The sequence below is a fragment of the Pipistrellus hanaki genome (assembly GCF_964339955.1).
Source record: "Pipistrellus hanaki genome assembly, chromosome: 1".
Lineage (NCBI taxonomy): Eukaryota > Metazoa > Chordata > Mammalia > Chiroptera > Vespertilionidae > Pipistrellus > Pipistrellus hanaki.
The window spans coordinates 150990941-151063029 of record NC_140503.1 but is presented as its reverse complement, the minus strand read 5'-3'; the positions used below and the strand labels follow the sequence as shown (position 1 = coordinate 151063029).

Below are 72089 nucleotides of genomic sequence, written 5' to 3'. Positions count from 1 at the left end.
TATTCATCTGCTTCTTAGTTTTTTCTTCTATCATTTCTTTGGAGTAATATTTTATATGGTTTTAACTTATATCTGTTGCCAGTTATATGTTTTGGAATATCTCATTCCAGGCTGAGGCTTCTCTGTTATCTCTGTCCACCATGTCTTGTGAAGAACAGGCATTTTCCACTTCACTGCAGCCAAATATGTAGAATGGTCTTTGTTGATCATTCAACATTTCAGTTAAATGGCCAATTTAAAATCTTGTCATATAGCTACATATGGAGAGACAACAGTGAAAAAAGAGCTACCAAGTGCATTATAAATGGAATCATGAAGAATCTATCTATCTATCATCTATCTATCTATCTATCTATCTATCTATCTATCTATCTATCTATCTATCTATCTATCTATCATCTATCTATCTATCATCTATCTATAAAAGCCTAAGCAACCAAAGGACCTATTGGCTGTCCCTAGGACTCGCATTGACCACCAGGAAGCAGATGCTCAATGCAAGAGCTGCCCCCTGGTGGTCAGTGTGCTCAGCTGACTGAAGGGCACCGAATGCTGGGCTCACAGCTAATAACCGCAGCTGCCATGACATGAGCCTCTCCCACTTCAGTGGCAGTGCTACCAAGCAGCTACTGAGCTGTGGTAGAAGAGGCAGCAGGTGCAGTAGGGCCGAATGAGCAAGGAGTCCAGGCTCAGGCACCTCCCCAGTCACCTGCTGCTTCACGCACTAGTACACCTCTCAAGGGATATTAAACTGCCAGTTTTGGCCGAATCCCCGCAGGGATCCCAGATTATGAGAGGGTGCAGGCCAGGCTGAGGGACCCCAACAATGCACAAATCATGCACTGGGTCTCTAGTTCCATATAAAGATGAAAAGAAAAAAAAAGCATAGAGAAAAAAATCTACTTTAATAGGAATCATGGGGTGATTTAAATGGCTTTAAGGAAACAAGCTAAGTGCAAGGTATTATTAAACAGAAGGATAAAAATGTAACTGGTAGTTCAGAGTGCACACATTAGTATATCTTTTTCATTTTATATAATGGACATTAGAGTCTGAGGTTGTTTAAATGTCAGGTATTTTCTTTGATGTTCTTTGACATTTTCTATAAACCTAGAATCCATTTTTTTTTTCTTTTTTAGCAGAACAAGCTCAGATTGTGAAATGTCACTTGCTATTACTTTCTTGAAATACATGACTGGTTATAGAGTGTATCACTGATGTACTACCACAATGGGTACTTGCAAAATATCTTGCATCAAGAGCTAATTAATTTTCCTGGTTCCTAGGTAAAAATGGTGGTCTTTGTTAAATTTATTTTATTTAATGCTCTGTCTTGAACCATATAATTTAGGTGCAACATTTTTTATTAAAACAATTTTAATTTTATTTATTTTCCATCACCATTAATCCCCCATATACTCTTTTTAATCTCCAGCAACCCTCCAATACCCCACCCCACCCCCTCGTTCATGGAATAAGCCAGTTGGAGAAAGACAAATACCATATGATTTCACTCATGTGGAATTCAATGAACAAACCTAACTAACAAGCAAAATAGAGACAGATTCATAGATAGAGAGCATGCCAGGAGCTCTGGTCAGGGGGTGCTGTGTGGGTAGGGAGATTGAGCAAAATTTATTTCTTAATCAGAGAAAAAAATCCAAGTACAGAGTCTGTACTGTCAGCAGGTAAAAACAAAGCTGACAAAGAGGATAGTTACTATAGTTATGTCAAATGAGGGTGGCTTTGCTCATCTACCCACACTCCAATATCAGAGCCTTTTAACTCCATTAATACAGCCAATAACATATTACAGAATTAATAATGCCTTTACATGATTTACTTCTTCTGATTTTTAAAGCTTTGTGCAATTGATTGCATATTAATCATTATTCCCATTTAAAATTGGGACTGAGACTCCAAAATTATGTGACTTGTTCAGTTAGGCCCCAGTTAGCTTTTCTCTGGGCACATCTACAATAGATGTAGTAATTAGGTTTTTGAAATTTTTGACCAGGTTTGTTTTTTGTTTTTGTTTTGTTTTGATTTGTTTTGTTTTGTTTTACCATTTACCTTAACCAGGTCCCTAATCCATGAATTTGGTTCCTGATGTCTTCAGTGGGCTCATCTGTATATTCAATACACCAGCTTGGTATAGACACTGACATTGATTGGTGGAGGAATTCTTAGTGATTTTTGTGTGCAAATTATTTGACACTATTCTTATCAAAATATGAAGTCTACTTCACTTCTAATTGCATATATGTCAGTATTGGTTAATCAATTCTGACTAACAGAACGTGGCAGAAGGAATGCTGCCTAATTTCCAGGCTAGATCATGATGCACTTGTTCTCAAAACTGGTTCACCATGCTGTGAAGAAGCTAAGCAGTCGCATGCAGTGCCTTTGTGTGGGAGTTCTGGTCCCAGCCCCAGCAGAGGTCCAAGCCAACAGCAACCATCAAATGCCAGGTAGGTGTTGTAAGGGAGTATTCCAATGATTTCGGTCTCTCACCCTTCACAGATGCTTGAACTCAGACAAGCTGTCCATCCCAAACTCAGTTCAGATGATAGATTTGTGGGCGAATAGTTGTCATTTATTAAGCTTCGGGCTAGTCTGACTACATTAAATGTAATAAGTAGGTTTGCTTGTGTTCATTTACTTAACAGCCCCTATGTACTGACCCAGTGATTGGTAGTAGGAGGAAGGGAGGAAGCTAAGAAGAAAGGGAGTCAACATTCTCAGGAAGCCTACTATAATCTAGGCACTGGGATTTACGGGGTTTAGGGGATAGTATTCCAAATAATTTTCAAAATAACACATAAAAGGAGGTATAATTATTCTCTTCATTAGGCAGAAGAGAATCAAAGTTAAGAGATTTGCTTTGGATTGGAGAACTGGTAAAAATAGTAGAATTAAAATACAAGCCTAGTATTTATACTGTCCCCTAGAATAGGAGTTCGACCAGCAGGCAGGCCAACCAACCGCCTATGTTTCCTCCCCCTGGCCAGGCTGGCCAGATCCCATCCATGCACGAATTCATGCACCAGGACTCTCTCTCTCTCTCTCTCTCTCTCTCTCTCTCTCTCTCTCTATATATATATATATATATATATATATATATATATATATATATATATATATATATATACTGAATGGCCAGATTATTATGTGTTTAGAGATCATAATAATCTAGCCACTCAGTGTATATAAAAGCCTAAGTGACTGTCTATCTGACAGTCCAACAGCTCTCATGAATGGGATTAGTGCCCTAATTAAAGAGACTTCAGAGATCTTTCTGCCTCCTTCTACCATGTGAGGACATGGCAAGGATTCTAAGAACCAGGAATCTAGATCTCACTAGACACAGATACTACTGGTGTCTTAATAATGAATTTCTCAACAACCATGAGAAATAAGAATCTTCTATTTAAGCCACCTGGTCTATTTTTGTTATAGCAGCCTGACTGAATATATATATGAATATATATATATATATATATATATATATATATATATATATATATATATATAATATATATATATATATGAATATACAGCTGACCCTTTAACAACTTGAACTAGAACTGCACAGGGCCACTTATATGCAGATTTTTTTTTCATTAACTATGTATAGTATTTAAATGTATTTTCTTTATGGTTTTCTTAACATTCTCTTTGCTCTAGCTTACTTTGTGGTAAGAATTTAGTATATAATACATAAAACATACAAAATATGTGTTGATCAACTGTTTAAGCTTTTGGTCTAAAGTAGGATATTATTATTTAAGTTTTGAGGGAATAAAGACTTATATGTGGAGTTTTGAATGTGTGAGGGGTGGGTGCCCCTAATCCCTGCATTGTTCAAGAATCAACTATATAGACACTATATATGCATGCTATATATGTTTTAAAATTAGAGATATTAGATGGAAATGATACATTAAAGTGAGAAAGTTGATGTGAGGGACAGGTTAGAGCTGCTAGAGGGGTGATCATCTTGAATAGCTGGTCATCTTGAATATCCCCCGCATAAGTGGAGGGGTAGGCTTTACCTAGGAGTGAAGGCAGTTCTGTCAGGTCCCCAGGAGGAAAAGAACAGGTGTACTTGAAAGAGGGAGACTGGCAGATGTGATGGCAGAAGTTCTCCTCAGATTGCTCCTTTTTCCTCAATAAAATTTAAATCATTGAAACAGCTAGAGTGAGAAGGGGAAATCTCATGTTAAAGATTCAAAGAGAGAGAAGGAAGAAAAAGTGAGCCAGAGCAGTGAGAGTGTGGATAAATAAGAGAATGTAGATTAATTGCTGGGCCTTACTCCTTAGCAGGGGGGCACATTTCTATTAGAACATGAAATTTAATAGAAACAGGATGATAGGGATTCTCTAATGATTGGCTATACATTTCAGATTAGTTTAGACTAATTTTTTAAATTTGAATAGAAGATGTACAGATCCTTATGGGATGATAGTCCTGATGATAAGGAATGATCTAGAAATGTGGGATTTATTATGATGTATTATAAACTGTATATGTGTGTTCCTCAAATTCATATGTAGAAGTACCAGCCTCCAATCTATAAAAATAAAAGCATAATATGCTAATTAGGTCAGACAGCTGAACAACCTTCTGGATGTCATTCTGGACAAAGTAGCAGTGATGGGGGCTGAGGCAGAGGTAGTTAAGGGTGATCAGGTAGGAAGGAGAGAAGTTAGGGGTGATCAAGGTGTGATCAGACAAGCAGGTGAGTGGTTAGGGGTGATAAGGCAGGCAGGCAGACTGGTTAGGGTGATCAGGTAGGCAAGCAGGCTAGCAGTTAAGAGCCAGCAGTCCCAGATTGTGAGAAGGATATCTGACTTCTGGTTTATCAGGCCTAAACCGGCAGTTGGACATCTCTCGAGGAGTCCTGAATTGCGAGAGGGTGCAGGATGAGCTGAGGGCCTTTCCTCCCCACTGTGCATGAATTTTGTGCACCTGGCCTCTAGTGTGAATATATTTGGAAATAGGGCCTTCTGAAGGAAACTAAGGTTAAATGAAGTCAGAAGGACTTCAGTGTCCTTATAAGAAGTGACACCAGTAATCTAGCTATCTGTTATCTATCTATCTATCTATCTCTATCTATCTATCTATCTATCTACCTATCATCATCTACCTACCTACATATAGGTATCTATCTATCTCTGCCAAGTGAGGGCACAGCATAAAGGCATCCATCTGCAAACTGGAAAGAGAGTCTTTATCAAGAACAGACTTGATTAGCACCTTTATTTTGAACTTCTCAGCCTCTAGAATGGTGAGAAATATATTTCTATTATTAAGCCACCCCATCCATGGTATTTTGTTATAGTGGCCCAAGCTGACGCATGTATGATGTCTGAAGTAAACAGGGATGAAGACTGGAATGAGTTTTAGATGAACCGTCTGCATGCAAACTGTTTTGTGTGGTTATGAGTATCTGGATCACAGAGAATCAGGTGTTTTTTGTTCTTTGTCTGTTTGTTTTGTTTGTTTTGTTTGTTTGTTTTAGAGAAACTGGAGTCCTTGTTTGTCAGCTTCACTCCGCTTACACTGATGTGAAGGCACAGGAGAAGGCAGGGGAGAAAAGCAAGTGTTGGTGCTTCACTCATTTCTCTTTTGCACTCACTATTCCTGTGCTCACCCTGCAGATTACTAGTACAACTATGTGTGACTCTTTCCTTGCAGGATTTCTCTGATCACCGCGAAGCTGTTGGCCCTGTGGGAATATGTCAGAAGTACTGTTATGATAATGGTCCTAAAGTGTTTTTTAACTACTAACTGACAGGAGTTGATAAATAAATCACCAAATATTTACCCATGAGCAAGGAACTCTGAAGGCTTTTTTACGTAGACTCCCCGGAACTCCCTGCGGGTTTGAGTTGCACAGAATGGTAACCTGCTGGTTAATGCATTCTGTTTTGGCTCCCTCGCCTTCCTGTCTTATTTATCTACTTCTCTACTGATGCTTCCTGGGATCGTCTCTCAGGTAAACTATGTGCACACAGGTTTTGCTTCTGGAGAAAGACAATCTAAGACACCATTTAATATTAATTTATTAAGTCATGGAAACTGCTTATCAAACATTAGGGAGATGTTGTGTCATTTACCTTTTGATTTAGCCTCATTAAGTTTCACATGTTTAGAATTATAGGTACACATAAAAAAAAAGGCAGCTATAAATCCAGAAAATTTAAAACAAAAATTAAAAAAAACCTATATTTAGAATACTTGTCTCAGAAGTAATGAATACTTATTTAATTATTATAATAGAAATTTAATATTGATCTAACCAAAAATTGAGATCTAAGTATAGGGGAAGGAAGGGGAAATTGTGGAGCTTCTGATATAAAACAGCTGAATTTCCATGAGCACAGTGAAAGTCAATTACTGATGGCTAAATTAATAAACCAAGAAATTTGTATTGTTAAGGTCATGGAGATGCACCAAGAAAAAAATAACTAAAAGAATTGACAGAGATTGCCTCTGGGAAGCAAGGGTGGGAGGTAGAGGACAAATGAGCAAGGAAGTGCTCATTTTCTACTAACCTATTAATATTGTGATTTCTGAAACTGTGTATGGACATTTATAAAAAGTTAAAATGCATACTAAAAATCCCACTTCCATAAATATTTGCATCTTTTTAAAATTTGTTAAGTTTATCAGGATGACATTGGTTAATAACATTATGTAAGTTTTAAGTTATTTATACCTTTTTTATACCACTTCCATATGTGTTTGTATCATGCTATTACAGAGAAATCAAAGTTCTTTCATGAAAAGTGAGGTTGGAAAAGGAAATGGGGGAGAAGGAGAAAGACAAAGGAGTAAAGAACAAAAGAAAGGGGAAGAGGTAAAACAAGGATGTATTGGTCTCCTTGGAGCCTTTTCATGTCTATCCATTTTCAATTCTTGTATTTTCATCAAATTTATTATTCAGTTCTGTAGTTGTTAAATGTCTTTATTTTTTAGGTACACAAATACAGTAGATGGTATGTTTTTTCAGTCAAAGGCAATGTTTTTCTTTGTTAGTAAAGAGATTATCTATAAATCCTTAGGTCATTGATCTCACTGACAATCACTCTATCTTGTCTTCTCTCTTTAGGACTAAGGAAATAAAATTCACCCATTTCACTGCATTGTGTTGGAACACATATCCCTTTACTTTTTAGATTATCTTAATAAAGTTATTGCAATCTGCACTTTCTCTCATGCAAGAAATTAAACCCAACATTTCTTTCTTTTTTTTCTTTTATTTTTGAGCCACTTAATATCTCCTTCCTGTAAGACTTTCTCACTTATTGTCAAATGATGGTATATCAATATATGGAAAAACCTCTCATAATAATGAAGATATTACTGAAGTGCTGATGTTCTCTTGAACTGATTATTGCACTTACCTCAAAAAATACATAACTAACTTATACCTAATAAATACTTCAAATATTGTCTATAAAGCAAAATTATTAGTAGTTTCAGCAAACCTACAAACATAATCATATTACCAATGCAAGGACAGGAAAGATGGGAGCAATTTTTCTCTCTCCTTCTTCCTCCCTCTGTCCTTTCCTTTTCTCTTTCCATGTTTCTGCATTCAGAAACAAGCATTTGTAGAAGAGGTTAGAAAATTGCTTTTTGAATATTTCTTTTTTCAGTTTTATTCTCACATATACTGAATATTTCCTTCTTTCCTTTTTTTCATTTTACTTTTTTCCCCATCTTAACCATTTTTAAGTAGACAACTCAGTGTAAATAAGTTCATTTACAATGCTATGCAACTATTACCACTATGAATTTCCAGAACTTTTCAGTATCGCAAACAGAAACTCTACATTCATTAACCAATAGGTTGATTTTTTTTTTTTACTTCAAGCTATCAAAAATCCTAATACAAATATGTGGAGTTTTGAAAGTTGATACATGAAAAAAAATCAGAAAAATAATTTAATCAAATATTTTTTCCCTTTATTTGGTAAGTTTATAATCAAAACAGATGGATTCTGGTAATATAGCAAAGCTTTACCTTGATCTTACTCTCCTTATATGAATTATTTATTACTGTTTTTTTTAATAAAGTAAAATTGGTTCTATTATTTAGTTATCAATTTGCATTCTGGGAAGCAATTTCCTTTGTGGCAGTGACACAGCAGTTCTAAGCAGGCTTACTCATTATGGTTCTTCTGCCTGTCAAATAAAACTAATTTTTTTTTCAATTGACATTTCAACAGTAGCCTTTACAGGACAGATTATAGTAAGTGGACATTCTCATTCAAGGGGGCATGGATGTAGAATTGTAAGTATGTTTAGATTATTTTCTAATTGAAAGATAAGACTTTCTCTAGTCAAGATGTGATTTAGAAAGATATTTCCTGCCCAGCAGTGCTGAATGACATATATAATGATGCTTGAATCATATCCACTATTGCACAAGGACTGCCTTTTAAAAATATACATGGAGAGCCTTTTTCCCAAGCAGAGTAACTTAACTGGGTATCTACCTGAGGCCCCGTACATGTGATAAGGAATTTCTGAACCAAAACTTGTTTTTTTGATGAAAAGAGCTTCTTTTTCATGAGTCCTTTTTGGACTCCATATCTATATTATAAAACTACTGTAGATACTCAGAACTGCCTTAGTTGAGAATGCTTTTATGTTAGTACACTAAGTGCTAGACTATTTCAAGGGCGCTAATGACAAGTGAGTCCACTTTACCCCTGAAAACTTTTAACTTTTATGAAGATGTTTAATGCCTTCTATTTTATTTATTTATTTATTTATTTATCACGCAAAGATATTTTTTTCCATTGATTTTTAGAGAGAATGGAAGGGAGCGGGGGAGAAAGAGAGAGAGAGAGAGAGAGAGAGAGAGAGAGAGAGAGAGAGAGATCAATGTGAGAAAGATATATTGATTGGTTGCCTCCCACATGTGCCCTGACTCAGGGTTGGGGAAAGAGTCAGCAACTCAGGTATATGTCCTTGACCGGGAACCGAACCCACAACCCTTTGGTGTGCAGGCCAATGCTCTAACCAGTGAGCACACCATCCAGAGCCATTTCATTATTGTTTTAGTACAAATAAAAATTCTCATTTCTTGCTATTAAAAAAAAAATCACAAATTATACTCAATGTAAATGATAAAAGATGATTAGAGGGAAAATATTTCATATAAGCCTGAAAGTTATATTTAAATACTCATTGATTAATATATCATACTAATAAGAATAATAAGCTTTTCCTCTAAAATCAGTAACATGACAAAATGCTCATTATTTTACATAATGACACTCTTTTTAAAAAATATATATATTTTATTGATTTTTTTACAGAGAGGAAGGGAGAGGAGAGAGATAGAGAGCTAGAAACATCGATGAGAGAAAGACATCTACCAGCTGCCTATTGCACACTCCACACCAGGGATGTGCCCAAAACCAATGTACATGTCCTTGACTGGAATCAAACCTGGGACCTTTCAGTCTGCAGACCGACGCTCTATCCACTGAGCCAAAATATAATAGTTTCAGCCATAATGCCACTCTCATTCAACAAGTCCTAGAAGTCCTAACCAGATCACTCAGACAAGAAAAAGAAATAAAAGGCAATCAAATTGGGAATGAAGAAGTAAAATTGTCACTCTGCAGATGACATAGTTCTGTATATAGAAAATCCTAAAGGTTCCACCAAAAAACTATTAGAAAAAATGAACAGATACAGTAAAGTTGCAGGATATAAAAATCAATGTACAAAAATCCACTGCTTTTCTATATACTAACACTAAAACTTCAGAAAAAGAAATAAAAAAAAACACACAAAAACCCAACAAAACAAAAACAACAAAGGATGTTGAAGACCTATATATAGAAAACTACAAAGCAGTATAGAAAGAGATTTAAAGAAAGACACATGAAATGGGAAGATATCCCTTGTTCATGGATTTTAAGAATCAACATAGTTAAAATGGCTATATTATTCAAAGCAATGTACAGATTTAATGCAATCTCCATCAAAATCTCAATGTCATTTTAAAAATAAACAGAACAAAAAATTATCAGATTTGTGTAGAACCACAAAAAACCCTGAATAGCCAAAGCAATCTTGAGAAAAGAGGAAAAGAAAAAAAAAGCCAGTGGTATCTTGCTAACTCACTTCAAATTATATTACAGAGATATGATAATTAAAAATGCATGGTGTTGACAAAAATCAGACACAGAGATCAATAGAACAGAGTTTAAAGATCAGAAGTAAAACCACATATATATTAGAAAATATTTTTTTACAAAAGAACCAACACACACACACACACACACACACACACACACACACGCACACACAGGAGAAGAGTAAGCCTCTTCAATAAATGATGCTAGGAAAATTGGAAAGCCACGTGCAAAAGAATGAAATTAGACTTCTTTTTGTCCTCATATATAAAAATTAACTCAAAATGGATCAAAGGCCTAACTATAAGATCTGAAGCAATGAATTACCTTGAGGAAAAAATAAGTAACTAGCCTTATGGATCTTTGTCATAGAGAACATTTTATGACTTTGACCCAAAAGAAATGGGAAATAAGAGCAAAAATAAATGAATGGGATTATATCAAACTAAACAGCTTCTGCACAGCAAAATAAACTGCCAAGGAAACAAAAAGGCAACCAACTAGATTGGAGATGATATTTGCAAACAACAGCTCTGACAAGGAGTTAACATCCAAATTTATATAAAGAACACATACAACTCAACACTGAACAATCTAACTAAAACATCGGAAGAGGACCTGAACAGACAGCTCTTCCAAAAAGACATATAAATGATCAACAAATATATGAAAATATGTTCTACTTTCCTAGCTATTAGGGAAATGCAAATCAAAACAAAAACATGCCAGCTTACATTTGTTAGAATGGCTATTGTCAACAACACAGCTAATAACAAGTGTCCGAAATGTTGTGGAGAAAAAGGAACCCTCATTCATTGCTATTGGGAATGTAAAATGGTACAGCCAATATAAAAAGTAGTGTGATGGTTCCTGAAAAAATTAAATATAGAGATACCATGTGAACCAGCAATCCTTCTCCTGAGTATCTACTCAAAAAACTCAGAAACATTTATTCACAAACACATATGCATCCCTGTGTTTACTGCAGCACTCTTCATGGTGGCCAAGACAACCAAAGTGTCCTTCCACCAAGGATTGAAGAAAGAAGATATGGAACACATATACAATGTAATACTACTCAACCATAAGAAAATGTGAAGTACTGTCATTTGAAACAACATGGATGGACGTTGAGAATTTTATGTTAATCAAAATAAGTCAGAAAAAGATAGAACCATATAATTTCACTCATATGTAGGATGTAAAACTGAAACTCAAACACATAGACAACAATATGTTGCTTACCAGAGGGAAGGGTGTGGAGGGGTAATAAAAGGTATAGGAGGCCAAATATATGATGATGGAAAACTATTTGACTGTGGGTAGTAGGCACAGATCAGGTATCAGCGTAATGTACACTTGAAAACCTACATAATCTTATTAATCAATGTCATCTCAATACATTTAATTAAAATATAATATATATGTATGTTACTTTATAATTATATATATATATAATTGTTGTTTATATACAATTAGTATTACATATTTATATAAACAAAGTATTACAGTATCTAGAATGGAAGTTTTTGTGATTTTGAGAATTTTTTATTGGTAGATCCAGGATAAATGATTTTTATAAATTGTATTTTCAAACTTCCAAATTCTATGAGCACTTGGAAATGAATCATCAGGTTACTTCAAACCTACAGGTTGTGTAGTGCTTTATAATTTATGCTAAATATATGTTATGGATATGTTATGGATGTTGTAAAATTTATAGTATGAAGTTACCTATTTTAACAGAAATATAAATTTTAAATATAAATACCATTAATTGAAAATAAAACACAATTGACTTTAATTATTTCTTCTTTTTTCATTTTGTAGACCATGTAACAGCTCTTGACTTTTTCAGTTCAAGTTGTTAACATCAACTGTGGTTGAATGTGTACATTTCAACTACAAAAATCAAATGAATTATGGAGCCTTTTCAATGGTGACTTACAATAAGCAATAACTCTGTTTCCCTCCTGTGAAATGTGGTTGGCATCTCCTACAGCCTGCTAAATCTTTCGTAAATATTTGCAAGTCGGGATAACTGGTATGGATTTTGATGCTGCTCAAGGAGATAAATAACTTCAAAGAGGAGGGGAGACACTTTACTAACAAGTAAAGGGGTGAATATGTTAAAATTACACAGGGTAAATAGATCATCTGTCTTTGTAGTGAATCTAGTGGTTAGTGTTTGAAAACATGTTTCTTGAATATAGATAGCTAAGTGTTGATGTTTTTTTAACTTTAACAAGACTTTTGGAATCAAATGAATGAGTAGAGAGAAAAGCACTACATTTAGCAATTTTCTAAATATAGCAGTCTCTAATATCATATATAGTAAGTTGATGATTCTCATCCTTTCAGTGAATTTAATGGCATATTTTGATTTAATTTTTGAGAAAATTGGTGTACCATTTGACAGAAGTTGAATTTAGTTTATTTAATCTCTGTCATTAGTACAGGGAATTTTTTCTACTTCCTTTTGGTCTGTTTTGTTTTCTGACACATCACCGATCCTGGTATATATTGGGTTTTACATAAACATTTGCTCACTCTCTGAACAACAGAATAAGTGAGTAAAAGATGTCAAATAATGGTCTTAAATGAATGACTTAAAAATAAGTGCTAGAAACCAAAAACTGTAAGAAAAGCATATATATATATCAAGGTAATATGCAAAGTCTAATCTTACATGATAATAATCTTAATGTTTATCTTTTGTAATATCTCTTTAGTTTGTAAAATTTACTTCTTCAAGCCAAAAATATTTTGTCATTTGTGGTTTTTCTTCTCAAGGACAACACGACCTCTCAGAGGAAAACTCAGGCCCCTGTTGTAATATTGTTTTTGCCACATCAGAAAATTGTGGGGAAATAAATAACTCCTGTTCCATCATTATGATAGCTAATGGCTTCAGGGATGACCTGGGAGCAGACAATATGGTCCGAACATCGTCTCCATCTGTGTCTCTCCTGTCAAGGGAAATTGGTTTACATCATTTCTTATTTCTTTCTTGGTCCAAATGACAAGTAGCCCATTCAGTGTTCAACCTCGAACCTCAATGACTGGTAGGAAATGACGACCTGTGAATTGATTAGAGAATCTGACTTATCTTTGAGCCATCAAAGTTGCAGAACTACTCTGTTTTCCATCAATTGTGCTCTGTGTGTTTGGGTGTCTGTGCCCACAAACACATATGTGATTTCCTCTGGAAATCTGTCAGAATAACTTGAAATGTTGTTTTCATCAGGAGTCAGAAAGGATTTGGAAAACAAAATGACAGTACATAGAAATGACAGATTAATAGGCTGTCATACAGGTATTCTATCATGAAAAACCTTAAGGATTTTTCATGGAGCAGACGATTGCTCTAAGAAAATTGTAGACAAAGTCTAACTTTACACATTTGTGTATCATCCTTTGCTGCAATGTAAAATTTCAGAGGATTTTCATGCTCTATTTCTGAAGTTAGCTATGTGGCCAGAACTGCCTTTAAATAAAATCATCACTATTACTAGCATCATCAGCAGCAAAAATAAAGCTACTTAAATCCTCAGTTGTGCAAAGTGCTGTGAACACTGCTGACTGCTATGTCTTGGCAATCTTCAAAAGCTAAAATAAGACAAGTAACCAAAATTGTATCTGCACAAAATAAACAGAATAATAGTGCAGCTCCTTATAGCTGGCTTGGAAGGCAGAGTTAAGATTAATTTTTAAAGCATGCGTAAATTTTGAAGACATGTTTACTTTGGTTAGGGGTATATTTTTAAAGCATGTTTACTTTATGTGGTGATATATTTGCATGGGATTGGTCATAAGTGAAATCATAATAAAGCTAAAATATCTAATAATGTCCAGTGTGCCTAATAACAGCCACTCATTCATATTGCACTGCTGATGCATGATGAAAATTTGATCTGACTCTACTAGATTCAAAATTCATGCATGGGGGAGGGGGTAAAGGGGAGGGAGAGTCCCTCAGCCCAGTATGCATCCTTTCACAATCTGAGAGCACTGGCTCCTAACAGCTCATCTGCCTGCCTGTTTGATTGTCCCTAACCACTCACCTGCCAGCCTGATTGCCCCTAACAACTCTGCATACCTTTCTGATTACCCCTAATGGCCTCTGTCTCAGCCTCCACTGCTGCAGCTTTGTTCATAAGGACATCCAGAATGATGTCTAGAAGGTTGTTTGGCTGTCCTGTCTAATTAGCATATTACCCTTTGTTATTATAGATGATATTAATAGAATCAAGAGTCTTCATTTCAATATAGGAAAAAATGAAGTGGCAAACACATTTATAAAAATGATTAGTATAGAGGTGCTATACCAGGAAATGACAATCACATACAGTGATCTTTGTTAAATACTTGGACATGGCTTTTATTCAAAAACATTGCTAGACTAGCAGCCAAGTGGAAAAAGAGTGCATGTTTTATATATTCTACTGAGATGCCTCAGTCATTCATATATATATATATATATATATATATATATATATATATATATATATAATGTTGTTGTTAATCCTCACAGGATACTTTTCCATTGCTTCTTAGAGATAGTAGAAGGAAGAGAAGGATGAGGGATGGAGAGAAAGAGAGTATGTGATGGAAGAAGCATCTGTGTGAGAGAGACACATTAACTGGTTGCCTCCCACTGACTGGGGACAGAGAGTGAACCCACAACCTAGGTAAGTGCCCTTGACCAGTAATGAAACCCTGGACCCTTCAGTGTGTGAACTGACTCTCTAACCTCTGAACCACACGTGACAGGACCTCAGTCCCCTATTATGTATCATATTAAAAATAAGGGGAGATGCTAATTTAATTTTACTCTTCTGAAGAAGCTGCTGAAACAATCTTCATCAGAGTCCCTTATCTTATGGGCCTTGGATGCCACAGTGGCCTCCAGGTGTCGCCATAAAGCTGAGAAGCCATATTACAACCAACATTGTCTGTGGACTAAACAGATGACTATTTTGATATAATGTCCATGACCTGCTTTAACAATTCCTCCTTTAATTTTGCCAAATGCAGACATGAAATGTTTAAATGAGGTATCCGTGATCATACCTCTAGTCAGTACTCTTGACAGAGTACTTTTCAAATATCCATTAAACCAAAAATCTTCAGAGGAAAATTGCTGCATCTCTTATTGAATGGCAAAAGGGCTTTTCAATATCTGGTGTGACCCATTCATTGCTTTGGTCAGCTCAGGGCTGCCATAACAAAATACCACACACCAAGTGGCTTAAATAAGAGAAATGTATTTTCTCACAGTTCTGCAGGTTGGAAATCTGAGATCTCTCCCTCTTTCTCTTCTCAGAAGGTCAGAGTCCTACTGGATTAGAATACACCCTTATGACATTAAAAAAAAAAATTATAATCACTCCTAAATACCTTATATTGAGACATGGAACATTATGGGCTATGAATTCATAGAACATTACATATGAATTTGGGGGGAGGGGTACAATTCAGTCCACAGCACCACTTCTAGAACTTTGATTATATTATTTCATACAAATTTAGTCAAAAATTTATCTTGCCAAGTCTAGATGGCTACTTAGGTTAAATTTACATTTTCTTTCATAGCTTAAACTCAGATTTCTTACAAACTGTATTATCATGAAGAGAGTAAAGAAAGATATCAGGTTTTCCCCCAGATGTGATCATGTTTTTTATTTAAACCAATTCTTTAAAAAAGTGGAAATTTATAATTCATGAATTTGCTCATAACTTTTGCATAAAGTGTTCCTCACTTGAGTCTTTGTTTCTAGAGATAGCAGGTTTTTACAGATATGCTGGTAGAGCATTCTGATTTTCTTTGTTAGCTATGAACACAAATAACAAATATTAATATTGAGAAAGGCAATGCAATTACTTTCCCATTTTGAATTAATTCTGCTAGCATATGTGAATCATATCTCTGGAACTGTATTTGTAGCGTTCTTTCTGCTGAATAAAAAATTTAGAGTATATTTGATACTCTTGCTCTACAGAAATGGTTAGAATTGTAATATATGGATTTCATTAGATGTGCATTCAGAATTCCTTTTATACTGCAAACAATGGCTAGAAAACATGCATTCTGCTATTTGTCAACATAACTGAAAATACTTGGAAGAAATTACAAGAATGATAGGAGCACAGAAGTTTGACCTATTTAACATGTTGCTATTAGGGCTAATAGATATAACATGATAATGCTTGGGAAAATTTTAATTGTTATAAAATAAATTAAAATTTAATAGGATAAGAACATTTCATTGCTATTATTAACAAAAACAATAATTATCATAATGTTAATAAGTGGATAGTATTAAATTCAGAATGACTCAAGTATTTAGTGGCTGCTTGAAGCTTTTCTTAATGTTTTCATTAAGAAATACAAATCAAAACTTAATAACAAGAGATAAAATACTTAGGTTAGATATGATATGCAAGAAACAATGGACATTGTATTACATTTAGCTGGTTTTGGCTTGTTATCAAAGACATCCTTGAAAGAAGTAAGTTAAAGTGCAAGAAATTGCCAAACATATTTCAAAGACTATATTTGTCTATCAAGGTACAGAATGGTTCTGTCATAGATCTGTCAAAATAGCTACAGAGATACCATCACTCTCTCTGTATTCCCAGTGCATTTTGACTGCCCATCAGTGGGAATACTTTTCCTAGTTACGGATACTTAATGTTCCTTTCATGCTTTCTTTACAGGTGCTGCCTGACATAGAATATGTTTATAAAAATAGGCTTGTCGTTGCTTACTACTCTCTAGAAATGGAAATGTTTCTGAAAGTTTGTTTCTGTCATTCTAAGAATATTTTGATTATCTATTTTAAAAAATTAAAACTATTTCTAAAATTTGCAATAAGAACACATTTAAAATGAGATATATAATATTAAATTCACCAATAAAGTGTATTTTCAGTGAAATGCATAAAAGATTTAAACAGACCCAAAAAGATCCACAAAAATGTAGAAAATATATTCCAATCAATTTACAATAAAGCAGCATACAATGATATAATACACATTATGAATATATACTTGGAAAAATATTTTTTTGCCAATATATTGTTATTGAGTTGAGTAGTTTGCTCAATGTTTTTCCTTTTTTTCTTTATTTGGGGGTGGGAGGGTCTTAATATTTTGGATCAGCCAAACTCAACAATGCTCATTTAACTTTTTATGACATTAAGTTTCACACAATGTTTTTCTCCTAAGTAAGTTCTGTATTGTATTCAGCTCCTCAATAATGCCATACTTACAAAAAGCCTTGTATTACTCATGACATTAAATTGCTTGGCTGTTCAATAAATTTTTCTCTGATAGACTATTTTTCTCATTGTTGGGTCAATTTGAAGTATAGTGGCTCCATTAGTCACATGAACACATCCATATTTTGCAAATACCTAGTCATCAGTTTAAGGGAACAGCAGGTAATAGTGGATACGTGCTTTTACAGCAAATAGGTCTTAAGTGATCTTGAAAAGTACCCTAAGTTCAGGAAAGTCTGCAGGCATTGTTCATATTTAACTTTATGTTCATTTGTATTGATGATTTAAAAAAAAACAACAACAAAAAATATTCTCTTTCAATGAGTTTTTTTTCTTTTTTCTTTACTGTTTTAATATTTTACTTTAATATAAGTTTTTCTAAAAATATATCCAAATTCCATTTTTGGTCCTGATGTAATAACAGGGACCAGATATATCCTCTTGCCTGAAACAATCAAAATATATGAAAATAAGTATATATCTACAAATTACTATCCAATTCCATGTGGCCATGAGCATGCTATATGATTCACTGATTTCACTAAAAATTGGTTCATTCTGTAGTTAATGAATTATTACAACATAAGAACAAGTGTCATCTTTTCCAAGGGATACTTATCAGCTGTAAAAAAAATACCATTTAATAATTAAAGGATCATGAGAGAAAATAAAATTATTTGTAAGTGAATGACAGAGACAAGGTTAGTAGAAAATTACTTTAAGATAAAAATGAAAAACATACATAATAATAGCTCTATTGGTAGAATGCTTTATACTTACCAAGTGTATTATCTAATTTATTCTTCACAACCTAGCTATACACTATATCTGATGCATGTGCAAGCTCCTTGATGTACAGAAAATGAAGTAAAGTTATTTCTTTTGTTATTCGCATAATGCTTTATTCTACAAAGGATTTAAAGTGAATAAGTTGCTGAAAACTCACTAGTAAGTGGCAAAGCTGAAATACCAAGGCATGTTTTCTGACTTTAATTAATAGTTAGAGGTTGATGAACTATATTGAAATAGTTGCTTTAAATAATACATAGTTTCCCAATGATGAATCCTGGCAGGTCAGGGTTCTGATGCATTTAACTGTAGAAGAAAATTGGTCATCATTGGTCAATAAGAAGCATGTAGAAAGCAAGCTTGATATGGCTGATTTGAACCATGGGAGAAAAGGAAGCTAGTATAACTGAGAGGTATAATAATGGTTGGTATCAAAATTCTTAAAGATTTAGACAACTTCAAGGATTATTACTTTTTACACTGAGGCCAGATGCATGAGATTCATGTACTTGGAGGGTCCCTCAGCTCAGCTTGCGCCCTCTCGCAGTACCAAAGCCTTTGAGGGAAGTCCAACTGCCAGATTAGGCCATTCCCCATGGGCCTAAGCCTTCAGTCAGACATCCTTAGCGATGCCACAGAGGCAGGAGAGGCTCCAGCTATGAGCTCAGCTTCTGCCTGAGCAGCACTCCCGCTGTGGTAACTCACTGACCACCAGAGGGCAGCTGCTGTGTTGAGTGTTTGTCCCCTGGTGGTCAGTGCGCATCATAGCAAATGGTCATTCTATCGTTCAGTTGATTTGCATATTAGCCTTTTATTACATAGAATAATGGTGAAATACACTACTGTGCCAAGTATTAGTTTCTTTCCTCTTCAAAATATAATTAGTAATAGCCGAAACTGTTTTGGCTCAGTGGATAGAGCGTTGGCCTGCGGACTGAAAGGTCCCGGGTTCGATTCCGGTCAAGGGTATGTACCTTGGTTGCCGGCACATCTCCAGTGGGGGGTGTGCAAGAGGCAGCTGGTTGATGTTTCTCTCTCATCGACGTTTCTAACTCTCTATCCCTCTCAATTCCTCTCTGTGTAAAATCAATAAAATATATTAAAAATATATATATATAATTAGTAATAATACTCATTCTCTTCATAATACTTGTCAAATCTATCTAATCACTACATTGCTTCTCTTGAAAAGCAGATGTCAGTTAAGTCACCACAGCTAGAAAAATAATGAAACTCAATTAAAATTAGAATAAATGGTTTATTAGATAAGTAAAATATGGTGATAGAAATAAAACTTTGGCTTTAGCTGGTGTGGCTCAGTAGATATAGCATTGACCTGTGGACCAAAGGGTGCTGGGTTCTATTTCAGTTAAGGGCACATGCCTGGGTCGCAGGCTTGATCCCCACCAGGGGGCGTGCAGCGTAGCTGATCCATGATTCTATTTCATCAATAATGTTTCTATCCTTCTCTCTTCCTCTCTAAAATCAATAATATCTATATCTATCTATCTATCTATCTATCTATCTATCTATCTATCTATCTATCATCTATATAAAACTTTGGCCCCAGACACTGTGTGCCTCTCCTCAATTGAATTCTTTTAATTTTATGCAAGAAATAATCAACAATCTATATTTGAGTTGACTATGTCTTTGCTTACTTATAGTTTTTATCCCTTTATTTTTATGTATGTATGTAATTATAAATATATTTTTATTGATTTTAGAGATGAAGAAAGAAACATCATGATGAGAGTCCTTGATAGGCTTTCTCCTGCACGCCCCACACCGGGATCCAGCCTGCAACCTGGACATGTGCCTTGATGGGGAATCAAACTGCGATCTCTTGGGTCAGCAGTCAAAGCTCAATCACTGAAACATGCTGGCTGGGCTATCACTTTATTTTCTAGATAAGTACCATTTCTCTATGAACACCTTGTTTAAAATCCATTTTTTTCCCCACAGAGAAATATGAAATACAATGCATTGACTGTTTTATGAAATCATACATTCTAAAATTTTATTATAAGATATAAAAGGAAATTTTGCAATGATAAAGGATGTAGGATTACTTTGACATAGAAGTCACAGTATAATTTTATTCTCTTCATTTCTAATGTCAAAAATGTAGGTATTTACCAAGTATTTGTTAGTGTTTCCCTTTGGTAATACCATTTTAGAATTTACAACTTTACTACAAAGATGACTAACAATATTAGACCTACAGCAGGTTGTATCCAACTTGCTGTTTTGCCCAAAAATCTCGAATTTTGACTTCTTGTAATGGAAGTTGATTCTGGACAAGTTAACTGAATGATAAGCTCATATAAATCTAGAAAGTACTTTCTAATTGGCCATTTATGAAAAAAATATGGAAGAACAATGATCACATATACAAAATGTAATTGTTTAATTAAAACATTATTGGCTTTTGAAATCACTTACTCTTTAAGTAAATCCGTAGGGTGCCTTTTAAAATAAAATTTATAATAATATGTTTTATTTTCTTCAGTTGTTACCATGCAAATACCAATTATAAAAGTTTTTATATGGTGTGTACACTTTATATATATATGCAAAATATTTATACTAATTGGACTTTAATCAAAATTAGTCTATTTCTCACCTAATGATAATAACAATAATTGTGCTGGGAAAAGACAAGGTGAAGATGTCCTCTGAAGAAGCTAAATAAAAAAAAAATGTAGAGGCTCATCTTTGAACTAATTAAAATGCAAGTATTTAAGAATATCTTTTTGTAGCCAGTAATATGCAAAGCCACCACACATCAAAGAACACAAAAAATATTTATTCTTTTTGTTTTTTAAAATGTAATGATAAATAATTACTTACCCCTTGTTTGCTACTTTTTAAATTTTTCTTTATTATTAGAGAGAAATGAGACAGAGAGAGAGAGAGAGAGAGAGAGAGAGAGAGAGAGAGAGAGAGAGAGAGAGAGAATTTAGTTGTTTAACTCACTTATGCATTCATTGGTTACTCTTGGATGTATCATGACCAAGGATAAAATCTCCAATCTTAGCATATTGAGATGATGTTCTGACCAACTAAGCAACCAGGCAAGTCTTTGTTTCTTATATTAGTGTATTACAACTACACAGAATTACTCAGAAGTTTCTGAGGAAGAGTTTAAGTTCTCAGGGAAAGGAAATGACATTGAACTACCAGTTTCAGGTTATTTGTTACAAAATTTGAGAGCTTAAAACAAACAAACATATACATGGCTGAAATATAATTCTTTTCTTTTTCAGTTTTAACTAGTCTGAAAGTCTTTATTAATAATTTCCCACATCCTGATGTAAATAATCCCTAAGGGACTTAAAATTATCAGGGAGCAAATGCTTAGCAACAGGAGAAAGGTATAGTGTAAGGACAATGCTTGAAATAACCACAGAGAAAAAGCATTTGGCAGGTAATAAGCCAACTGTAAAAGCTGATGCCTCTTCTAACCCCATTCTCTGGGGAGGAAGAGGCCTGCAGAATAACAGAGAGCAGGACTCCCATCATCATTACGGGGTGGGAGGCAGGAACAACACATAGCCTTGTTTATTAAGGACACTTCCTCTTCAATACATCATGTCCCTTTACCCCAGGACAACATAATCTCCTGGTTTCCCTTCCCAATCACTGGATATTTCTACCAAATGCAGTTGCTTCCTTTTTCAGACTTCTTAGTACTACAGGGTCACAAGCCTCAGTCCTAGACCTTCATCTTTCTCCATTTATATTCATCTCATCCTCCATGAGCTCATTTAGTTCCAAATCTTTAAATAGGTAAATTGAGAGTATATATATATATATATATATATATATATATATATATATACTCTCAATTTATCTTTTAACTTTATTTTTTGTTTCTCAGTTGTCTTCTTAAATATGCATTCATACAACAAATACTTTACTTTTATCACACCTACCCTGATTCAAAGCATATCATTGTCCTTTTGAATTAATCAGGGGTCCTCAAACTTTTTAAAGTGGGGGCCAGATCACGGTCCCTCAGAGAGCTGGAGGGCCGGACTATATGAACTACTAATTCTTACTGTAACACCTTGGCTGCGCTCACTGCCCAAAAAACCTGGCGGGCAGGATCAGACTCCCCTGGGGGCTGCATGTGGCCCGCGGGCCGTAGTTTGAAGACCCCTGAATTATATAGTAGATTTCTCAGCATCTATACTTGATTTGATTTCTATCACCACCCCAATGGTCCAACTCTTTATAGTAAATGCAAGAATCCAGAATGATCTTTTAAATACAGAAGTCAGGTCATAACTCTTCTCCATTCAAAGTCCTACAATGGCTTCCCCATTTCACTCAGTATAGCAGCTAAATTCCTCCTGCAGTCTACAAGGTCCAGGTCACCATTACTTTTCTTACTGTAAGCTCCTGTTCCCTCTCTCTTTTTTTTTTTTTTTTTACTGCATTCTAGCATGTTGCCCTGCATACATTTATAAAAATGCTAGAGGCCTACTGCATGAAAATCCATGCACTGGAGTGGGGTCCCTTGGCCTGGCCTGCCCCCTCTCACAGTCTGGAAGCCCTTAGGGGCAGGAGGCAACCCGGCAGGTAGAGGAAGGCAATGGCCCATCACATCTCTGCTGCTCCACTGCCGGCAGTACAAGCCTTGGCTGGCCCTGATTACCTGAGCCTCAGGAGGCCCTGGGCAGCTATGCAGCCACCATCTGAGGCTTGCCTGATCCTCGCCAGCCCTGGGTGACTGGGGGCTGAGGGGACTGGGGGACTCCAGAGGCAGGTGCCGCATTCCTGCCACCCTGGTGGGGCTAAGGGCACTGGGCGCTGCCATCTTTGAAGGCAGACAGTCAATTAGCATATCCCCTCCTTATTGACTGTGGGCACTTCCATCTTTGTGATAGCATGAGGGTAAATTAGCATATTTTCTCTTTATTAGATAGGATACCCAGCGAACTCCTGACTTTGGACCTCTCCTCCACCACTTAGCCTAGAGTTTGCCTCTAACAGATATCTTCTTTATATTGGGCTACAGTTTTCATCTCCTGTTCTATCTTGTTCAACATTACATTCACCCCATCAAACCATTTTTTTCTTACTCTATGATTATGTTTTATTTATTTCACAGCACTTCTTATGCTTTTACATTCAATATAATTTACTTCCTACTTGATATTTATGGTTTACCACCTGACACTCACCTCTAGAATGTAAGATAACCAAAAAGAATCATGTATCTTTTTTCAGAGATGTCCAGGGCCCAAAGCAGTATCTTGCACATGGTAGATATTATCAATATTTTTAAATGAACAAAATTGGATATAAAGTTAAGAATAGAAGAAATGGAAGAAACATCGATATATTAATAAAAGATTTCCCATATCAGTAAAGAAACTAAATGAAATATTGCAGAAGATTCTCATATAGTGGAAGTATCCCAACTTCAGCATTTGTGCATTGCAGTGCTAGAAACAAAAATAGCTATACTAATTTTAACACAGTTGATAAAGACTGTGTAATTAGTAGGAAAGGTTAAAATTTCAAACCATTCCAAAGATTGAGAATTTTCATCTCAGCCCTAGGGCCTGTGCAGGGTACAGAATTAGAAATGTGTGGAGTACAGAATAAAATCAAAACAAAGAGAGGCAGACAGAACATAATACTTCTGATGAAGAAGAAGATCAGATGTCCTTGAATTGGAGCAGTGAATCTCCGATAAAGGGTATGTGATTTATTTAAGAGGCAGGAAGTATAATACATCCAGAGCCTAATGGCTCAATTCCTGGAGCCTGTCTGCCTGGCCCAGCTATTTCAGAGCTCTGTCGTCTCTGGGGGTAATTTCACCTCTTGGTGTTTTGGTTTCTTCGTCTCCAAGTGAAGTACACCAAACGCATAGAGATGTTACTGATTAGAAGAGTTCATTAATTATTAGCAGTAATGTGTACTCACATGCGGGTGCATAACATACAAAATTGTAGCTCCTGGAAGGGTCTCTATGAGTACCAGATTCATATATGAAGTGGCAATCAAAAATGATTTCCAAACATTCCATGGAGAGGCACTGTTAAAAGATTGTGGACAAATGTACTTGACAGTATATACACCTCTTCTGGAAATTCGTTCCTACAAAGATCTGCTTTGTCCTGTACCAAGAAATCTGAGTAACATTTTAATTAGATAATTACCTATAAACATTTGTGGAAAGTTTAATTATAAAAGATCTATTAACCTCTTAAGAGGGAACTGACACATTTGTATTTTTAATATGTTGGTACCATTACACCTTTCTTATACCTAATTCATAATTTTGTGGTGCTACCTTGTTAACTGACAAACTTTGATTTTGTCAATGTTGTTTTCTTATCCACGTAGAAGCTGTTGAGCCATTGTATTAATCTCTTCAGTGTGCTTTCACTGTAAAAATAACTATAAATCAAAATATACTTACGGTATAAATGTAAATTAAAGTTAATTATAAATAAAAATTAACACTGCAATTGATAAAAATTTTCCAAATAAAGTTAAAATTTTTCAAATAAAGTTAAAGCATTTTAGGCTCAGATATAAATGCAAATTAATGTAGCCTAATCTAATTGAATATTAAAATATGTAACAAAATCCAGAACATACATAGTTAAGAACCATATTATAAATTTGTGATGTAAAAACATAGGATTTTTTAAAGTTTAGGGAAGATGATATTTTTACATGACAGTTTTTAATCCTATTTAAATAAAAATGAACACCCCAATAATTTGGCCTCTCCATATGTGTTCCACCACATCCACTGCTACTGTCCCCTTCTCTGACTTTGCTCTAGTCACACCATCTGCCTTATTTTCCTTGAACAAACTGGTTCTCTCCCACCTTCAAGCCTTGGCACATGTTGTGTCCTCAGACCAGAATGCTCCTCTCCTCTCTTTGTACATTTGACTTTAACTCATTAATACCATAAACATATTATTGGTGTAAGTTTCATTACATACTTAAGATATTTTAAAATATATTTTTAGTGGATTCAGAGAGGAAGGAAGAGGGAGAGAGAGAGAGAAACATCAATCATGAGAGAGATCACCTGTTGGTTGCCTCCTACATATCCCCACTGGGGATCAATCCTGAAACCTGGGCATGTGCTCTGACCGGGAATTGTACTGTGACATCCTGGTTCATATGGCGATGCTCAACCACTGATCCATATCAGCTGGGCCATATTTAAGGTTTTTACATGCATGTATCATCCCCTCACCCACTAAATGATCCTTTCACAGTGTGGCCTTCTCAAATAGTCTATATTAAAATAGCCCCCGGAATTCTATTTTTTTTTCTACTTTTCCCACAGCTCTGATAAAAATGTATTACATATGTAGCTCTTTACTTATTTCCTGACTTTCCCATTAGAATATGAGCTAGTAAACTGCAAATATTTGTTATTAGTTTTGTTTACTGCTGTATGTTTTTAGGATAGAATGGTGTCTGGCATGTAGAAGTCACTGAGAAAGGAAGTCTCAGAGAAAGGAAGTGAGTATTTCAATAAAAGATTGAAATACTTATTAAAGTAATATATAAGAAATACTATCCAGATATATTTCTATTTCACAGTTTTAGCTACTTAACAGATATTTCCCCTCATGTGTAAAGAGGGAATTCTGCCTAGATTCCTTCTCTATGTGATTAGTGCCATCCCAGTGTCCATGCCCCAGCCAGGAAGCCACATTGAATCTTTCTGTCTGTGCCACTGCTTCTAATCATTCATGGAAAATCTTAACTATTTCTTATACTGACCCTTTTCTAATGCCATTGCCGTTGCTTCAGTTCAGGCTCTGACCATATTTTATCCAGGATTTTAAAATAATTTCTCTAATGTTCTCTCTACTTTATTCTGTCTGTACTACTCTCATCTTTCTTAATATACATAAATATACAGTATATAAGATTAATAGATCAGGCCATTCCACTTCCTTCATCATAATTCTTCCATCATCCTCTATTGTCCATAGAAAGGAGGAAAGCAATAAATTATAGAAATGCTATATAAGAGCTCAGACTCACTTCCTTTCTCTATATTTCTGCTCTCCAGTCACAGTGAATTGTGTAAGTTCCAGGAAACTTTTCCCCTCTGCATGTTTGTTCCCTCTGTTTAAGGATACACTTTTGTTCCCATTTGGCCCAATGCTACTACCTCACTCATACCATGCATCTCAATGAGACCTGCTTAGAACCCACCATTGACACACTTTCTCCTCTGTCCTCTTATGTTGCCATCTAACACTGTTCATGTTACTGTAATTTCTGTTTTAAATTCCTCCATTGTGCTGTGAGGCTCCAAATACTAAGAGCACATTCTATACTTATTTTATCATTTTAATTTTTTTTAGCATATCATTTAAGTGCTTGGAATATAATCTATACTAATAAAGAGGAATATGCTAATTGTCCAGGACACTGTCACAGTAACAGTAACGACCAAATGGCAGGCTGTGTGGGGCAACAAGGCTGCTGGGGGGAGAGGGGTTGTGAGGGACGACCAAATGACTGAATAGCAGACTGCATGGGGTGAACAGGTCAGCAGGGGGAGGGATGTTGGGGGTGACCAAGCCTGCAGAGGAGGACAGTTGAGGGGGGGACTAGGCCTATAGGGGAGAAAAGTTGGGGGACCTATGCCTGCAAGGGAGGGCAGTTGGGGATGATCAGGCCTGAAGGGAAGGGCAGTTAGGGGTGACCAGGCCTACAGGGGAGGGCAGTTAGGGGCAACTGGGTTGGCAGAGGAGGGCAGTTGGGGAGGGACCAGGCCTGTAGGTGAGGAAAGTTGGGGGGACCCATGCCTGCAAGAAAGGGAAGTTGAGGGTGATCAGGCCTGGAGTAAAGGGCAGTTATGGGTGACAGGGGAGCAGGGGAGGGCAGTTAGGGACAATCGGGCTGGCAGGGGAGTGGTTACAGGGTGATCAGGTTGGCAGGCAGAAGTGATAGGGGCAATCAAGCAGGCAGGTAGGCAAGCAGTTGGGAACCAGCATTCCTAGATTGTAAGAGGGATCCCAGATTGGAGAGGGTGCAAGCTGGGCTGAGGGACACCCCCCTCCCCCCCACCAACAATGAAAAAGTTACATGCACCAGGCCTCTATCATATTTATAAAAGTCTTCCTTTTCACACAGTCAAATTTTGAAAATAATCAAAACTTTGGAATATATTTTACAAACAAAACTACTATTTTTTTTCAAATCATAAAGAGCACATGAGAAATGGGATAATTGGTTGAATAATATTTATAATTAAATACCTTAATGTTCTTTGTACACTTTATCTTATTAATACCAAACAATATTTTTGGTGTGTAAAGTTTATTTAATTAAATTACATATATAAAGAATTGGCATGCATGCATCACATTTTTTTTCACCCCAAAAGGTAGGTGCATTTAGTCACTGGGACTGCAAGACTTTTCTCTGACATCCCAGTCATGAACTCAGGGAGATGCCCTGCTCTGTTTTCTTGCTCTGTTATGAGACTATGGGGACTACAGTTGGATAAAAAAGATCAACTAAGATACAGATTATTTTTTTCTGATATTTTGGGAACATGATCCCAATATGATTTTTAATTCTGTTTTTAAATCAGTCTTCAGAGAACATTTTATTTAGATCTATGTGTTGTAGCAGCCTTGAAAATGGAACAGTCAGATTTCCTGCTGTGAACAGTATAATGGACTGTTGGGCCCAGCTACTGCCCCTCAGGATCCAACATTGCATTTGCTGCCAAGCTCTGCATCCATGGTCTGCTCCAAAAAAATGTCTAAACATGCAGCAGTACTAATGCAGGCTTATCAAGTGAGGCACAGGACTCTTCTAATGAGTGACTTTGGCTGAAGACTCCCTGCTGGCCTGACCAAACCTTTCTTGCAACTTGTGTTCAGTCTGAGACTCTTCCTACCCAATGCTCCTTTCTTCCCTCTCTCATTTTACAGGCATCTGACCTGCACTGCATCATGAAGTCTCCCTCTGCCTTCTCCTGTTCAGTTCCCAATAAATAGTTTGTATATTTAATCCCCTCTTGGAATTTGCTTTCTGGCAGACTCAAACTAATGAAAATGTCTAGTAGAGTTGCCTCTGTACTATCATAGAAAGAGAGTAAAGCAAATTAGAAAGAAAATATGGCAGGATAAGATCTGTATAATATTCTGTCAAGGTTATTCAGGATTTTCAGATTATTATCCATTCATTCATTCAACTTTCCTCAAATGACTATAATATATAGGACTTTTTAAAAGATTTTTTAAAAAATATATATATTTTATTGATTTTCCACAGAGTAAGGAAGAGGGATAGAAAGCTAGAAATGTCGATGAGAGAGAAACATCGACCAGCTGCCTCCTGCACAACCCCTATCGGGGATGTGCCCGCAACCAATGTACATGCCCTTGACCAGAATCAAACATGGGACCCTTCAGTCCGCAGACAGACGCTCTATCCACTGAGCCAAACCGGTTTCGGCTTTTTTAAAGATTTTTGAGATCAGAGATAAAAATTCTTCATTTTACTGCCTGGTCCTCTTTAGTCCTAGTATAAATTCTCTCCTTAGTCTTAGATTATGCTTCAATATTGAATTACCTATCATCTCCCTGAACATTCCACAATATCTCATGTCTGCATATCAAGTGTAGGTTGTTCCCCTACATAGAATGCCTCTTTCTACTTTCTGCTATTCTCCTACGTGTGCCATCTTTCCGTGTCCATCTATTTAATACCTTCTCATTCTGTCTTTTGGTCAGATCAGATTGTACCTTCTCTGTCAAATATTTAATGATGTTTAAATAGATCAAAAAGTTCCTAGGATTGCCAACTATGTAGTTTATAAAGCATTAGTCCAGTAAAAATTAATAATTAAAAGCTAAAATAAGCATTTTAGAATATGATTGTTGTCAATAATATTTCACATCATGCCTCATACTTTTGTTGTTTCACATTTCCCCCCATAAAATACGTTTAAACACATTTTTGCAAATGTAGATACTGTCTGTCCTGTACTCCCAATGGCTTTGCTTCTACGGTCATCATAAACATTTTCTGAAAGCAGTGTATGGTTTGTGTGCAAAATTATCCGGCTGTGGGAATCGAAGTTCTCTGATCACAGAAATAGATGGTTTTCACCTTTGGATTCCTACTGCTAAAACAGCCACTAAATACAAATATGTTGGGTGAAGATCGCAGTTAATGAGGGATATATATATATATATATATATATATATATATATATATATTCCATCTATATAAATTTTTATAAAATATAAACTATTTATTGTTCACAATAGTAAGCAACTATGTGTCACAAAAGCACCTTGGGTCTTGGATGATGGGTATCCCTAGCAGAAACCAATAATGTTCAAGATAAGTGTGTTTAGTGTTATAATAATAATAACATCTATTATTATTTCAATTACATCTGATTTATTTTAATGAAATACTATAATGAATTGAATGCATTAAGCTAGCAGTGTTTGTGAAAAGAAAGGACATTTTTGTTGAAAGCTTATATGTTTATGTTTTAATTATTTTTAACCTTGGGCAGCATTTCATAGTTACTTGTTTTGCAAATGAAAAGGGAATTCTATATTTTTAATATAACTATTTGTATTTTAAGATGAAAAAGTCACAAATCATATATGTAAAAATGTTCACAAACCCTAAACAATTTCTTCCAATAAAATATAATTGGTCTAAGGATTCGACAAATATTTATTTAGTGATAATGTATCACTCTTCTAACTCTTAGGTACATTTTATAAAAATTGTGAAGATAAGAAAAACATTGATATTATTTAAATAGTATATTTTAGGAAAATATTTTTTAGCATTTTTTATATCAACTTATATGCTAGACATCAAAACTAAATATAATTAACTTGCCCAGACCAGTTTGGCTCAGTGGATAGAGCCTTGACCTGCGGACTGAAAGGTCCCGGGTTCAACTCCGGTCAAGGTCATGTACCTTGGTTGCAGGCACATCCCCAGTAGGGGGTGTGCAGGAGGCAGCTGATGGATGATTCTCTCTCATCAATGTTTCTAACTCTCTAACCCTCTCTCTTTCTCTCTGTAAAAAATCAATAAAATATATTTTAAAAAATAAATAAATATAATTAACTTATCCTATCTAATAAAAGAGTAATATGCAAATTGGCCGTACCTCTGCTACACCCACAAGCCATGATCACCAGCCAATCAGGAGCGAGTATGCAAATTATCCCACCAAGATGGCTGCAGATACAGAGAGAGCAGGAGGCTTGGGTTTCCTGGCAATGGAGGAAGCCAAGCTTTCCACCTACCCTGGCCTGCCTTGGCCTCCACTTAAGGCTATAAATTTTCAATTATAGAAGATAAATAAATCCCAACAAAAATGACTGCAGCCATGGTGCAAGCAGGAGTCTTGGGTTTCCCTGGTGATGGAAGAAGCAAGTTTCCCACCATTGCCCAGCCTGCCCTGGACTCCATTCAAGGCTACAAAGTTTTAATTATAGAAAATAAATAAATCCCATGCCAAAACTGGTTTGGCTCAGTGGATAGAGCATTGGCTTGTGTATTGAAAGGTCCCAGGTTCAATTACGGTCAAGGGCATGTACCTTGGTTGTGGGCACATCCCCAGTAGGGGGTGTGCAAGAGGCAGCTGATTGATGATTCTCTCTCATTGATGTTTATAACTCTCTATCCCTCTCTCTTCCTCTCTATAAAAAATCAATAAAATATATTTTTTAAAAAGAAGAAGAAAAAGAAAATAAATAAATCCCAGATACCAGGGACTCTACTTGGGTTGCCAGGGGGTCTGAGTGGCCTGAAAACCACCATAGGCCCCTCGCCCAGGCCGCCCCTTTCCCTAAGAGTCCCCCACCCTGATCCAGGACACCCTTCAGGGCAAACCAGCCTGCCCTCACCTGTGCATCATGTCTCTATCCTATTTAATAAAATAATAATATGCAAATTGACCATCACTCCAACACACAAGATGGCTGCCCCAATGTGGTCAAAGATGACTGCCCCATTGTGGACACAAGATGGCTGCCACAAGATGGCCAGCAGAAGAGGGCAGTTGTGGGCGATCAAGCCAGCAGGGAGGGCGGTTGGGAGGGACCAGGCCTGCAAGGGAGGGCAGTTGGAGGGGACCTGTGCCTGCAGGGGAGAGCAGTTGGGGGGTATCAGACCTGTAGGGGAGGGCATTTAGGGGTGATCATGCTGGCAGGAGAGCAGTTAGACATCAATCAGGCTGGCAGGGGAGTGGTTAGGTGGTGATTATGTTGGTAGGCAGAAGTGGTTATGGGCAATCAGGAAGGCAGGCAGGTGAGCAGTTGGGAGCCAGCAGTCCTGGATTGTGAGAGGGATGTCCAACTGCTCAGAACTGGGATTAGGCCTAAATGAGCAGTCGGACTTTCCTCAAGGAGTCCTAGATTAGAAAGGGTGCAGGCTGGGCTGGGGAACACACACCCCCATGCATGAATTTTGTGCACCAGGCCACTAGCATAGTATATATCTCTGAGTGATATGTAAATACTGTTAAATTTATAATTTCTAAGGCCCTTTAACTGTGTATGTGACATAGTCATTTTATAATAATATTCTCTTATAGAAAGAACTAGAGGCCTGGTGCACAAAATTTGTGCATGGGGTGGGGGGAGGCTCTCCTCAGCTCACCCTGGACACTCTCACAATCTGGGACCTCTGGCTACTAACTACTACTAACTACTCTCCTGCCTGCCTGCCTGATCGCCCCCAACTGCTCCTCCTGCCAACCTGATCACTCCTAACTACCTCTGCCTGCTAGCCAGATCACTGCTAACTGCCCCCCCCCCCACACACCAGCTTGGTCACCTCCTTAGTGCCCCTTTTCTGGCCTGGTTGCCCCCAACTGTCCCTCCCCCCAATGGCCTGGTTGCTCCTCACTGCTCCCCTCTGCTGGCCTGGTCACCCTTCACTGCCCCCCTCACCATCCTGGTTACCCTCATCGGCCTGGTCGCCACCAACTGACCCCCTGACAGCCTGGTTGCCCCTCACTTCCCCCAGTGCTGGCCTGGTTGCCCCACACAGCCTGCTGGTCAGTCGTGTGGTTGTCCCTTGCTAACCCCCTGCCTGCCTTGTCACCACACACAGCCTGCTGTTTGGTTATTACTGTGAGGGCTTCATGACCAATTTGCATATTACCCTTTTATTAGTATATATAGATGACTCAGCATTTTCCTGACCTACTTCAAGAAAACAGGGCTTCTTGTTACTGTAGTCCATGTTCAGTAGAATTATAAAGCTAGAACAGCCCTAAGCGGCACAAAATTGCTGCAACATACGTTGCTGTTTTCATACTCAGTTTTTAGTTTGCCTTTTAAAATGAAATGAATCTCAAGAGCTAGAAGCCGAATCAATGGAGATCACTAGGGTTCACAGACAAGCTCTGAGCATCAGCATGGCTGTCCAGTCGCTGTGCGTGAGGCACCTGGGAAAAGGCGGTGGAAACTTTCCCACCCACTGCTCTGGGATGTCAGCTTCAGATCCCCGCTGACATGCCTGCTGGTATGTAGGCCTGTGACAAATCTGATTTATGTGGGTGTTCTGCCTCAGCTTCCAGAAAGGAATTGCTGATGTGGCGACATATTCGTCACTGCACCACTAGAGCGGTTTCTTCTGCTGGTGGCGGAACCTGGGCTTGGCAGGGCCATAAATTTCCCTCAGAACCCATGTCATGTTTCCGTTCTGTGTGAAGACTCTGGTGGGTCCTCTGTCAGGCAAATCCCCCCCGACATCCATTTTCTCAAAGTCGGGATGTCTGGCTAGACAACAATTTAGCTAATTAAGGAAAACGTTTCACAAAATGCTGATGGAGGCGGGAGAGAAGTGGTGTGAGCTGTGCCAGGAAACACTGGGGCTTGCAGTTTTATAATTTAAGGAAAATTAGAATTGAAATGTATCATTAAGTATTAGTGTTCCTAATAATGTCTAAAACAGTGCTGTGCTCTTCTCTCCCTTAAAATCCAATGACTATACAACCCAAACTGCTTTCTCCACCAGAGTAACTTCTCTCAAGAAATAGTTTTATTTGTGGTGTTTTCTTTCAGAGTCCAGGGCTGCCTTTAGACCCTTGGGAGTTAAATGCTCAATCACTATAATGGTTTCTTGTTTGTTTGTTTTTCTGAATCTAATTGTTCTTTTTTCTTCGTGCCATTAAACGAACTGAGTCTCCCACCTCATTACTGCTGTGCCTGCTGGTGTCTGCTCCACAGAATACTTTCCTTGCCTCCCCTCCCCGCATCTGTCTAGGCCAGTGGTCTGTAAACCAAGGTTCAGTAGCCACATGCGGCTCTTTAGCCCCTTGAATGTTGCTCTTCCACAAAATACCATGGCTTGGGCGAGTCTATTTTGAAAAAGTGGCATTATAAGTTTAAGAAATTTAGCTTTCAAAAAAAATTTCTATCATTATACTGTTGATATTTGGCTCTGTTGACTAATGAGTTTGCCTACCACTGGTCTAGGTTAATGAAAATTTTATTCTTAAAATTTCTCATGCCCAGCCAGTGTGGCTCAGTGGTTGAGCATTGATCTATGAAACAGGAGGTCATGGTTTGATTCCCAGTCAGCGCACATGACCAGGTTGGAGGCTGGATCCCCAGTTGGGGATGTGCAGAAAGCAGCCCATCAATGATTCTATCTCATTATTGATGTTTTTATCTCTCCCTTTCCCTCCTCTTTGAAATCAATAAAAATATATTTTTTAAAAGTTTCTCTTTTTTGCCAACATTTTACACTAAACTAATAAAGAAAAGTAGTAATAATACCATCAGAAACACTTTGCTTGTTCTTTGCAGCTGGTAAACTGCAATATACATAATAATGGTTACGGTTAAGTTGACATATTCTAGCATAGTATGTCTTGTAATGCTACTTCTTTCCTCACACTCAACTACTATCTTTTCTTTAGAGTTTAAATCAAAATATATTTAAAATTGAGAAAATTGTCTTAGAGGTGTGAAACGTTTTGTGTATTCTCTTCTTTTATAACTACAAAGTACAATATAACTAAATTTCCTTACAATAAATAAATTTTAGACACACTATAATCATCATGTTTTCTTTATCTAGGCAAATACCCATAAAGTCTGACCATTCAAGGAAATTATTTTGCTCCTCTTTTCATATTTAACTGAATGGTAAAAGTTTCCTTTTGGCTAACGATGATTAATATTATTTTATTCATATGTTTAAAGCTGTTTTAAATGTCTGAATTTCATCAGAAGTTTTAAAGAAAAAATAAAATAATGCTATTCTCCATTTTAGGATTGTTTCATCCTAATGTAAGCATTTTGTTCTTATGAATAAATAAGCTAGCATAACATGTAAATACTAAATATATTGTAGGAGCTGTTAAAGTATTTTATAATACAGACACATCATGACTTTATTAACAATTATCAGTACATTGATTTTCCAGTCAATAGTGTATATCTTCCAGTCCTACATGGGAATAAGTATGACTTACCCAAATAAGAATTGGAATATTTCTCTCAGGTATCATGCTATCAGGTACAACATTCAGCTGGTTATTCTGCTGTGATTCCAGCTTAATTATTACAGTTTTACATTTAGTAAAGATGATTGTTATTCTTCCTCTTAATCTATTCATATAAGTTATTAAATTGTTACTAATATTATAATAAAAAGGGGTTATTTGAAAACAACCAAACCTTTACTATGAAATGCATAATATACTATTTAAAATCTGTAAATGACATTAAAACATGCAACAGTCTGAAGTATTTCAGACGGAAGGGGGATGGGGAAGAAAGAGATTAGCCAAAGAATTTATGTGCATATATGTATAACACACAGATAAACAATAGTGCAGGGAAGGCCTAAAAAGGGTACTGGAGTGGGATAGAGAGGGTCAATGGGGGAATATAAGGGGACATCTGTATTACTTTCAACAATAAAGATTTTAAAAATCTTTGATATGAGAATTCCTTTTGCTTGGCATTCTTGCCAAGATTTGTTATTATCTGATTAAAAGTACACACACACACACACACACACACACACACAAGCACATATATTCACACACATATATTACATTCTACAGATGAATATATATATAAATACACACACACACACACATTGCATTGTAATATGTGGGTAGTGGCTTCTCATTGTGATTTTAATGTGCATTTCTTGATAACTAATGATGCTGATTGTCTTTTTGCATGCTTCTTTGTTATCCTTGTTTCTTCTCTAGTGGTGTCTGTTCTGGTCTTTGGACCATTGTAAACTGTTTTGTTGTTGTTGTTTTTATTGTGAAATTTCAAGTATCTTAATATATTCTGAATATTTGATTTTCAAAAATTTCTCCAACTTGGGAATGTGGTTTTATTAGCTTAAGAGTGTAATTTCTGGCCGAAACCGGTTTAGCTCAGTGGATAGAGCATCAGCCTGTGGACTGTAAGGTCCTGGTTTTGATTCCAGTTAAGGGCATGTACCTTGGTTGAGGGCACATCCCCTGGAGGGGGTGTGCGAGAGGCAGCTGATCAATGATTCTCTTTCATCAATGTTTCTAACTCTCTATCCCTCTCTTCCTCTCTGTAAAAAATCAATAAAATATATATATTTTTAAACAGCCTGTAATTTCTATAGAAAATACACATATTTGATAAAGTTCAACTTATTATATTCTCTATTTTATGAATTACTAGTAGCCCTGCACAGAAATCCATGTGCCAGTAGCTCTCTGTGGGGCCTGGACTCTCCATGCCCGCTGCCCAGAGACTCTCCATGGCCCAAAGACTCATCCACAGGGGGACACGGAATGCTTGCCTTGTTGCTGCAGTAAAAAGGCAAGTGTTCGGTACAATGGCGTGGCCAGAGGCCCATCTGCAACCCAGTGCGGAATGCTTGCCTTGCCACATTGGCAACAAAGCAAGCATTATGCCATGCCACTCACGCTGCCCACTCTCAGTGGCTCTCCCCCCCACACCCGGGGACTGGGGGACTCTGGCGGGGGTGAGAGTACTGGGCACTGCCATCTTGTGGCTATGGGTGCCACCTTTTTGTGATGGAGTGATGGTTAGTTTTCATATTACCCTTTTATTAGATAGGATTAGCCAAAGAAAAGAATGGGCCCTTGCTATTTGTGACAACATGGTTGGACCTAGAGGATATTATGCTAAGTGAAATAAGTAAAACAGAGAAAACCCAATATTGTATTATTTCAGTTATATGTGGAATATAAAAGGGGTCATGGTATGAATAGGTAAAGGGGAATAAGAAATACAAACCTCCAGCTATAAAAAAAATAATAATTTGGATATAATGTACATCATAGGAAAAATAGTCAAAATTATCATCATAACTTTGTATGTTGACATATGATACTAGACTTGTTTTGATGATCATATCATAAGGTATACAAATGTTGAATCACTATTTTGTACACCTGAAACTAATATAAAATTGTTTACCAACTATACTTCAATTAAGAACAAAAATAAAACATGTTCTCACCAAACTCTCTATAGAAATGTTTATAACAGTTTTTTTATAATTGTCAAAAACTGGAAAAATTCAAGCTGTCTTCCATTGATGGATGGATAAACAAATGGTATATCCATATAACAAAATGTTACTTAGTTGTAAAATGAATGAAGAAGTGACTCACACAGCAGGAAGAAATTGCTAAGTACAAAAATGTCAGGTCCAAAAGACATCATATTGTATGGTTCCATTTATTTGACCCTCTGAAAAGATTGTAGGAAAATGTGTATTAATTGCCAACTGCTGGGATGCAGGGGAGAAGTTGCCCAGATATAGTGAGCATAAGTGCATTTTTAGGGTGATGGAACAGTGTTGTAAGAAAGTGGTGGATACATGAATCTACCTGGTATGCATTTATCAAAACCTATAGAACTGTACACTGCAAAATGAAACTTTAATGTATTTAAATTTTAAGGAAATCAGTCAGTATGTTGAAGGATCCCAAGATGCAATGCAAACTCTAATGATACACCCAAAAGCAAATGTATGGCATGATCTCACTGAAAGAGATGAGGATAAACAAATTTAAATAAGTAAATTTATTTAAAATACAGGGTTTTAAATGTATACTGTAAGGACACAAACAAAAAATAACTATATAAAATAAACATGATACTCCAGTTGATAAATTTATTCTCACAAGTCCATGAGTTAGAAATTTGAAAATATTTTTACATGTCTACTAAGTGTGATGTAAATAAACTGTAACTAAGGGGATCTGGGTTTCTCACTGCCAGATTTATAAGGAAGAAAGGGGGAAGCTGGCAGAAACCTGTGGTGCTGAATTAAAGTTAGAGAGTTAAGTATAAACACATGCTTATTTCAATATAGATACATCTTAAATAGATGCTGATAGATAAAGTATAGAAATATACATATTTGGGAAGTATACATATGTGTATTTTCTAACTCTTCCCATTTGAATGACATGGGATTAGTGAAACCTCAATAGCAAAGACCACACCTAGCATTCAGATCTCAGTTTCCAAACATCAGTCTCTAATGAAAGAAAACAGGGGTCATTGGAGAAGTGACTAATTCTCTAAATTTGATAGGGAAAATATAAAATGAGCCTAAACCCTATTGCAGTGCCAGTAACTGATAAAGTTTTAAAAAATAAAGATGAACCATTTAAAAAAGATACAAAATTCAACTGGAAAGAGCTTCAACCAAACTTATAGAATAATAGCCAAACTTGAACAATTTGAGCAAGAGATCAAATAATGATAGTAAAAGATTATAACCCAAGGATAACAAAATATCCGCAAATATATCCTGATATAAAAGAATGATTGAATGAATAAGTAAATTAGGGAACAGCAACAAATATTTCTTTCAGAAGAATTCAAAATAATAAATGTAGAATGAGACACTGCCGCAGAAGAAAAAAGGCTAAGGAGATGTGAAGACTACTTAGAAAGTGATACCCTGGATAGGATTCTGAAACAGGAAAACAGCATAAGTGGAAAATCAAATGTAATCTGAAAAAAATTTACAGTTTAATTAGTATTTTTGTACCATGTTTGTTCCTTAATTTTGATAAATACACCATACAATGTTATCATCAGGGGATGGTGGAGAAAAGGTACAAAGGAATTTGCTGTATAATCCTTATAACTTTTTTTGCAAATATAAAATCACTTCAAAAAAATATCTGTGGAATGATTTTCTGCTCCTTCAGAATTACTCATCTGCCATGAGAGAATGGCTGGGGAAGTGATTCTCCCAGATTTACTTCTGGCCTCTGGCTTCATTGTCCCACCGGTTTTGCTCTATCTGTTTAGCTGTTCCTGCATCCCATTCCCCAAGTTTTATGATGACTCCACTCAGAATCATCACTTCTCTGTGTGAGAAATACTTCCTTAAAATGGCAAATGATTACTTCATTCATTTTCACTGCTGTTTTATAGAGTAGATATTGCATATAATACTATTAATCACAGGTAAATAACATTTATATTATATGATGCTTGGATTTAGGTCGGAAATGTGTATGGTGGTGTTGTTAGGGGCTGTGTTTGCAGAAGCCTTGAGGCCTGAGATGACATGGTGCATTTTCCGGACTTGAGGTAGTTTGATGACAAGGAAGTGTAGATGTGCATACCACTGCCCCAAAGAAGTGGCTGGGAAAGTGGGCAGGCTAGATCTCAGAGAAGCTGGAAGCCAAACTCTGCAAGTAAGTTTTTTTTATAACACATAGAATAAGAAGCCATTCACAGACTTGAAGTAATGAGATAAACCAGAAGTATATAGTAGATAAATCCTGCTGGCAGGGAAAGAATGATTTGCAAAAAGGCGACTCAAGAGGGCTGAATGTGTGGCCTGTGTAATTAAATAAAAAGTTGAAATTTGAAGTAATCTAAGTTAGACTTCTGTATCATGACAAGGGCATGTCTAAAGGTACATACTAAAAATAACAATTTTATACATACAAATATGAAATTTATAATGTAAACAATATATAAACAAAATTGAGAGATAAACCAGAAATATAATTGCCAGACATGTGACTTTTATTTTTACTTTGCTTTAAGTGTATGAAAATAAACGAGTATACTAAAAGAAAAATTAGCAAAAATCATGGACTGGATATTATGGATTGAATTGAGTTCCTCCAAAATTTATGTGTTGAAGTCTTTATACCCAGAATCTACGAATGTGATCTTGTTTGAAGATAAGCTTTGTAGATGATCATGTTAAGATGAAATCATTAAGGTAAACCTAAGTATAACCAATCCTATATAATAACGGGTTAATATGCAAATTGTCCCTTTGACTGGGAGTTCGACTAGGAGTTCAACTGGGATTTCAACAAGGGGGCAGGTCCAGCCTGCGAACTGCCTGTGGCCCCTCCTGCAGCCCCTCCTGCTGGCTGTCCCTACCCCTGATTGCCTCATCCCTTCGAATGGGGACAGGGCCGGTCAGCCAACTGCCCAAGGCTCCTTATCCTGGCCAGCCCTGCCTGATTGGCCTTGATCTGGGTAGGCTAGTCAGACCCCACCCATGCATGAATTTGTGCACCGGGCCTCTAGTATCTTTATAAAAAGGGAACATTTGGGCATAGAGACCAACGTACAGAGCAAAAACAATGGGAATATAAAGGATGAACACCATGTGCAGATTAGAGCTAGTAGTATGCTGCTGCAAACCAAGGGATTGCCAGAACTAAGTGACAGACTCAGGGTCTATTCTTCCTTAGCTTCTTCAGAGGGAATATGACTCCACTGACCCATTGCTCTTGAACTTCTAGCCTCCAGGACTGTGAGACGATAAGTTGCTGTTGGTTAAGCCATCCAGTTCGTGGTAGTTTGCAAGGTCAGTCTTAGCAAACTGAACACTGAGTTTACAACAAGAAAAAAAGAGCAATACAAATGGCAAGCAAAATAGGAAAACTTATTTCACCATACTTTCCATTAAAGAAATTCAAATACTGTCCTGGATGGTTTGCAACAGTGGTTACTGTGTCAGCCATTGGACAGAAGGGATTCAGATTCAATTTCTGGTCAAGGGTGTGCACTTGGGTTACAGGTTCCATCCCCAGCCCCTGTTGGGGCATCTGCTTGAGGCAGCAAATCAATGTGTCTCCTTCACATTGTTATTTCTCTCTCCTTTCTTCCCTCCCTCCCTCTCTCTCTAAAAATTATGTGGATAATTACATAAATATATATATTCAAAATGTTTTATATATATATATTTTCCTCAGGTGAGGATTAACAAAAAATAGAATTATAGTATGTTAAAATGAACACTCTTTTAAACTGACAGTGGGATAGACTTAATACATATAATGATATACTTAATGAATTATAATTATAATGTATTGAATTATAATGTATTGAATAAAAATTTGGAAAAATATACCAAAGGTCTTCATATACATACCCTTGGATAGATCAATTCCACTCTTAGACATGCATTTCCTTTCTGTATTAAATAATACCTTCTCAATGCTGAGAAGGAAAGGGTGATAGTGAAGGTCTGGCGAATATTTGGGGTGAGATGCAGAAGAAATAAAATTCGGTTGTGTAGTAAGGAATGCACTCTATTTTCAGGTGACAAGCAAGCAGAAACCTGTATGAGAAGCAGAAGTCAGCTCTACAGAAAGTTCTGAGGAGAGACACCTCCAGTCAGTGGGATGAATTAGGGCAAGGAGCCAAAGTAGGAGCAAACTATCCTGCATTATGGCAAGTGATGTGGGAGGACCAAGAGAACCATGTGTTACTATCCCATGGCACTAAAGCACGCATGCCCACATTGATGCATGCAGGTGCCAATTGGAGGGATTAGACTTGATCTCCCTTGAGGGTAGAAACCCACCTGAGTTTTGCAGAAGAGATTGAGCAGAGCCATTGACTTTCCTCGAAGCAATTAACAAAGGTGTCACAAGAGGATGTATGTGATTTCCGAGTTTGGTTTCAAATAATTGATAAAAATTACCCCAGTTAAATAGAAGGATCTATTCCAGACAGAGTAAACCATGCATGGAGTAAATCATTCAGGAAGCTGCAAGATTATTTTATTTTATTTTATTATTTTTAAAGAATGGAAAAAAGAGAAAAGTGGCTGGAGGGAGACTGCAGAAGAAGGAAAGAGAATTTGCAGTTGCTATGTATTTGTGAGACCAACTTGTGAATGAGGTTAAATGTACTGATAATAAAATATTAAAAGATGGGCACGGATGTTATGTGGACATTACTTTCCAGTCACAATGTTCTTTAATATAATGTTATAATTAAATTTAGAAATCGGTTCTAGACATAATATTGCTATGTATTGCTTCTGATAGGTCTTTGATACAGGTTCCTCTTACATAAAAAAAAGAGTAATATATTATACTTTAATTTTAAAAGGGAAAGCACAAATCACTGGGGTGAGATTTTCTTTTAGGTTTTTTTTCCCCATATATTCCTGACTTCTTGCTTTCTTTCAAATGACTACACTTAGTGATAAAATATAGCAGTGCCTCATTTTTAGAAATTAAAATACTCTTCCAACAATACTACTTTTTAAAATAATTTTTCTGTTGTTACTATTAGCCCTTAAAATAATCATGATGAATACATTCCAATAACAATGGGGTCTCTGATGACATTTTATGTGTGCTGATGTAACTTTTTGCTTAAAATTTCACAAAATAAAGTAATAATAATAGCAAACATTTATACATCATTTTATAAGTGGTAGTCACTATCCTAACACATTTTTTTGAATTTATTTTTAATTTTATGCTTTTCAGAAACCCTGTGAGCGCTATTGTTATAATTAGCTAGTTAATATAAACAAAGGAAAGAAAACAAAGGGAGGTCAGACATTGTAAGCATGGTCACGTGTGAAGCTTCACCCAGAAGCTACAGGTCACATGTTGTACCTCCAAGGGGATTATGGCCCCTCCCTCCCCATCTGATACTGGCTTGTAGAGGGAGAACGGGGAGATAAACACCTGCCAGTAGAAGTCTGGGTGGTGGAGGGGAGGAACTTACCTGTAAGTCTAGCCTGGAGAAGAATGGATTGGTTAGGGGGTAGACCCATCAGAAATGAACAAAATCTTGGTAACTCAATTGATTAGTTTGAAGAAGGTTCTGGTTAAAATCTCCAGACAAAGAGTTTCCTCTCGGTCTTTCTTGCTCAGTGACCTGCATTCCCGACCTGCTCTCGCCCATGCATTCCTGCAGTTCTCTCTCCTAGCCACGTGACCTTAGCAGCCTCATTCCCATGGGCATTTGGTCTCCACACACTGGATGCTTGGACTGGACTGGACTTTAAAAGTGGCAGGTTCTTTATTCTGGCCCTGCTTCAGAGACGATTGGACTTTTTCCAGTAAATTGGGATGATAGTTTTTTACAATATGCTAGAATGCAAAAAAAAAAAAAAAAACCCACATAAATTTATAGGTTCTTTTGAATGAATAAAACAACAACCCTTATGTGTAATTGAAAACCAGCACAGGGGAACCGTGCAATAATAACTAGTGCAGCTTCAGTGTAGGTAGCTAGTTATTAATGTGAGGAAGAAAGCAAAAGGGAACTAAATAATCTTAATAAACTGGGAGGCAGAAGCAAGTAAGAGAGCAGAATTCCAACTAGTTTATTGGTAAACAGATTAATTCACATACTCCAGAGACCTGCAGCCAAGGAGACTTAACTCTCAAAACTGCAGTGAAAATCTCTCCGGAGATGCCAAAAGCTCTACCAGAAGGAGAGGAGGGAATTCCTCTGCTCAGCACCAAATAGGAACTAAATGATGTAATGAAACTTTTGGACATGACCAATGAGAGTCAGGATGATGAAACAGAGGGTCAGGGCCCAACCCAGTCCAGAGGGAAAGTTAGGAATTTTAGTTGGATCAGAAAGGTAATCGATTGCATAGAGGACATGAAATCCCAACAGAATTTATTGGGAGGAGGGCCCAATCCAGTCCAGAGGGAAAGTTAGGAATTTTAGTTGGATAGTTTGAATGGTCCTTTGTTCTTTACCTGACCAAGAAGATATATGGAGGATTAACAGGAGCCTCGTGGCAGTGTTATAGAGCCTGCCCAAGCTCTCCGTCCCCGGAGTGCATTAATTCCCCTAACTCACCATAAAACCTTGCCCTCACGTTTAAACTTCTCCACACATGTGCCTTTGGAATTCTTTTTCACAATGCCAAAAAAGAACCTGTAACTTTCTCCAGCTAGATGGCAATAGATTCCAGCACTTAACCCCTCTGGGCTCCAGGAAGGTCACCCTTCTCTTCCTCATTTTCTAACTTTTTCCTGGAGTTTTTTTGTTTTGTTTTTGAGTAAGCTTTATTATCATCAAATCAATGAACCAAATATTAATAAGGTTTTATTAATGCTCTAGAAATTTTTATAGATCCAAAGAAGTAAAAATATATTCTTTACTAATATCATTTTCTAATTAAGTGCAAAAATGATATAGGTTATTGTAATTGAACTATGATAAAGTAGGGTATGACAAATGCTGAAAAAAATGCAGATGTTCTACTCTGTACTTGTAATAAAGTTGGAGACATCGCTCCTACTGTGTGGTTAAGAAAGTCTTTAATAAAGTAAGAAAGAGAAAGAATGTAATTCTATCTTCATCATGTAAGGGGCAGAAATATAACATTGGGGATCAGCTACAATTAAAGAAACTAGAGGCCTGGTGCACAAAATTTGTGCACTCGGGAGAGGGGAGGAGGTGGTCCCTCGGCCTGACCTGAGCCCTCTCACAGTCTGGGAGCCCTCAGGGGATGTCCAACTGATGGACATCCTTAGCGCTGCCACTACATTGCCAGCCATGAGCCCAGCTTCTGGCTGAGCTGTGCTCTCCCTGTGGGAGTGCACTGACCACCAAGGGCAGCTTTTACATTGAGCATCTGCCTCCTGGTAGTCAGGACGTGTCATAGCAACTGTGGTTCAATTGTTCAGTCAATTTGCATATTACCCTTTTATTATATGGGTTATTAATCATGCTCTGTTAACCATGATGGTTCTGTTCTGATTAGAGAAAGCACATTCTAACCTGGCTGAGAGTTGTACGCCCTGGGACATGGGTGCTAACATCAGAATGCAGTCCATCCTCCTGTTCTGAGAACTGCCTATCATTGTGGAAAGATTTATAACCTTATGGCTGAAACAATCTAGTCCCAGAGGCACTTACTTTTTACAATCCCCAGCCCCTATTGCCTGTAATCTGGTCCTGGGGCACCCAGAGGTGCTTGGCCTCTGTGACCCTCTCCTTTCTCCCAAGTCCACATGACTTGTAACCTGTAATGATTATCCTGTGCCTACTTTCTCATGCCTGTAATTCCTACTTGCCCATGTAATCTTTGTCCTTCTACCCAGCATAAGCAGCTGGCTTATGATGGGGTGCAGAGCAGATTTTTGTGGATGACCTGCTGCTGTCCCATACTGTTGGCATTATTGGAATAAACACTCATATATGATTCAACCCTGTCTGCTTCATTGGTAACACAGACTCCTTGGTTTTCCAGTTATAATCATGTTTATCTCAGATACCAAGATTGTTTCTTAGTCCTTAGTCATGTCAACCTTTCCCAAGAGTCCTCTGATAGGGAAACTTTCATTCTATAATCCCCCATTTGGCTTATGAGCATGTTCTTTGATCTCTGCAAAGACATACTTGTAAAACTCAAACTCTTTCTCAGTTGGCAGATAAAAAACACACATTGGCAAATTAACTTAGTAGCTTTTACAGAATATTCCATTTATTGGGTGGGTGTGGGTAGGGAACAACTTTCCACTACCAGGAGGTCTTCATTAGTCTTTCATCTCATTAGATCTCCAGCCTCATACCATCTCACCACCTCCTTTCTGCTCTCCTCCCTCCTAGTATTTCCTCAACACATCCTTTGTCTAACCCGCACCGCATTCTCACAGGGATCTCTTCTTCTTACACCTTTTTAGAAGAGCTTCTATGTTCTCTGGAGTCATCTTCACATATCCTAACCCAAAGAGAAGAATCTTTTATTTAACATGAAGGATTTTTTTTTCTCCTATGTTAGAAGTACATCATTTGGAGGAATAATGGAAATATGTTATAGATGGGTACAGTAGAATTAGCAAAGACACAGAAGTGTAATGATTTATTTGAGCAGAAAAAATGTCATTATGTCATTAAGAAGGTTATGAGACTCTTACGGAAGATGGTAAATGCCAGATCAATTTAAAAAAAAAAAAGCTTTATATCTGATATTGCAGGGCTCTATTAGGAGTGTTTGAGCAGAATAAGAAAACAGATGGAAAAAGGGAAGAGAATATAGATCCATGGAGTCCAGTTAAAATGTCATTGTAATTATCCTGACCTAAGTGATAATACCAAAAGACACATTGGTACCATTAGGAGTAAAGGAAATTGAAAAAAAAAAAAAAAAAAAAAAACCTTGAAGGAACTGTCATGATTTTCTACAATGTTGAAACCAACAAAATACTAGGTGCACCTGGAGTTATAAAGATTTAAAAAATAAATAAATAAATAAATAAATAAATAAAACTATAACATGGGATTTTACACAAGAAATAGAATATATTCATTAGATACAAACTTATAAATTAAGTAAAAGATGGGTAACTTCTCTAACTCCAAATATTATTGGAAAGGCTTAAGTAGTATTTCCTGCAATTAAGCATATCACTAGAAAGGAAGTTCAACTTGATCTTAATAACAGGTAGTTCAGTCTAATGAAGTGAACAGTGAATGTTCATGAACACTAGATTATAAATTGCAGGACTGAATAACTCATAATTTGCTAGTATTAAAATATCTAGAGTCAAAGACATCTGAAGGCATTCTTTAATTCAACCATTTTATTAAGCAACTACTCTGCGGTTCAGTACACTAGAATGACAATCCAGGCTCAAGGGTACAAATTATAACGGGGAAGATAATGACGTAGAAAACAATGCATTTTGATGTATGTCTTAATAAGGTGAGTGAATTAGCTGTGAGAAAATTAGTGGTGGGAATTACCCAGGTTTAAGAACAATAAACATGCTTGCAGCTATTAAAAGAGATGAATGGTTGTATACTTTGTTCTCTGGAAATTTGATTTGAGAACGTATTCCTAAATTGCTAATGCCACTATATCCAATTACTACTTTTCTTCCAATATGTATGTAGAAAGGGGAGAGGAAAAAATGGTAGGTAATTTTCTTTTCCTTTTAAAATATGTTTTTATTGATTTTATAGTTACAGGAAGAGATAAGGGGAGAGGAGAGGAGAGGAGAGGAGAGGAGAGGAGAGGAGAGGAGAGGAGAGGAGAGGAGAGGAGAGGAGAGGAGAGGAGAGGAGAGGAGAGAGAGAGAAATTAATCAATTAGCTGCCTCCTGCACACCCCCTACTGAGGATTGAGCCTGCAACCCTGGCATGTACCTTGACTGGGAATGAAACTGGCAACCTTTTGGTGCATGGGACAGCGCTCAGCCAAGTGAGTTACACTGGCCAGGGCAAGATATATATTTTTTCCCCCACAAGAATAAAAATCTTAAGCCAGAAAATAGAGCAGAATTTATAGTTTTGGTGTAAAAATCTTGCTGATGGTCAAAGAAAACATTCCAATAATTACTTCATGAAGGTATCTCTTTTTTAATGTATGAGGCAAGCTGGCTGCAAACAAGTTTTACCTGTATATGCTTTGAAGAATCCTAAATTTCATTAAGAATATCAAAATCTTTTCTTTCTTTCTTACTGAATTTTTTTTCATGTTGAATTCATGTTATTCATTCAGAAATTTCTGTCAAGGCAATATTCTGGAGGAATAATATATTATTCCTGGCTTTGGAGAACTTTCTAATGAAATTTTGCCAAATGGGGTAAAATAGTACCCCATTTGGCAAAATTTCATTATCTCAAGTATTGTCCTAATTCTATGCTTATTTCTCTCCATTTTTATACTCTTACATCTTCTTCCTTTTCTTCCTTCTTTTATTCACAGAAAACCATCACACTTTTTTTTTCCCTTTAGACATTTTCTTCAAAATATACTGCATTGAAGTCCCAGAACCAACACTGACAGAAACATCAATATATAGAGTTGGAGGCAGGGGGAGAAAGCTGGGTACTTTGTAAGAAGCATTAAATATGCCTCCTTTTATCACAGGTTAAGTAAATGTGAAGATAGCCCTGAAAAGCTTAAGTGGTTTTTGCTGGAGCTTTCTTCAGATGATGGAGAGAGGAAAAAGAACCTGTTATGTAGCATCTTATGCAAGATGCACTTAAGAAGAGATATCTTTAAGATATCTGAAGGATTGATAGTCCACGGAAATTGTACTTTAGGCAGTCTCCAACAAAATGCCTAAAGAGAGAAGAAATATCTATCAAAAAGAAATAAAATAAGGAGGTATTTTCATGAATATAGATAGACATATCTACAATAAAAATTGCTTTATAGTAGGGATAGTAAATTAAGTGTTATTATACTATTCTGTGAACAATCAGATTAGTTTGTCAAATTACATACAGCACAAAAACAAAACAAAACAAAAAAACAATGTTACTCCCAATATAAAAGAAGTGGAGATAAGATAGACATTTGCAAACATTTTCCCAAGTGGGGAAAAAAAAAAATCACAACAAATAATTTGGGGACTAGAAATGGGCAAAGTTTTTCTCTTCAAAGTTTCTTGATAAATGTATATATAGATACAATTTTATATTTTATTTGAAGTCACATTTTGTGATAATGGGATTGTATGTGTACAAGCTATAAATGACTTTACCTCTAAAGTAGGACTGTCTATTCATGTTAGTGCCCAAGTAAACTATTGAACTCCATTCACTGCCAAACAGTGAGAACAAAATTTAGTCATTTCTATTCTTCCCTCTTCCCAAAAAGTGATTGGGTTTCCACTTCTACTTCCATTCCAGATTAGAATTCAGCCCAGCCTCTCAGCATTCAGTATATTTTCTTATTCAAAAAATATTTGTAACTTTTCATGAAACATGAGTGATACCATGTTTCATGCATGCTGTCAAATGAATTTTACTGTCCTTTCAGTTTGTCTCTCTTACTAACTGTCCATCATGTTTTTGATCCGTTGTGACATTCTTCTATTCTCTGTAACCTTCAGGGTTGGTCAAATGAAAACAGCTTTCACGACATCAAATAGTGAAGCATGCATTTATGCTGTTGGGTGTTCTGATATCACGGTCCTTGCTTGGTAGTATGTTGTGACTGCAACACATTATTAATCTCATCATTCTTGAAAATGTGTTGCTTTTAAAGACTTATTACAGGGGGAACTGAGAAGTGCCTCTAATCCATGACATAATGAAAACTAGAAAAATAAGGCTCTATTTTCCAAAGTGGGTATTCTTTATTAAGGTTCTAGTTTTTCATTTAAATGTTAATTTAAAATTTGAAGGTTGTTTTGTAGCAATGAAAAATAAATCTCAAGTTGTCAATCTTGATACAAAAATATCCAAGAATATGTGGGAGAATCCCTGAATGCATCTCTCATAGCCACAGCTTTTTAAAGAGAAAGCTTTTTAAGAACACTAACACAGTTTTTAACTTCACTTCAATGTCAGAATCGCAATATGTAGACAGCTGAGTCATTAATCTCTTCCAGTCAATGTAAAAGGGGGGAAAAAAATCAGGAAATACAATTTTTTAAGATTAAAAAAGAATGTTCTATTTAAGTCTCAAACATGGGACATATATTTCATTTCACTGCACTGTAACATAATAAAATATTCTCCCTGAAAATCAAAACTCCTGTCTTATCATTACAATCTATCATACATTTCTTTTGGTAAATTTGTTTGGTGCATCTGTTTTCTATAATCAATGAAGTCTAATCCTACCCTGTTTTGAGCAATGGACAAAGTCATGCTTCAGAAATGTCAGGCATAATGAGAGATGGAAAACCACTAAGTAGCAACTTATATTCCTCTGAAAGGCAAGCACTCAGACAATTTAAGTTTCATCTTCGGTGGTGTTGGAGATAATAGCATATAGTGATTTTAATAAAGAAGCACATCTTGTTAGTATAGAGTACTTTTAAAACATGAGTTTTTTTGTTTTGTTTTGTTTTTACCTTGAAATGGACCTATTAGGTAGAAAGAACAATGTACTTTTTAAATATATATTTTTTAGATAAGGAAACAAACACAAAAATTAATAAGGGCAAGCCTAATAGATCAGTTATTTGAAAAAGCCATTAGAGGAAACACACAAACCATGCATAAAGCAGTCAGAATGGCACAAAAAAAAAGAGTTGAATTTTTATGTCACACTTATCAAGTGTGTCAAGTATGATTAATGAAGAGAGGATACATACTTAGATCTAGCCTGGTGAAACTTTCTCAACTCCAGAGATAAACTGAAATGCATATAGGTCTCTTGAGACAAAACGAATCAGTTTTGCATCACAGATCTCATCTACACCAATGAATTTTTGAAGACAGTACAGACCTGTGAATCCATTACTCTTTACTTTGCCAAGGTATAAAGAAAAAAAAAATTAAAAACAAACAAAGAAAACTAACCACACACACACATACACTCATGCACGCACATCCAAAGAGTGCACACTCTTTGAGATAAATATAAGGGATATATACATTCTGTGGAAGTTACTCCAGAAGATAATTTGGTATAAATGAAAATTATATTAGGATAACTCAAATTACAAAATACAAGGCAAGCTTATTAAGAAAGCACAGTTAAAAATGAATCCAGTAGAATTCAGAGTTAATCCGAATTAATGATGGTAATGGAGTTATAAATAATACTGATTGTATAAGAAGCATTCTGTGTGAAAAAGCAACTTGGAATTAAAATTCAAAAGTTTATTTAATAAAACTTAAGAATTCATGTAAGTTAGAAAAGAAATCCAGGAAATACATGTCTTGAAAATTGTGTGGAAGTTGGAGCAAGAGCTTATAAATTGTTTGGTTTTGGTATAAATAAATAAGCTGAAATGTAATCATTAAACTTATGAAGGCAAACACTAAGGAAAATATGTGTATATACATAGTGACTTGAAATTATACACTAGAAAACAAACAAATGATTCATTCCAATAACAAAAAGGAACAAGATAAGATATAGAATAATAAAAGTCAAATAGGATAGGAGGAATAAACTCAAATGTATGTATTATTAGAATCACTGTAAATAAGCTACAGTTCTCTATTAAAAAAAAAAAGTCTCTGCAATGGCATTAAAAATTGTTAGCTCTATCTTGACTGTCAGAGAAAGAACACCTATTTGAAAGTCACAATGATATAAGAGAAAGATACAGCCAAAGATATACTAGGAACTAAGTTAAAGTGAAATGCTCTGATGTTATAAAAAGGGGCATTAATATTTATTAAATGTTTGTAATGTAGCAAATAATCTATTTGTTTTATGAAAAAGACTTAATTATTCTTGTTTTCAGATGGAACAAATACATCCTTAAAATTATAGGCAGATTACTTGTTGAATAGGATTTGTATTCATATAAATAGGATTTCAATGCAAGAGTTGACTCAATTTTTTATGCTCTTTATTACATCAAACTGCATCACATAAGAGAACAGAAAAATCTCTGGTTAAGCACATCCATAAACCTTTAACAGCTAAGCTGTATGTTAGAAATAGACTTATTCTTAAACTTTAAATTTTCAGCAATACCGAATAGCTAACATTTGCTGTAAAGCTACTGTAGTAATAAAATATTTATCATAATGACACAGTGATTCAGTAGAATAGAAGAGAACCAAAACTTGTCCAAGTGTAAAAGGGAATTTTATGTTCAATATTGATGGACTTCTCTGCTAGTAAAAAAGGACTGAACTGCTTAAAAATGGTGTTTGGAAACTGACTAATTAAATATAAATAGGAATATAAAATTAGATTCAAACATCTCATCATACATTTAAATGTGTTTCCCTGGAATTAAAGCTCAAAATGTAAAAACAATTAAATAATTACTAAATTAAATAAAAAGGATCAAATGAAGACATCAAAGTATTTTCATAATTTGAGAATGCATAAATTTTGAAGTCTGCAAAGAGACAATAGATCAGGAAAAATATGTCAAAATCCAGGCAGAAAATATATTAGCTTCCTTAAACAAAATGATTCTAAAATGTTTTAGAAAAAAATATAAGCAAACAACACCATAGTGGGAAAAGAGTATACTTAAGAAGTACAGAGAGACATCCAGCTGGTGTTGCTCAGTGGCTGAATGTCTAACCATGAACCAAGAGGTCATTGGTTCAATTCCCAGTCAGGGCACATGCTGTGGTTGCTGGTCAACCCCTAATAAGAGTGTGCAGGGGCAGATGATCAATGATTTTTCTCTCTCATAGATGTTTTTATCTCTCTATCCCTCTCCCTTCTTATCTCTCTAAAAATCAATAAAGATATATTTGAAAAAAATAAATGTAGAGAAAAAGATATATAAAGCCAAATAAACTTGAGAATAGATTTTTACTCTCACTAGCAGGTTCTCTTTCTTTTTTATTATTTTTATTTTTATTTTTTATTGATTATGCTATCACATAATTGTCCTTTTCCCCCCATTCCATCCCAAACCCCTCCCTACATATGCCCCTACCTCCCTGTTGTCCATGGCCACTGGCTAGGCCCATAGGCATGCACACAACTCCTTTGGTTGATCTCTTCCCCTTACCCCCACCCTCCCCTACATTCCTTCTGAGGTTTGAGAGTCTGATTGCTGCTTCTCTTTCTCTGGGTCTGTTTTTGTTCAGCAGTTTATGTTGTTCATTATTTCCTCTAGATGTGTGAGATCATGTGATCCAAGAAATACCCAGCAAGCAATCAGCATTCCAGGTTCCCACAATGAGCAGGCCTCCTTCATTGAGTTTTAAAGCTCTATGGCCAAGATTAAAAATGGCAGGAGAGTAGGTGGATGCTGCAGGGACATGCTCCCAGGAACAAGCTGGAATTACAACTGAAATATGGAAAACCTTCCTGAAAAATCAAGGGAAAACTCACATGAGAGAACCCTGACAACCAAGTATAGAAGGTGGAGACCACATAGAGATTGGTAGGAGAATTGGAGGTATGAAAGGGCCAGCCAGGTGCCCACCCACACTAACTGAAGTTCCGGAGAGATATCTTAGTTGTGGAGAACTCTAGGACCTAATTCCCAAGTTGGGATCCCAAGCAGAGAGCACCAAACCTGAGGAGGGTACCCACATAACATCTGGCTGTGAAAAGCAGTGGGGTGCTATCTGCCAGGGAATGGCAGCTGAAAGTTCAGGCACCCTCTTAAAGGGCCAATGCAAAAAAATTCTTGTGCTCTGACAGAGGGAGGGTGAAGTGTACTACAGCTGTGAGAGCAGAAACCAGGACTGGGGACTCAGGGGACAGAGCTCAGAAGGCAACCCAAGTTTCCTGAGCTGAGTCATTCCCTCACACAGTGGAGAACATCTTTCCCACTTAGACATTTTCCTTGCCTGAGGGGAAGAAAATCCACACACTCTATTGGAAAACACCTTGTCCAGAGGCCACTTAAGAGATTAAAAGTAACAATTAGCCTCCAGGCAGAAGCAGCTGCCCCACCCTGTTGAAAAAACTCCTGCTACCCCTGAGAACCATTGCCTGGGGGCAGTTTAGTCAGAATCCTATTAGTTTGTAGACAGAGGTAGTCTCTGGAGGCTTTGAGTCTTTGCCAATTAGTCAGAAATAGCTTTTAACACTATCCTGCACTAGAGATTGAGAGGTAAAGAGGATCTACCCAAAACATAGTCACAAATCCAAACAGACAACCAAAATGAGGAAACAAAGAAACAACCCTCAAATGAAAAGAACTAGGTAATTCTGCAGAAGAAGAGATAAATGAAGCAGAGATAAGAAATTTATCTGAAACAGAGTTCAGAGTAATGATGGTAAAAATGCACAACAGTATAAAAAAGGATATAGTAACTATGAAAAAAGAACAATCTGAGATAAAGAATGACATAACACAAATAAAGAACACATTGGAAGTAATAGACAGCAGATTCAGGGAAGCTGAGGATTGAATCAGTGAATTAGAAAATAGAGTTGAAAATATCACTCAATCCTACAACCAAAAAAGAAAAAAAACAATTAAAAAACATAGGAGGACATCTTAATAAAGCTGTGGGACAACATGAAATGTAACAATATTGTAATAGCAGGTGTGCCAGAAGAGACATCAAGTGAGAAAGAAATAAAGTGTTTGAAGAAATAATGGCCGAAAACTTCCCTAATCTGGTAAAGGGATAAGTCACACAGTTCAGGAGACACAGAGAACTCCAAACCAGAAGTACACAAACAGATCCATGCCCAGACACACCATAATTAAAATGTCAAAAATTAAAGACAAAAAGAGAATCTTAAAGGGGAAACTCTACAGCCCAGAAGGAAATGGCATGAAGTACTCAAGGTAATGGAAAGCAAGGATATGAGACCAAGAAGATTTCATCACCATCAAGCCAGGATTACAAGAAAAGTGTATGTCAGCTTTGTCTTCAAATTACATTTAAGGAATAATTTTAGTCTTTGTCAATATATAGTTATACTAAATCATTATAGCCAGAATTTTGCCATTTAAGGGTTTCACTTGGTGGTTAGATTATAATATATTTACCTATATTTTCTATGAGGCATAAGGGAATTTTTATAAAATAATATCATATTAAAATAATATTTATATTAGTAATTGGAATAAAATAAAAATTAGAAAAGCTATAAGGAATTATGCTAGACATCATCTAGAATAAGATCTCAAGGCTTGCCCAAGCTGGTTTGGCTCAGTGGTAGAGCGTCAGTCTGAAAGGTCCCAGGTTTGATTCCGGTCAAGGGCATGTACATTGGTTACGGGCACATCCCCGGTAAAGGGTGTGCAGGAGGCAGCTGGTCGATGTTTCTCTCTCATCGATGTTTCTAGCTCTCTATCTCTCTCCCTTCCTCTCTGTAAAAAATCAATAAAATATATATAAAATAAAATCTCAAGGCTCTCTAATCTATAGAATGATATTGCACTCTTACCTCATCTATATATAGTAATACACACCGAGTGGCCAGATTATTATGATCTCTGACTGCATAATAATCTGGCCTCTCAGTATACATATATATACAGTGCATGAATCCGTGCATGGGTGGGGTCTAGCCAGCCTGGCCAAGAGGAGGGGACATGGGCGGTTGGCTGGCCTGCCTTCTGGTTGAACTCCTAATCGAGGGGACAATTTGAATATTAGCCTTTTATTATATAGGATATACAGTGAGTGGCCAGACTATGATGTGTTCAGCGGTCCTAATAATCTGGCCACTCAGTGTATACATGTACTGTTGTCAGCCCTAACTTCTCTCTTTTCATTTTAATTTAAAATTTATAAAAGTTTACTTGTTTTCTTTCTGAATGCATTCTGACCATTTTGTACATTCCCAGTGGAAATCACTGTTATAGATATTGAATTTAACAAAATTTGAATATTTTTTCTCTTAGCTAATTAATTATAAAATGTAATTGGAAAAAAATAAGTTGTTTGACTTTATGTCTCAAAATTCCTTGAACACATGGAGTTATGTTTCTAATAATTTAAATATTTTCTTGTATCTCTGATGACTAATTCAATAAACATATAACTCTCACTTATTGAATAACTATTATGTGCAAGAAAAATGTGAATCTAGTTTTCCCATTTGTAGAGAACAATTTGAGGTCATCAAGCCTGGAGAGTGTTTCTGTGTCCTTGATAATAGGCTAGTAAAATCAAATTCAATATACATGGATATGCTTTGTTACTGAGTTTTAATCTAAAAAGAATAAAAAGGTGAAGAGATAATGTGAAGAAATGATTTTAAAATAAAACAAAACAAACACTTCTAGAGTGGAAAGGTCTGTGTCAAGGAGCCTTGGCAGTGAGCCAATAAGAAATTTACAGGGCTCTTTGAGCCAAAGCTTTCTTGCTTTTGTAGCTCATGCTGATTTATGTATTCATACATTCAACAGCTACTTAGTGAATGCCAGCTTTGTGATAGGCACCCTGTCCTCATGCCCTATTCCCCTCATACAACCTTTTCTGAGTCCTAGCAGCCCATTGTTCTATGTATTTTTCAACCAGACAAATTCATTCTGACAATCTCATTGTATTTATTTCATTCAGGTTCAACAGGTCTGAGTTTTGTTTTTATTAGCTGTAGGAGAAATATTTGAAATTAGAACAACACATATAAAAGCTCAATGTAAAGTATTGGGGGGGGGGGCGGGGGGGGAAACAGCATCATCAGTAGGAAAATCAGAAAATTACAAAGAAAAAACACACACTCCAAAACACAAAATAATACTCTGAGATAGAAAGACTGCACTGAGAATTTAAGTCAATACTTGAAAATTTTTGTTATTGATGATCAAAACTAATGATCAATTATTGGGAAAAATAACAATCTCTAAATATCTTAAGAGTCCTGATTGGTGTGGTTCAGTTGCTTGGAACATTGTCCCACACACCTAAAAGTTGCAGGTTCAATTCTTGGTCAGGTCACATACATAGGTGGCATTTTTGATCCGTGGTTGAGACCTGTATAAAAGGCAACCCATCAATGTACCTCTTTCACAGTGATGCCTCTTTCTCTCTCTCTCTCTCTCTCTCTCTCTCTCTCTCTCTCTCTCTCTCTATCTCTCTCTTTCTCTCTCTCTCTCCTCTTTCTTTCTTTCACCCTCTCTGGAATCAATAAAACGTAATAATATAAATAAATCTCTTGAGATTATTTTGGAGCATGTATACTACATGAAACTATTAGCAGTTAATTTTGAGCAATACAATGTACTCTTAAACTGAAAAGAAAGTGAAAAGGCAGACTTTATTAATTTCTGACACACAAAGGTGTAAACTATTTATATGCCTTCTAAAAACTTATGTGCTATAATTAATATTCATCATTGGTAAATCTAGATCGAACCTGGAGACATATTGAATTGTAAATGCAATAACAAAACACTAGCATTATTAAATGTTTGAAACTTGCTAAGGACTTATCTTTATGCTTTAGACAAACTAATTCAATTGCTCTTTTAAAAATCCCTATGATGGGTTAATTGCATTCTACTTATGAAAAACTGGGCCTTTAGAGATCTAATTATGCCATCCAGCTAGTAAATAATATATCCAAGATTTAATTTTTTTAAAAAGCAAAACTTAGATGCAGGTGCAATAATATTGTATTTGTCTTTCTCTGATTGACTTACATATTTCACTTAGCATTGAATGCTCTTCAGGTCCTTCCACAGTATTGCAACAAATAAGATTTTCTTTTTTAAAATGGTGAGTAGTATTCCACCATGTAAATGTAATACAGTTTATTATCTAATCACCTACTGATGGGCACTTGGGCTGCTTCCAAATTTTGACTATTAGTAAATAACATTGCAATAAACATAGGGATGCATATATTCTTTTGAATCCTGTTTTTGGATTTCTATAGATACATTCTCAGAAGTGGAATCAATGGGTCATACACAGTTCCATTTTTAAGTTTTTGGATTCACTCCATACTGCTTTCTACAGTGGCTGCACCAATCTGCATACCCCCAAGAGTGTTCCCTTTTTTTTAGCATTATTGTCAACATTTGTTTGTTGATTTATTGATGATAGCTCTTCTGACAGATGTGAGGTGATTGTGGTTTTAATTTGCATTTCTCTAATGATTAGTGACATTGAGCATCTTCTCATGTCTGTTGGCCATCTGTATGTCCTCTTTGGAGAAATGTTTAGTGAAAAACTTAAACAAATAACATAGAAGCAGACTTATAGATACAGAAAACAGACTGATGGCTGACAGAGGGGAAAGGAGATGGAGGCTGGGTGAAAAAGTGAAGAGATTAAGCAAAAAATAAAATCAAAGACACAGACTACAGTATGGTGATTAACAGGGAAAGGAGGGTGGGGTGAAGTAGAGAGTGTAAAGGGGGGATATATGTTTACAGAAAGACTTGACTTGAAGGTGGTGGTGAATACACAACACAATATTATAGATGATTTATTATAGAATTGTATTCTTAAAAGCTATACAAGAGGCCTGGTGCATGAAATTAGTGCATGGGGTGTGTGTCCCTCAACCCAGCCTGCATCCTCTCCATTCTGGGACCCCTGGAGGGATGTCCGACTGCCCGTTTAGGCCCTATCCCAGTAGGATCCCTAGTTGAGACCTGTATAAAAGGCAACCCATCGATGTACCTCTTTCACAGTGATGCCTCTCTCTCTCTCTCTCTCTCTCTCTCTCTCTCTCTCTCTCTCTCTCTCTCTCTTTCTTTCTCTGTCTCTAAACAGGAAGTCAGACATCCCTCTCATAATTCAGGACCGTTGGCTCCAAACTGCTCACCTATCTGCCTTCCTGATTTCCCCTAACCACTTCTGCCTGCCAGTCTGATCACCCCCTAACCACTCTCCTGCCAGCCTGATTTATGCCTAACTGCTCTCCAGCCAGCCTGATCACCCCTAACTATCCTTCCCTGCTGGCCTGGTCACCCCTAACTGCCCTCCCCTACAGGCTTGATTATCTCCAACCTCCCTCCCTTGCAGGCTTGGTCCCTCCCAACTGCCCTCCCCTGCTGGCCCTCTTATGGTGGCCATCTTGTGTCCACTTGGGGGCAGCCATCTTTGACCACATGGAGGTACCCATCTTGCATGTTGGAGTGATGCTCAATTTGCATATTACTCTTTTATTAGATAGGATGTCACTCCAATAAGTTAAATTTAAAAAGTGAAGGAAAATAAAACCTAGATGCCTCTAATTCTAGAGTCTTTTTCTTCATCACTAACAGACAAGTCTCCATTGTGCTGTGTTTATTTTACAAACCCCAATTTATAAAGGACAGCAGTATCAACTATATCCACCAGGGCCCTCATATCTATAAAAACTGTCAATTATTTAAAAGTAATTTTAAGACCTTCAGTTGGAAGATTCTCTCAAAGGCTCATGATGTGAATCATCTTAACTGAAAAGATTGACTTGCCTTGACTGTGCATACCTGGAAGGTAGAGTCTCTTTGAGAAGAGGTGACTGCAGATCATATATGGTGCTTTTGGGGAAGCATGATGTTCAGGGATTGGTGGTGTTCAGGGGCAGGAGTGGGTTGAAAACTGGGTAAGATGGTTTTTGACTGGATGGCCTCAGATGTGTGCTTAATAGAGTGCCTAGTCCCTAAGTAACTTTTTTTTCAGGAAGCAATGATTTTCTTATTAGTCAGCTTGTAAGTTGTTGTCAATGAATGGAATAAATTTTAAACTGGTTCTGATGGTGACTTATTGCTATGGCTACAAAACCCCACTTCTTCTGTGGAGTGTAGAACATTTTATCTCAATTTCAGTTAAAATTGTAAACTATATTCCAGTCTAGTTAATATATTTTTTAAATAGACAACTTGGTTGCCAAAATCTTAAAGTCACCTTCAGCTATATGCCATTATTGATACTTCATCTTTTTTCCTCCCTACAATTTGAGTAAAAAAAATCATTCTGTTAAACCACTTGTAATATGTCACTATAAAATAGTGATATTTAATTATAATATTTCAATAACACCTCACTGATAAAATAAAGTCTTTCTATGTATAAGCAAAGAAAGGTATTTCAGTAGCATTAAAATAAGTAAAATAACTAATAAAATAAATATGATATTAAAATAATAAATTATAAAATAATTATTATTCAAGTTAGTCTTGCAGAAGTTTCAACTGGTCTCCTTTCTCTTACTCTTCACTGGACTTATTTTATCTTTTTTACCATATTTAATGCATATACATTTTAGCTTATCTCTAGCAGTAGCATTACCATGAAAAGTGAGAGAATGAATATGAATATTCATATTCATACTTTTTAAAATTTGAGGTGAGTTTGTATTTAAATCTTGGCTCCAACTCTTCCTTTATGAATGACCTTGCACTATTTCCTTGACTACCCAGTCCTCAATTTTCTGTTCTACCATATGTACAGAATCACAGAATCTACTACAGGGGAAGAAATACATAAAGTAATACTTACCAGAATTCTTAGTATTGTACATGGTAAAAATCCTTCTGTAAGTGCTAATTGCTGACATTACTATTATACATGAATCTTTCTCTCTGCCTTTCCCTCTCTCTTTCACCATCCCTAAAAATCAATGGGAAAAAAAAAGATTAACAACAACAACAAAAAGAAACAGCTTATATACTAAGTAAGACATATTGCTAAACATTGGTTCTTAGGGAAAAAAAAATAAACCAGAATGAGATTGCAATAGATGAGTGATTTTACAGAAATACCACTTTGTCCAAATAATATTCTTAGTTTTACAGTCACATCCCAGCATCGTATTTAGCTAATACAATTGAACCAACTATTCAGGCAGATTAGAGTGAATTACTACTTTTACACTAGAGGCTTGGTGCATAAAATTTGTGCAGGGGGTGCGGGGGTGGGGGGGACATCTCCTCAGCCCAGCCTGCACCCTCTCCAATCCAGGATCCCTCAGAGGATGTCTGACTTCCAGATGTCTAAACAGGCAGTCAAACATCCCTTTCACAATCCAGGACCACTGGCTTTTAACTGCTCACCTGCTTGCCTGCCTGATCACTGCTAACTGCTCTCTGCCACCATGGCCTGATCACCCCAAAATTCCCCCCATTCCCACCTGGCCACCCCCAACTTCCCACCCCCCTGCCAGCCTGGTCACTCCTAATTGCCTCCCCCTCCTACCTGGTCACCCAGAACTGCCCCCCCTACCAGCCTGTTTGACCCACGCAGCCTGCTGCTCGATCATTTGGTCAGCCTCACTAACACCCCCGCAGGCCTGGTCGCCCCACACAGCCTGTTCGGTCGTTGGTTCAGTTGTTCAGTTGTTTCGGTTGCAATGATCATTTAGGCTTTTATACCTAGAAATACCATTTTTCTTCTCCTCTCAGATTTTTCATTTGACATCCTCTAGAGACAAGGAAATAAAAGCAAATTGATTTTCAAATGTTCTATAGTGATGTAATCTATTAATTACTTTTTACTCTCACAATGTTCTGAGGTGACCTAAAATTAATTAAATAAATGTAAAATAGTTGCTAGTATGTGGCAGTTCTTATGATTATGGTATTTGCCACATTAATATTGTCTCTGATCTCATCATTTACACTTATTCCAGGAGTATTCTGAAGAAAATTTAATCTCTCTTTTCAGCATAGCAATAAGCAACCCTCTTAAAATTAGGCCTGCAGTCTCCAACTTTGCCTTTCTAGTGATGTATATTACTATAAAACTAAATGTTATATCAACATAAGAGCAGTAATTTAATTCAATAAATACATTTGCATTTATTAGGCAATCAATAATTTTGGTTATAAGATACAAATTTTGGCAATAAAACAACTACCTCTAGAATAACACTATCTGCTATTATGTTATTATTTTGGGGTATGAATATATAACAGTAAGATGGCCATATAAAATATTTATTTTCAAAATATGCTATTAAAATACAAATATTGGCAGAAAATCATAGGGTGGACATTTCATAAATAAAAACCATATAACATTTAGAAATGTAATAGAGGAGCAAAGATTGCATGGGTCATTTCATAGAAGATCATTCACTTTACAGAAATCTGTTTCCCATTGAGTTTACCCTCCTTCTCAAGTCTCTTGAGACTTCCACCATCTGTTTTTGAAAGAGCAATATACCTGTACAGCCTTTAGCTATTTTGCTTGTGACTCTAGCCATCTGATGAAAACATAAAATAACTTGACAGAAATACCAGCTCTTTCCAGAAGCAGACCCCTCTCCAGAAATAGCCTTGTTTAAAAGTTAAATTTATCAGGCTGATATTGGTTAATCATATTATGTAAGTTTCAAGTGTACAATTCTATAATAAATTATATGTATCAGCATGTTGTGCTCTTTAAACTCCATACATGTGAAAGTAGTAAGCTTGTGTCCTTAGGATTTGGCTTGTCAATAGCTCATAGAGATGCCTTTCAGTTAATGGGTGGCTGGGTGGAGGCAGAAGTCAGTGTATATCTTTGGGTCTTAGTTAGTACTAAATAAGTAAACCAAGATGTCTTGGTTCATGAGATATAAATTAGCCTAAAGACTTGAGAGTTGCAATTCTGCAAAGGTGTATGGATTATTATAAAAGAAAGTGAGCACTGACAACAAAAAGAAAACATTAATTATTCTCATCTTATCTAAACTCCTTTTTAAATAAGAAAAATCATGGGTTTTTAGTTTACAGTGTAAAATGTAATGTCGATTATGTTACTGTAAAATATTCAAATTAATTGTATAAGTTACTTTTATTAGAAATATATTTCTTTTCACAGAAATTTAGATGAACAAAAAACAATGTGGAAAGGAAGGTGTGGTGGGCTGAATTTTAAGTTGCCCTCCCGATGGTCCTGGTTCTTGTGGAATTCTTTCTCCTCTGAATGTGGGTAGAATCTTTGAATGTGAGGTAATATAATATCCACAATTATCACCTAAGCCCTTTACAAATAGAGCTTTTCCCAGCTATAAACAAATGGGCAGGTCAGAGAGGCTAGAAGCATGAGAAGGATATCACACTTGCAGCTGGCTTTGAGCATGAAAAGGATTGTGATGTGAGCAGCTTATAGGAGCTGAGAGCAACATCTGAGTGACAGCCAGCAGGAACACAAGGGCTTCAGTCTCACAGGTGTAAAGGACTGGAGTCATCCAAGTAAATACCCCTTCTCCTGTCCATCCCAAGAGGTTTCAGGATTGTCAGACTCTAAGTAGAGAATTTACATCAGGCTGCCCAAATTTTGTTTAAAATGGTTCCCTAGCATTTTAACATTAACATTAACAGTTTATCTAACCATTTCCCTGTTATTGAGTATTTAGATTTTTTAAGGTATAATTAGATTTTAGTAATGGTGTAAACTCCTTAAATTTGTATTTAATGCCATTACAATCTTGCTGTGTAACTTTGGGAAAGTCACTTAACATTTTTGTGCTTCAGTTTCCACAAATATAAAAAAGGATCTAACAATTGTGCTTATTTCATGGGGTTATTGTGTGGATTAAATGAGTTTACTAATATATATATATCTATCTCTTAGTAAACTCATTTATCTATCTATGTATATATATGTAGATAGATGGTACATAGATAGATGATAGATAGATGATGATGATAGATAGATAGATAGATAGATAGATAGATGACAGATAGATAAAAAGAAAGAATACTTAGAAAATGTCTGACAAAGGAAAGTTTCTTAATCATGTTAGCTATTTGTATTGTAATCCACATTTTTTGTTTTTACAACCATTATGAAAAATGCCTAGATTAAAATTGTAATGGCAAATAATTAAATCACTGAATCAAATCATTGTACATAGTAAGAATAAAATCATTTTCTGTACCAAAATTGCTTGCAAATTGTAACCTACATAGAAACTTGACAATAGTGAAAATCTTCTCTTTTTAAAGGGAGAGAACAATTTGCAGAAATGACAAGTGGCTGATTTGCCCTACACTCTTTAAATTTAGCTAATTTAAAGATCATGATTTACACAAATTGAGGCCTATTTAGAATTCTTTATTTTCATGGCTCAAATAACTTCTCATTTGCCTATTCTGAACTATTTAAAATTACTACTACAAATCATTAGAAGAAAATAGAAATATATTTCTGAGAATGTCAAAAAATGGTGGCATATATACAGCTATCAAATAATGAATCAATAGAGTGCCAAGTATAATTACAAATAAAAACGAGGAATAAGAATGAGCTCTCACTATCCAGCATACCCACAGTAGCCAGAACAGTGGTTCTCAAACACGGGATCTTGTTAAAAGTCTGATTCTGATTCAGTAGTTCTGGGATGTGACCCAAGCTACTGCGCTTGTACAAAAGCCCCAATAACACACATGTTGGTGCCCTACAGACCTCACTTGGAAGACAAAGAAGTAGAGCATCATTACCAACCACCAGAACTGTAGGCTCACATGGCCCATTTGCTGTAGATGGAGGACTTTAATTGAAGTTGGTTTTGCTAAGGATTGTTCAAGTTACTTAGAAATAGCGGACAACATTCAAAGTATATGCTTCTAAGTATAATTTGCAGTAACTTTCAAAGTACTATTGTTTTTAAAGTCAGCTTTAACTGTAGAGTGACATAGTTTCCAAGATCAATATGAAACCCTTATTTATCAGAATTCACCATGTATCTAGCTGGTAAAATGGAGATTGCATGTGGAATACAGGCCAGGTTACCTGAAAAATGGCTTCACTGCAAATAAACTGCTTAATACATTCAATGCTCCTAGGACACTCAGAAAACAATCCTGATTCAGATCCCATTGGTTATCTTGGGTCACAGCCAATTACAAGGAGGAACCGGCTCTTGGCGCATATTGGCACTGGCGTCACTTTTAAACCTATTTTATTTACAGCATAAATTGAAATTACGGGGCAGTAATAAGCTTTATCTTTTTAATTTCCTTCTCTCTTAAGTTCCCGTCATCATTGTGCTCTTTAAAAGCTTTTCCTTTTCTTTGATTAATTAAGCAAATTTATACACCCATTTACCAGGCAGTTCCCCCAAATGTTACTGGAAAAACTAAGCATACATTTTGCTCTCCATGTAAAGAAGGCTTGAATTATAAAGGATCCACTTAAGTGATACATAAAATTTCCCCTTCACAATTAATATGCACACAAAGAAAACCACAGCTAGCATGTTAGCACTGGATTAAAGTGCTTTCACTGGATCCATCATTTTCTCAGCACCAAGCTCTGACTGACTGTGCTCTCACATAATTAAAGAAAGCTCCTATTATGTTTAATTCCATCACACATGAACTTAGCATTTTCACCATGTCTGTAGACTGATGACAACTTGTATAAGGAAATGAAAAGTAAGGTAGAATCTGTTTGCTACAGTTTAACTTAATGAACAAAAGAAAAATCACATCAGTTGCTTCTTGTGATTAGAAAGGACATCCTTTCACCTTAAATGGTCCTAGTTCAGGTGGGGAAGATATCTGAGATGAAATGGTTCAATGCTGTTTGGCAATACAAGGGTCATTTTTAAAATTATTATTAGTTTTTAAAATATATTTTATTAATTTTTTACAAAGAAGAAGGGAGAGGGATAGAAAGTTAGAAACATAGATGAGAGAGAAACATCGATTAGTTGCCTCTTACACACCCCCACCGGGGATGTGCCCGCAACCAAGGTACATTGAACCTGGACTCTACAGTCCGCAGGCCAATGCTCTATCCACTGAGCCAAACCAGTTTCAGCCAATTTATTTTTTTTAATATATAAAGCAATGAGATAACACTTAAAAGTACATTCGACACTCTTTAGCAATAAAAGAGAAAGTAATCCAAAAGCTTAGGGGATAAAAAGTTAAGATATTAACATACTGACCAGAAAAGCAGATATAAGTAAAAAATTCATGCTGATTCCGGTTCCCCCTTTTCCGGGGACAACTTTAAATCCATAGGGTCCCCTGCTACTCTACAAGGTGACAACACTAAAATGACAGAAGAAACCAGTGACTTGGGTCTCTCTTCAGTATGTCGTTTCATTTGAAAGAATTGAACTAAAGCATAGATTTTAAGTGTTATTTGCTCTGCTCTCACAGATAACATGAACAAAAAAGCCATGAATATTAGGAGGGAACCCTAATTGAATGTGGGTTGGGGAACAGAGAAGCAAGCCTTGTGTGAACAAATGGCCTCAGAACGCACTGAGATGTGTGTTCCAAGTGCCTGACTTGCATACAATCTTCATAAAAATATGGTTGCCACCTCCAAACATGCAGCATTAGGTAATCTGTCTATTTATAAGATAAAGCAGCAAAAAAGTTCTGGAAAGAAGTAATTTAGACAAACTGACCTGGCAACCCTGGCCTACCTGGGTGCTCCTTCTTACCAAAGTGTCTGCATGATGCTATCACCACACCCGCATTGCCCCAGGATTTCCATTCACACAGGTGCCCTCTCGGATTGTTCCTTAACAAAAGATTCAAATGAAAAATTAAATGTCCTGCTTTAAAAGTGAAGATACTCTTTGGAGAGAATAAGGAGTCTTACTGGATGCATTTTGTACTTACTGGATGCATTTTGTTTATTCAAGTGCCCACCTTCTAAATATCAGGATGGGTCATATTTATTAAGCAAGAGTTTAGCTCATCAGGCAATAGACACGCTATTAGAAAATCAACCACTCTGGAATAGGACAAGTATTAGAGACTTATATAGATTTGGGGAACGCAAGGCAAGGGGATTTTAAAAAATATTTCCTATTTCAAAATTTTGCCTATAGCTTATCTTAAACCAGGGAGGAGAGTACACCCCTTCTCCTACCTTCCTTTCCTTGCTCCCCACTCTCAACCCTCCCCTCTCTCTACTTCCATCCTTTCCTTAATGTCTTCTTCCTCCTCTCCCTTTCATCCTCCCTCTTCTTTAATCCCTCTTTCCCCCTCATCTCTCTTCTCCATTCTTCAACCTCTCCTCCTCCTTCTGTGCCCATCCCCTCCTCACTTAGACTAATCCCACAGAAGTATAGTTCCAGTTACTTATGGGTTCCATAGACTTCAGCAGCCTGTGCCAAAAATCTGACTAGTTTGCATAATGCTTCCATGGCAAATGTTTCTAAATGCAAACAACCAACCCAGGTGTGCCACTGGGGAGAATAGCGATGCTTGCCAAAGCACAGAACACCGCCACTATTACACTAAGCACTCCTTACACTAGTATGCTTCGCCCAAGGGCATGTCCGGGTTTTGATGGAGTCTGAACCTTATGGATTATTTGATGCTCCCCCTTAAAGGAAAAGAATGCAAATGCGTAATTGGTTACAAGGTGTATGGATATTTAAACGAGGAAAAAAATCACCATCTTTAGGAGGTTTGCAGATACAGGTCCTTTTTTTCTTACAAGGCTTTTCAGGAAACTGATCAGAAATGTTTCCACAAGATTACAACTTGGTTTTTCTTCCCCACATAGAGCACTCCATAGTAAGCACAAGCACACGCCTCAGAGTCCAGGCAAGTGAGGGGCCCTGAAGCTTAGGTTTCTTTCCTTTTATGCTAACTCTGCCTCTGCTCATCTCACCCATATTCTTTCAGGGTAAACTCCTGTTATTCTCTTTTAATAAAATAAAATAATGAACAAGTTGAAATACATATGCCTTTTGGAATATTTATTCTAAAGAATGTCAGACCTTACATAATATCATTACTGTTAATGGCTATACATACTTTTTAGAAAGACATGTCCATATTTTGTATGCAGTAATAAAAATACTTAAAGATTGAATACCATTTACCATAACATTTTAATTATTTTGAAGCATTTAAATAATATACCATTCTACATTCACTAGATTGCTTTCAATATTTATCTATTCTAGTTGTAATTATCCTTATACAGTGAATAAGACAGATGTGATGTGATGTCTATCAGTAATTAAACATACATCCTATCCAGTTGTGTTCCTTGATCCTTGACTTTTTTTTAATGTTGTTTGAAAAATTTGGGGAATCACAAAACTGCATGTTTTCTTTAAAATTTTTCCAACAACTCAAAAACATTAGTATTTTGAAAAATGAAGCCTCTTATACAATGTATCACACGTACTATTTTAGTAGCAAGTTTTTCACACTTCATCATTGAACCAAGAATTCTGTCATCTTGTGAAAAAATAGCAAAAATTGCCTACACTGGTGAGATTTGTAAATTGGAACCAAGTGTGAAGGTAACATGATGAGAAAAGCACATTAACCAACTCAGAGTTCAATACAAGATCGGCACTTCAGCCTAGACGCATGTGAGAGGTTGTTAATACAAAATGAAAATTCAAAATTTAAGACAAGGAGCTTTCAATTATTCAGTTACATCCTTGAAAATAATTTCTGAAAATGAGAAGCATAGCATACCTTGCATTTAAATTTAAGATGATTTTTTTTAAACATTTCAGTATAGAACTTACATTAATCCTAAACCAGATTCATCAAGCAACTCTAGAAGCCTGGTATTTAAAATATATACATACATATATATATATATACATATATATACATATATATACATATATATACACACATATATATGTATATGTATGTTTTTATTGATTTCAGAGAGAGGAAGGGAGAGGGAGAGGTAGATAGAAGCATCAATGATGAGAAAGAAACATATATGGCTGCCTCCTTCACACCCCCTAGTGGGGATCAAGCCTGCAACCCTGGCAAGCTCCCTGAGCAGAATGGAACTGGGGACCTCCCGGCGCATGGGTCAATGCTCAACCCACTGGAAGCCTGGAATTTTTATGACTCTCCCTGCATAAAACATTGGAGTTAAGGTGAAGCACAGGCAGCTTGATTAACAGCTGGAAGAGTTAGAGAAATTACAGTAGAAGATGGCCTGGCTTTCAGTACATGCCACCCACTTCATGCCCTCATCACTGAGAACTCGCAGGGCTATCAGCTACCGACAAGCTTTCCCCACTTTTCTTATGTCCACGCTACATGTCATGCCTCCCAGCACAGGCTCCTCACTCATCTAGCACTTTTTTCTTTTCGTGAAAGAAAAGAAATTATCTTTGCCACTTCTAAGCCTTCTTCCACCAAGTATCTTATTGTATCTCTAATAATAATAGAATTAGTTATACTCTGTCATCATTTCCTATAGACTACACATTGTGCTAAAAGCTTTACCTTTATTACCTGATTTAATGTCTCCAATACCTAAGTGATTTCACCCCATGTTTTAGATGTGGAGGGTTATCTGCCTTGCTCTACATTTGTGCCTGTGTGTAGATTTTCTCCTCTCCATTCAAAGGCACATTCAAGTACCTTTTCTCTTATTTGTTTTCAAAAGTTATCTATTCCCCTTTCTTACTTCACCATAAAATAATGTGCCTTTAATTCTACCTCTTCCTCAGGCTAGCTATTTATTTTCCTTCAGTGAAGAAAAAATATTTTGTGGGAATAGCCACCCATATATATTTCCTGTCATCAGTTCTTAAACTCTGGCTCACTTTGACTTCCTGCCTCTGGTTCAGGGCCTGCTCATATGTGGCACTGCCCTGTAAGAGAGAGCACTGCTGCCCAGACAATTGGTCCTTGATTAGTCCCCAAACCATTTGACTTTCAAAAGCAAATCATATCTCACACCTTAACATAAATATAGTCTCTCCAAGTACATATCTCATGCTGACCTGTATTTCTCCACTGCCTGTCATTATCTACCTGTTGCTATGTAACAAACTTGCTTGTCTAAAAGATGACTAAAGTGAGCCCTTGCCTTAGGGTCTCGCAATGCTGTAGTCAAGGTGTTGCCAGGGCCTACTGTCTGATGAGTGTCAGCTGGGTGAGAATCCATTTGAAGCTTACTGGGGTTACTGGCAGAATCTAGTTCATTGACGCTGTAGAAAGAAGGGCTTGAGTTCCTAGTTAATATACCTTGTACTTTTGGCTAATCAGTACTTGATTAGAAAGCCAACCTAAATAGTAATAACAGCCGAAACCGGTTTGGCTCAATGGATAGAGCATCGAGTTGGGGACTGAAGGGTCCCGGGTTTGATTCCAGTCAAGGGCATGTACCTTGCTTGCGGGCATATCCCCAGTAGGGGTTATGCAAGAGGCAGCTGATCTATGACACTCTCTCATCGATATTTCTAACTCTCTATCTCTCTCCCTTCCTCTCTGTAAAAAATCAATAAAATATATTTTAAAAAATAAAAAAATAAAATAGTAATAACATTATTGAGATAGTATGTACCAAGTACAGCTTTAAGTTCTTTCATGCTAACTCATTTAGTCATCACAGGAATTTTATAAGTGTCCTTATTGCCTTTGTGTTTATGAAAAAAACTGACACAGGAATAAGTTGAGTGAGTGGCCCAAGTTCCTATAGCTAATGTGTAATAGAACCAGAATTCAAGAATCAGCCCTTGAGTTAAAAATCCCTATTTATAATCACAATCCCATCATGAATTTCTTATTTAAATAGTTTCTTCTTTTAAATTTGAAAAAGTGTTCATTAAAAAGTTTATCAGTATTTACCTTTACAATAAAACTAGAATTCATTAAGCAAACATTTTGTTTTTTTTCTTTTATAATGCTACTAAACTTGTCATCAATAAAATCATGCCAGTCATTAATGCTGATAAATGCTGCCTCTGTCCCTTGCACTTTTTAATGTACCAATCTTAAGGAAGATGGTTCAGTTATGGATGACCTATGTTTATCACAGAAGAAAGGAGGTGCAATGAACTTGAAACTGAGAGGAGTCGGTCTGAACACAGCCTGGTACTGTTGTCATGAATATTCGGTCTGTGCCATGGAGACTGGTATGCCTCCTTGGCTTTCCCACTAAATGCATTTTTAAAGTTAGGGAACTGGCTGTAGTCAGGTGAAATTCCATAAGTTTTTCCTAACTTCATGTCCAGCTGTGGTCACATGCCCATGGACAATGATGCCTGGATGGTGGAAATAGCTTCTTTTGAGGCAAGAGTGAGATATGGGTTATTGATATCACTCTATTGAACATTGAAGGTAAGGGAAAGGGTTTTTCAGTAAGTAGACAAATGATTCACGAATATTGTATGTACTACCTTAAATTGTCAACATCGAGTGACTATGTTCAGACTCTAGAGCAGCTAGCAGTGCAATGCACCTAACTTAATAAGCTTCAGTTTCCTCATTTATAAAGAAGAAGTAATGAGTACTTACAGCATATTAAATGTTGGCTTATTAAAATTATTTAAGTTAATAAAAAACAATGTACAGTTCAGATTATGTCAACCTGGCCGAGAATAAGAGCTTGATACATACTATTTATTAAAATAAGTCTTTATAGTATTTTTATGAGAATTAATTAATATTTTGTATATATAGTACTTAGCTTGATAAATGATTATTATTATAATAATATTTATTATTAGAGTATTATAGCAAACTTTTATTAAGTGCTTACTTTATGACCAAGTTATATATAATCCTTGCAAAGAGGAACATCCTAGCAATATTTTAGAAAAGGAAGATTCTTTGTGGGTTACTATTATATTACTAGAAAGTTTGGCATCATTTCTTTAAGATTGAGGAGCAAACTGAACGTTCATTAATGAATTTCTACATTAAAATAGGGCAAATGAGGGACATTCCCAATTGGATAAGAAGCAGTTTCAATTCTACTCAAATAAATTCATGCTAAAATATGTAGAACATATAATCAAACAAAATGTGAAATCATATAGTGTTTATAACAGTGAAACATTGACAGTTTCAAGCATCAACTCTGTAATTCAAATTCTTTAGGTCCTAGATATTACTTGGCACAAATAGGTAGGGCTTTTGTGAACAAGGCTAAATATCAATGGGAATACTTTATGATCTCAGTTAATAACAGGCTGGATGAAAGAGGATATCCATCACCAATGACATTGTTCATTTTACTAGTTAATGTTTCAATATGCTTCATATTAGAAAATAAAGAAAATAATTTCACCTGAAAAATTTTAATTATTATCTAGCAGGCATTGCAACTTAAAAACAATGGCTGATCTTAGTGACATCTCTTGATATGGCCCACTAGACAAGAGGGATGAAAAGGCAAGGACGCAAACAAATGCCGAGCAAGTTGATTGGTGTTGTTCTCATTATTATTTAGTTTGGGAAATCAATGATTCATTTCTTCTTGTATGACCAGTAATGAAACACAGCCACATTCCCCAGCTTAGTCTCAGACATTGCAGTTCTCACTCACACAAGGCAAGTTTCACTAACAGCATTCAAGGTGATTGAGTGATTTCCTGATATTTCTCTGATGGAGGATGTAATGAGCTTAGAGGTAGGTGGGAAGGAGGATAAATAGAAGTAAGGGCGTGGGTAAACCGAATGGGGCCCTCTTTAGTGTGTCAGAGCTGACTAAATATCACTCTGATAAGCACAGTCGGTTCCATAAATCTTCATTATAGTTAAAGTATTTTATCACAGCTTATTAGACTGTGATAAAATGTATAGTTCAGTAGATGTCCTCATATATTCTGGAAATTACCAGCACCATTTATATGGAACCTGTACTACTAGTTTTAATTAACTGAAATCATCTGCTTGGAATTATGTTCTCAATTTATCTCACATTTCAATCTCCATAAATTCTTTCTCAGTGCTTTTCTCTGTAGAATGCAAATGGGTCCTGTGCCAATGCCCAGGAATGTCTAATGGCATCGGGCAATGGGTGTTGTAGAGCATTTACAGAATGGGGAGTGCTGAACTAAACTAGCTTTGTTATGCTGGTTTAACCGAAGAAACAAACAAAATTTACACTAAAATATTTACACTAAATTTACCACTTCTTGTTACAGAATATTACTAATATTTTAATCAAAGTAGGTTGACGTGACCAAAGGAAATAATATCTTTCAGGTAAAATGTAAAATGACAATTGTTTAATATTTTATAAAGTTGTGGGTAAAACTGATACTATTCTACTTAAAATAGTGAATGCTTTTCTACAATATGGTATCTGATGCATTTAAGTATATAAAACATAGTACCATAATGTATATACTTTTGCAAAATCAATATTTTTATGCTTTATCTTATTTGTTTAAATATATTTTATTGACTTTTTATAAAGAGGAAGAGAGAGGGATAGAGAGTTAGAAACATCAATGAGAGAGAAACATCGATCAGCTGCCTCTTGCACACCCCCTACTGGGAAGGTGCCCACAACCAAGGTACATGCACTTGATCAGAATCGAACCTGGGACCTTTCAGTCTGCAGGCCGACTCTCTATCCACTGAGCCAAACCGGTTTTGGCTATGCTTTATCTTCTTATTACTTCTTTTACAAAATTTAAAATGAAATATTGATAAGTTTC

The 72089-nt window shown here is 36.3% G+C and overlaps 1 long non-coding RNA gene across 1 annotated transcript; it reads right to left on the bottom strand.

The window, feature by feature from the left end:
• Positions 1-40387: 40387 nt before the first annotated feature.
• LOC311628269 lies at positions 40388-65214 on the bottom strand. Its single transcript, XR_014795991.1, has 3 exons — positions 65115-65214; positions 59243-59353; positions 40388-42621 (listed from the first exon to the last, which is right to left on the bottom strand). It is a non-coding gene; the product is annotated as an uncharacterized lncRNA (long non-coding RNA).
• Between the last annotated feature and the right edge of the window lie 6875 nt (positions 65215-72089).